We start from the raw sequence: 72,089 nt of genomic DNA on the forward strand, positions 1-72,089 counted from the left end.
AATGAATATTACCTAACTGACAGATGCCAAAAGTGTTTTGTATTTAAGTATTATTTTTATTTGAGTATTATTTTTAACACACGTCCGTCATCTTGACGGACCCTAAGTATCAAAGGCTTGAGACCATGTGTTCACTAGAGACTACCATCAAGATAAATTTACATAGAAGAGGGAAGCAGAAGTTAAAAAAAGTTTCCTAGTTTTTTGGTCTGTTATGGATTTCAACAAATTTTCAATTAAAATTTTTGAATGAAACTGAACTTTTGAAATTTCTGGGATATTTTATTATTGATTTTCATGCAGGGATAAATAAAAAATCGTTGGTGATGACAAATTGTTCTTGAATGAAAAAGTTTGGGTTTTTATATTTCCCTTAGGTTTCTATCATCTAAAAGTCTCTTAAAATTTGTATAGATGAGTCAGTCAGTCAGCTTCAAATAGAGATATATATTGCCATATACAGTTATCTACATCATACGAATAAATTTGTGATTTTTTCCAATAAAATTCGTTCCTGGAAAAAAATGAGGGAAAAAATACATATTTTTAACGAAAAATGAATATTATTTTAAATCCATAGTGAATTGAATTCCCCATGTTGAGCAACTTTAACATCAGCATTACGACCAACATACGTCAGTAGTCATTATTACAAACTCACTATATCATAATACATCACAATGATAATTTTCCATAGGTGTTATATAAATTCCCTGGTTGATTCATATTATTATTAGCTTCACTATTTTGGTAAACAAAACAAAAAATTGTTATCAAAACTTACTACTTCAACAGTTTATTGCTTACTAGGAATCTATAAGATCGAAGGAAGCAATGGGATTTTTTTTTCAATGGGAATTGTTAGAAAAATTACATATGAATAACTGAACTCTCAGCTGTAATTAATGATTTTTCATTACAAGTATTTTTTTGTGTTTAATACGCAAGATTTTTCTTTCTAGTTTATTCAGATTTAACTGTACATCGTCTTATCTAGGGCTATAACATAAGATGTACCTTCTAAATAATAAAATTGCTTCAGTATCAATGACTTTGTGTGAAGTCATAAGGTCAATCACCGAAATTTTCTGTAATTTTATACTGGTATAGTTTTAGTATTGTATAACATTTGAACAGAAAATTGTTTGGCAAAAGTTGAAAGAATTTCTCTTTCAACAAATAGTTGAGAGAATTTCTCTATCAACAAATAGTTTTAGGTGAGATAGCTTATGCCTAAAAAGCTGTGTGATTATTCCTTTACAGTGATTTTTTGTCAATTCGCATACAGAATGCTACTGACATTATGAATCCACAATAAATTTCTTACCGTGTATAGTATTAATAACTCTTGAAACAAATGAGTCAAAATTTTTTTAGAGTTAGAAAACAAATTTTCCAAATAAAACATTTCCTTTTGGCTTCACAATTTTTCTTTTGTCTTTCTTGTACAATTGCTTAGGTACTACAAGAATCAATAATTCCAATTCTTAATAATAAGTTATGAACCGATTATTGTATCGATATTTTTTTAATCGATTTTGATAATTAATTTATAACCAAATAAACAGTGTCCTACTTGGGTATTCCTCCAGACGCTGTCTGTAGGACCTTTTTAGGACTTCTCTAGCTATGTAGAGTATATAGATATTTCCGAAATTTATCATTTTTTACTGCGAGTATAATTATTAAAGGTATTCATTAAATAAAATAGCATTACTAGCGCTTTTAATAGCTTTGGTAAATTCTATGAACTCGTAAGAAGCTTCCGTGATACAAAACAAATGAAAACTGTCTACATTTTCAATACTGTCGATTTTCTAGAGCAGGATATTTCCCACTATTGACAATACCTAGGCTACATCTAGGAAATTGACCCCAGTAAAAAATTTAATTCACATTCAGTTTTTGATCGAAAGCGTCGGTATACCACTTTGTTTAAAACAAAAATAACATTTGACGATTACAATTTTTAAATGTTATTTTAAGCTTACTGTTGTGGTCAATGATATTTTTATTTTAACAACTCCATGTTTATAAAACAACTATTTTTATCCTATTTGACAAGCTAATGTTTTATAACATTTTATATGTAATAATAAACAAAACTTTATGCGATTATGTTATTTTAACTAATATTCTTCTAAACTGATAATTCCAATAAAATTACTTTTACATCCGCGTGAAAATACAGTTTGCAGCGACAAAACATATTATGTTTGTTTTACAAATAAATATATTTTATGTATTATTACGATTCTTGCTTGTCAACAAAATTTGAATGAAAAATTATATCCATTTTTGCATGGAAATAACTTTCTACAATGAAAGAAAAGCCTATATATTATTATATTTTCTACGGTTAAAAGAAAAGTCTTATTAAAAATTACCTTAGTAATTCACGATTTTCGAAATATTCTGTATTTTCTGACAATGTAGTAGAAATTTCAACGTATAAGTAGTTCTTAAAGCTTATATCCGTTTTTCAAACCAAATTCAACTTAGAGTCTTCTTACCGATTGGGTTTTTGCCGCAATTGTGAATAATTGAATCATCAATCGATTGAAAATGTGCGTTTCCCATGAAAACGTAAACAGTTAGGTAAGGTAAAATGGTATTTGATAAAGAATTAAATTTTATAGCTGCTACAGACATAAAGTACAAAGTTTTCTATTTAAGTTGAACAAGTTATTACCGATTAAAACTTGTAATTCGTTACTCTTAATTTTGGAACAACATGTATACATTATTCAATTATTCAAAATTGTAAATTGTGCTTCTTCGATCGCATCTTAGAAATTCCTACTGTTGAGTTTGTTTATAAATTTTTTCTATGATAATTTTCGGAAATTATCTTTCTTTAGAATAATGCAATATTTATTGCCGAGAGGACAAAGGATACATATGAAAATTTTAAATGAAACAAATAATTGTACAAAAAGTTTTTAGTAGTTTTAAGACAATTACACAAATAATTTAGGTTTCAAAAATATTTTACTTAATTCAATTACCTACAATTGGCTTCCTATCATAATAGGATAAACATGCAATTCAAAATTAATTGAAAAACGATTGAAAATAATCAGTCATTAGTAAAATTTAAATAAGGCAAATAGTGAAAGCGGCTTCCAAATTAGATAAATTATTTTCTGTGGAAAAAGACACTTTAATTCTTAATTGCGATTGAGTTTGATTTTGGTCAAAATATCAAAAATAAAAGTTGTTTAGAACGTTTCCCTTCTTAAAACGTTCAACCTGGTACCTATACTTGATTTTATATTAAAAATTTACGAAAAAAAGGTCATAAAAAATTTCACAATGCTTCAAATACTTATCTTAAAATGTCCTTAAGCTACAATGCAGTATAGAATAATATGCTTATTAATAGAAAAAGTATAATTAATTTTATAAATTAAATATATTTTACTTCACAATTTCAGTATTAATAAACGGTAAAAGTTGTGCAACATTTGTATAAACGCCAGGTACATTTGTCATTCCACATCCAATACCCCACGATACTAATCCAACCACAGTAAATGCACCATTTGATCCTTGGCATACTAATGGAGATCCGCCGTCACCCTAACAATAAATTTTAAAAATATATTTTAATATAGATATTATGACAAGTATGTCAAAGCCCAGAAAGGAGGCATTTTAATTCAAAATATGTATGCGAAATATTTTCTTTCAGTTCCGAAACTGCTTCGTTGATTAAATAATATGTTTCTATGAGCAGTAATCTATTTGGGATCAAATTTCCAACACAACACACATGACATACATGAAAAGTCAAAATGGTATCAGTGATATGCCACAGAATAATGGAGTAAAAAATATTACTAAACGTATCAAGGTATTTAAAAGCTACAAAAAGAATTTCAGCATCAAGCTAAAAGTTTAGTGCACCACAGCTTAAAACAAACAAGAACCAGTGTTTTCAAGCGGTCACTCATCCTAGAACTAAGTGTGCTCAATGTTGCTTAACTTTAGTGATCGGGTGATAAGCGATGTTTTCAATCTGGTATGCATGGAGCATACTGCGTGACGCACATCGCGCAACAATGGCGCGAGTTCCATGGTTTTTGTTCTCCCAAAAAAAAATGCTCAACGCGCCTAAAAAAGTTTTCATTTCAAAATATGGTAGAACTTTAGGGCCAAGAAGACCTAGCCAATTTGAAAACTTAGAGAAAATCTCAATCAAAGAACGAATTGAAAATTAATTTGAAAATCAATAGTTCGCAGTTTTGTTTGCATATCTTAAATATTCAGTTTTGTTTGCATATCTTATATATTTGCGCGAATATTTTAAATATTCTAATTTAATTAGAATAAAGAGCCATTAGAAGCCTCTCTGGTGTCCAACAAACGACAAATTTAAGCTTTATTGACTCTTTTCATCCGAACACAAATATTAGGTACAATTTGCTTTTGAATTTTTTTTAGCTTTTCTTGAAATTAGTTCTTAATTGTGTCTTATTTAGACAATACACCATAGCTCTGTGCCTATTATATGCTAATTAAATGAAAAAAAGACGTAACGGAATTTTTCTAAACTAACGCATGTAGTTCCCATTATTTCTTCGCGAGTTGGCTAATTTTAAGATTATAAGATTTTCAAATCACATACCACACATGCGTCCTTATTGGTCATTCCACCTGCACAAAGAAAACTGGAATCCAAGTTATAGTACTGTCCTAGTTTTGTTGCTCGTAGTTGTGTTTGGCATTGGTTATTGTCCACTATTGGTACTTGTACTTCTTTTAGAATTCCTTGATATTGGCCATTAAATGCATTTTTACCCCAACCGGAAACCCAACAACTAATTATTAAAATAAATTATTTGAATTTTATCTTAAGAATTTTCATTATTTTTTTTTTTACCTCTGACCATTGTAACTTGCGCTTTGGGATCCTGGCAAGCACGCAGTGTTTATTGATGCCGTGAATGAAATCGTCCGACTTAACTGTATTACAGCTAAATCATTATACGCTGTTTGGCCATTAAAATTTGGATGTACTGCTATCCTCGAAATTGTGTAATCTTGGGCAGGTATTGGTTCGTTTGTACGCAAACCATCCCATTCACCCAACCGTACAATAAGACCACCCGTATTTCTGAAAACAATGTACATAATTAATAGCAACTTGGCCACGGCATATGGTTAAAGCTTTAGAGGAGAACAATTAAAGTAAACCAAATTTATATGTACGAATAATCATCAACCAACAGCTATTATTTCCAAATTTTTATATCGTGAGTTCGGATTCAGAAAATTTTGTAGTTTAATTTTCCTCTCGAGCGGCGAAATACGATCAGCATTTTATTTGATTACAACCTCAATAACATTGAAAAATACTACTGATGCTTCTCAAAAACGTAAAAAAAAAAAAATAAAATCCATATTGATATTGGATTCGTGAATATGTACCTAATCTGTAAATTCAAGTTATATGTAATCTCACTTTCAAGATTCGTCAACTGCGTTGTACCTTCTCCCAACTTTGGGAGCAAGTTCTCAATAAAGATCCCCTCTAGACAGAATTGGGATGAAAACTTGGTTAAGCCAAAGGATGTGGCATTTAAACTGACGGATCTGACTTGGAAAGGAAGGTTAATGAGAGATTTTTTCTGAAAATATAGATTTACATTCCAGCTGCCGGATCACTGTAGCGTGTATCAAGCCGAAGTGATGGCTTTTTACGATATATGTGAATGTATTAGACTGATATTATTATCTTTACCGCCAGCCAAACAGCGCTAAAATCCTTCAGTTCAGTCTACCTTACCTTAAAGGTAGCACTAGACTGTCGGATATCCTTGAACCAGCTGGTGGAACAAATGAATGTAAACATAGTATGGGTACCTGGAGCCAGGTACATTGTTGGAAATTGTAAAGTCGGCAAGCTTGTTAGAAATGGCACAATGCTCCTGGACACAAGCGTCAATATACATCTGGGAGTTTCATATACATTTGCGAACGTATACCATAAAAATGGCCAATCTTAGATGGAGGAATGGACGTACTTATGATACTACAAGACAGATATGGTCTGAGTATAATCGCAGGCAATCCGAAGATCTTATATCACTTCCAAGGCCCTCTATTAGCAATATTGTTGCGGCTGTTACAGGACTCTGGCGAGGTGGCAGGCATGCTAAACACCTGGGCCTTACAGTGTATCATGAATACTGCAGGAGCTGTCACAGTGAAGAGGACGAAGAAACGATGTATCATCTTCTCTGTCACTGCCCAGCTCTTGCCACGAGAAGGTGGGCTCACTTGAGCCAGCATTTCTTAGACTATCTCTCCGCCCTGAAGTCCGTTGACGTCAGAGCACTTCTGCTGTTCCTAGACAGCTCAAAATGGTTCATGCAGTGGCCAGGAGAGATGGTTACCATGGATCTTATTGATTTTGTATGCGATCAATAAGAAATAAAAATCACCAGGTCGTTACAAATACAAATAAAATTTTCTTACGATGTGTAACCAGAAATTTTATGTGCGGCGGTTAATACATATCGATTGTTAACAATAACTGCCCCAGCAACATATTGGAATGTAGTTGTAAGTATAACTGCTTCCCACGGATAACTCGCGTAACGCGCTTGACCATCTCCTTGTGGTAATGTTGAGGCAACATTTTGCCGTACTCCACATGCAGCCATTGGTGCAGTAGTAGTTGGTGCAGCTGTTGTAGGTGCGGCTGTAGTAGGTGCAGCAGTTGTGGGAGCGGCGGTAGTAGGTGCTGCTGTTGTGGGCGCGGCAGTGGTTGGGGCTGCTGTTGTAGGTCGGGCTGTTGTTGGTGCGGCAGTAGTTGGAGCTGCAGTTGTTGGAGCAGCTGTAGTTGCTGGTGGAGGTGTTGCACCGGCGGGACAACAATATATTTGACCAGTTGGGCAGGTCTAGAAAATAATTAAATTTCTGTAGGCAGTCGACCATATGGACAAAAGGATGAGAAATCAATCTAAAGTATTTACACTTTCAGGATTCGACGTCGAATAAAATATACTTATAAAATTCAAGTCTGCTACATTCGCCACAGAATCCCAAAAGAGCAAGTTTTATTATTGTACAGCGCCTCACAATTTTATAAGTGTCATAGAAGAATTAAAATTTCGCACCTTTAGCCTGTATAATATGTTGCACCTGCTGGACAACAATATATCTGACCACTTGGGCAAGTCTAGAAAATAATTAAATTACAGTAGCCTGAACGTATTGGCAAAAACCAGAGAAATAAATTAAAACGATACATCTGTTTGAAAATTCGCAAAAATTAGAATTGTTTAAAGGGGCAATTTTTTTGATGTAAGTATATTTACTTGATTCGAAAATCAACTTGGCATAGTTCATGTATAAATAAGTATTATGGCCTGCATTAAAGTCTCTAATTATACCCTGCTCCAAAACGACGTTATCGTCGTTAGTAATGTGGCCCCACGCTCCGTTAGCATTTCGTAGTTGAAATAATTTAAAAGTATTAGTATTTTAAGTTGTTTGAATTAGATTTTCAATCGTATAGTTGATAAGGCCTAAGGAGAAATTGTACAGAAGCTAAGGGATGCCATACTCTAATAAGGGTACGCCATATACTATTGAATTCCATTTATGTTTTCCGTTGAATCTCAAAATAAAAAGTTTTTTGTATTTATTTCCTGTAACGGTACGCTTTTATCTACTATGAGGTACCACTAGTACAATATTATAAAATCCTATTATATTACAGGTATATTATTTTGTATATTTACAGGTGTAACGATTCTCAAATCAATTTGTCCAGCACCGTTATATAATGATTGGCAATCAGATACTGCAAAACATGCGCAGCCTGTTGGCGGGGCTGTAGTTGGAGCAGCTGTTGGAGCTGGTGTTGGAGCTGGTGTTGGAGCCGGTGTTGGAGCTGGTGTTGGAGCTGCAGTTGATCCTTAAATATGCATCAGAAAGTTTTCAATTAAAAATGAATTTGCTAAAGTGATAAAATTATTTCCAATCGGAATTTAGTTCATGTATTTTAATTGAAAAATAAGTTTGTTTTAAAATTCATTAATTAACCATCCAAACATTGCCAAAAAATTAGAAATTCAATCAATGTCACCACCAATCAATTGAGTCATCGAAAAATTTTATTTTTCGCTTACTAACTAAAATATTGTAAAAATAATATTTCATACACAATTTGTTTAAACATGTTGAAAATATGGCATTTAATTTTGGTCAAAATGGCAAATAGAATCAGAAATTAAAAAAAATAAGAATAATAAACTTTTTCGGATTCAAAACTGAATACCGAATAAAATACTATAAAATTCTTGGATCGCGTTTTTTATTATTTCGGAGAATTTGATGTATTTTGCTGAAAGAGAAGTTTCTGAAGAAGTTTTTACTGAAATAAGGCACTCTACGTTTATAAAATCTCTGATGTTTTGAATACGAAAATTTCCCCGGAAATAAAAACCTTTCGTATTTGGCAATTTTTATAACACATTTAAAATGAATTTTTTTCTGACAATATTTTATTTTGTATTCATCATATCAATTCCGAAACGTTACCACTATGTTACTTCCAACTTATTTGTATTTTTATGAGAGTTTAGTTGAATAAGTTTCAAGTACCTAAAAAATACGTAAATTAAAATAGCCGAAAAACTAAACAAAATTCCATAAAATATCTGGTAATCTAAATGATGTATCATTTTTCTGACATCCAAAAATAAATGTAGAGCTTTTTTTGCATCTCAATCATTTCTGATGTTTTAGAAATATATAATGAAACAAAATTATCGCATCAAACACTACCGTATTTTGAAATAAAATAAGTTTTAATTATTATTTACATTCCAAAAATGTTATAAATACAGCCAATAAAATAATTTTATTATTTTTATTATTATATTTACGTTGAAATTATATATTAAATGTGAGAGATATTTATTAAAATTACCCGTAAATGTTATTCCGTTGTCGTATTGCGATTGCACACAATCAAATGTTACTATTAGTGATAAAATTTTTATTATAATAAAACAATGCTTTAAATCAATAATATTATTACTATGAACCATATTATAGTTATATTGAATGTATATGATGTTCAATATAAACATGGAATAAGTATATTTTAATTTAAATGAATGTTTATATATTATAGTTTTGAAAATATTATTTACCAAAAAAAAAGACCATTTGTCTAAATAAAATGTAAAAATAGCTTTATTTTGATCAAATAATTGTCACCATTGGTGGTCATCAATGCAAAACTTTATTGTTACTTATTGTTTTGTGCAGTTGGTCTATTTGTTAGAAATTTCTGAATATTAATTACAATATAAAATAATTTTAATCAGCAGTATAAAATATGTTTTATAAAAGTAATATTAAAAAAAAAAATTAAAATGTATCAATTTATATTAAATATTGATCTGAATAAACATAATGGACTCAGGTTTTTTTTATGACTCAAAAATTTAATTGATTTATTTCATGTTTTTAATTCATTTTATATCCGGGTGATTCATTGATGTTTATGTCGTCATAGTTTATCCAAGTCAATCTATCTATCTTTTTTGTGTTTGTTTGTGTAAATACAGATTAACGTTTGTCTAAATAATAATTCTATTTATTATTCTCACAAGCAGAATGTTATGATGTCATATCTCTGTATTAATCGAAAATCTAAAATTCTATTTTATCGTTTTTGAAAAATTTGAAATAATGGTTAAAAAGCTTTATGTGTAGTGTTCGAACTAGCAGAAATTGGCAAACCATTGAAGATGGAAAGTTTTTAACAGATTTCTAAAGCAAGTAATAGTATAAAGATAAATAATAAAGTGTAGCGGGCTTAACGTAATCGAATTTGTGTAATAAAAACTTGAACTGTCTATACTCAAATAATTATACGAATTTTTATTGTTAAGCGTTTTTTTACCACATACAAATATAATACAATTCACAACACTTTTATTTTAATGTTATTATGATAGATGAGTTCTTCACTTCACTCGTTCTGTAGTAAACTTGAAGAGTATGTATTGTAATCTCACTTACTGTAATCTCTTCTATTGTAATCTGTCTGACGGTATCGCTCAATGCTACTTATATAGTTACAATCCATTGTTATCGTATCGTCTAGCAAATTCTAGAACTGTCACGTATGTTCTATTGCATATATCTCACATGTAATTGTTACCATGCAGTCTAGCCAATTCTAGAACTGTCACGTATGTTCTATTGCATATATTTTATAAAACGATATTATTTGTTTCTTCTTAGAATTGCCTAGAGATTCTAGTTGTACTGTAGGTGTATGTTAATTGTTAACACCACCAAACATTTAATTGAATAACCTCTTATATAGCAAAGTTTAGTTTTGGGATTTGGTGTGAATTAACATAAATTGTAGAGAATATGTAGCCTATTTGCACACGAAACTGATTTAAAGTCTTTTAAAGCATATGGATTGAAGTGGAAAAACATTTCTTCGTATTATGTCCTCTCCATGCGCAAAAGTTTTATCTTCTTTACCTTGGCACGCTTAATTGAAATTTTTTAATACTAGATTTTTTATTTATAAATAACATGTTACTATTATTAGGATACACAAAATTTTGTGTTTAAAATATAATTTATGAAATACCTTTAACTATTACTTAATTCATCGGGAAAAAAATATGCATCATTGAATTACATAATAACAATATTATTTAAATATTCAATACAATTAATTATATGTGCGTTTTATTAAATATTACTCTATTATCGATTTTTGATTTTGTATCAAGTTAACAAACACAAATATGAACGTAGGTAGTACGTACTACATTCTTGAATTATTATTACACGACATTTTTTCAATTATTCCAAATAATTTTTTTTGTTTTAAAAACAATTTTTTTTAATTTTTAGAGAAGTAAACAATAAAATAATAAACGGGTGTTTGACGATGCCCCCCACTATCCTTGACGGATAGAGTCATCTTTTCAGTATTTCGTTTAAGCATATTATTCAAAAGAAAGCATTATCTTTAAAATGAGACCAGACCACATTCAATAATATTGAAGAAGTATTAAAGGCACCCGACCCGGATAAAAAACTCTTAGAGAAATAACACAGGTAGATTCAGGTAGTTTTAATAGTTTGATAAGTAATAAGTTCTTATTTTTTTCAAATTTTTTCATTAGATATATAGTTAACCATACTTCAAACAGGTACTTGAACAAGATCATGAGGAGTTCCGTATGATGACGTTAGAGGTCACTAGATGTCTTTTTGTCCATTGAGTAATGTTATCTAACCAAGATGTTCTTTGCCTAATATTTTCTGCTCGATGGTCTGAACAAGAAACAAGGGTAAAATGACCATTTTAGATCATTTCAACTATTTGAGAACAGCGCCTATAAAATATTATTACACGCACGCATGAAGTGATTTGTATCACGGAAAAAAGTGCGGAAAGAGAGTTCATACCCTGCTATAGTGTTGCAACAAGCTTTTTTTTTGAATAGTTATTTCAATTGACGAAAATAACTAAGCATCAGCAAAAATACCGTTTTGTGATGATACCGAAAGTGCTTTGAAGATATTTCAATCATTCTACGATAACACCTCAATAATTACCACTTTGACCAATGTTTTTTTCAATAATTACGTCGACCAATTAATGGTCGCCAATGACTTGCAATTTGTGTCATCTTTGAAATTCTCAGTCTTGGAGTTTAGTGGGAAGGTAAAATTTAAAAAAAAAAAATAGTTTGTCGATATTTTTTTGTTGTTGTTAATTTTTGAAAACTAAGTAGTTTGATAAACAATTATCCCACACATAACGTTATTTTCTCATCGAAAGGGAATTGTAGGATTCATAAATTTTTTATATTCAGAAACTTTTCATTTACACGAAAAACATAATGTTTCGAAACAATTTTTCCCATCGTATATCTACATGAAAAACGAAAGAAAGGTATAAATTTTTTCTATTTTTTGTTTTATAATCGTATATCTCAAAATCGAAAAATGTTTGTAAATTATTTTCTACGAACTTGTTTTTCATTCGTATTGGAGATATTATATTAGATTTTCAGTAGTTCATGTTATTGAAAAACATGCATATTTGTTTTAAAACCACTGCAAATTGTTAAAATATTTATAAAAATAATTCTAGCAACTTGTATCAGAATAATACAAAAAGCTAATAGCGCGAATATCACAATAAGTTATTAAATAATTTAATATTAAATTATATTTTATTATTAAACTGGATTTTCCCTCACTATTATTGTGACAATCCCTGGTGTAAAATAATTTGCATGACCGTGATTTCATCCTAATATAATAATAATGATTAGTAGTAGTAATTGAAAAATTATATTCATTGCATAAACATAATAATTAAAATAATAATTATATTTGAAGGATTAAATTACGAACAAATTAAATCTTTTATGTCTATATCACTAGTAAATAGAGGTGAGACCTTCCGTTCCTACTGAAAATTGTTTTTCTTAGAATTTTTTTAACGATATGGGCCAATCAAACTAAACATTGAACGCTGCATCAAATCAGGCAGATATTTTTGTTTTTTTGTATAAAGGCAATGTTAAATCTATGTTTTCGACCTCGGCAGACGATTGGATTTTGATTTATTTATTTATTTTTTATTAATTATAGTATAAATAATTAAAATTTCATAATTTGTAAATTGAAATTATTTACGTGTGTATAAAAAAACTATTATAAATAATAAAAAAGCAACAAAACAAAGTGTATTCAAGCGGCCAGTCATCCTAGAACTAAGTGTGCTAGATATTGCTTAACTTCAGTGATCGGGTGAAAACTTTTTTTTCAATATGGTATGCATGGAGCGTGACGCGTTACGATGACGAGAGTTTCATGATTTTTGTTAACACAAAAAAATGCTCAACGCGTCTAAAGAAGTTTTCACTTCAAAAAATATTTTCTATAATGTTACTTTACTCTCCATGTTATTTCTTGTAGATAATTTTTCGTTAATTTGTCGTTAATTTTACAATGTTTTATCTCTGATATTTTTTAATGCATATGTATATACAAAAAATTTTAAACCTGACTGTAACATAATATTTAATTTTACTCAAATTATCCGTGGAAATTTAATTTTTTCTGAAGGTCAATACAGTAATTATTAGTCTTCAAGCTTTACAGTATCCGTACGTATTTTAAATTTAGACCGGTAGTTACTAACAGAAATTTTGTTAGTAACTACCTTACAATACCACAATCTCTTCTTATTACTACACCACAATTTGCATTTTTATATCGCTATATTCTTCTTTTTTTTTACAAATACTTTACATAAATGCCCAGTAGTAGTGAGTTTTATTTAAGTGAACACAAAAGTGATAAATACCCCAAGCAGCGATTGTCTGTTGATTTTTGGACTCATTTTATACATGTTTGTTTGACTAACAGCTAAGATATAAAATTTTGTATTTTGTTAGTATTTGAAGTGTGTACGGGTTGTGTATAACATACACGTAATACAAGTTGCCTATTAATTTATTTTGAACTAAGCTCTATTTATATTTTATACTAGATAACCCGATGAACTTCGTCACACAAATTTATTTGATTATAACTTTGATCAGCGATTATTAATCTTAATTAACCTGCGTCTCCAATTCATTATAACATGCACTATGCTTAGCACACCTGCTAAGCCCAGTTATCTCATCGGTTAGATCGCCCGCACCCTTAGGTCGTCCTCTCAATACACTATTAATTACCTACTACCATCTCTTGAACCATTAGACCTATCTCTTGAAGCTCGTTGCGCTCGTTTGCACATCTAATTCATTGTTCTGTTGAACAACAATTTTTAACAAAAGAACTATTCTAAACTTGATTATCAAACTTTATTAATAAACGTCAAGATCATCACTTTTTGGGCTTAAAATTTCTCCAAAGTAAATAAAAAAGTTACGGCCCGTTTTAAAAATCTTGGAAATTCTATCTGTTTTCCTCGCTTGGTAACTATGAAACTCATTCTGATTTAACGGCATTTCATTTATCGAGTAATACCTATATAAATTCAATCAGGTCAGTGTTTTAAATAGGAAAATAAAGACAACAAAATGTTTCTTAAAATTTTATTTGTAAATACGTGGTCTAACTTTAATATTAACACCATTGAGGGATTTTAAAATAACTGCCATAGCTAATTTTAAATCAAATTGAGGACCAGCTGAACACAATTCATAATGCCTTAAAACTTTACTTAATGTTGACTTCATTTCATACATAGCAAACTTCTGACCTGAAAATTAATTTTAATTATTATCGATTCTGAATTGAATAATTATAATAATTGAATAATAATTTATTAATAAAATGAGTATACGATCGATAAATTATACAAACCAATACAATTTCTTGACCCCGCACTAAATGGTACGTATGAAAAATAGTTTTTATTCTGAGTTTCTTCTAAAAATCTCTCCGGCTTAAAACTTTCTGGATCTGAAAAATATTCAGGATTGCGATGGATACAGTATATTACGATTGTTGCACGAGTATGTTTTGGTAATACACAATTATCTAAAACAAAATTTTACTGTTAAATTGCAACAAAACTTCCCATTACAAAAAAATCGCTTCAAAAATTTTCACAGCTTCACAGAAAATTTCAACAACATTGGCTCAAACCAAATTTATTAAATTACCTAGTTGTAAATCTTCACTTAAGTTTCTAAGAATTACTGGTACAGGTGGATATAATCTCATTGATTCTTTAATGATGGCTTCTAAATACGGCATTTTATTTAAATCACTTAAAGATGGCTGATCATTTAAATTATCTCCACAAATGTCTCGTACTTCTTCAAAGGCTCGAGTCTAAAATGTTGCGTTTGTTAGTCAAAATTAAACAACTTAAAAATAATAATCAACTGTTTGATGGTGGTATATTTCATTCGACAGAAATAGTTAAATTGACGGAAACTTCAGAAGCCGCTGCGTAATGACCGTTTCGAAAATTTAATTTCTTATTTTTGCAGAACCTCCTCGTTTTTTATTTGAAGTCGGTTAAAAAGAAACAGTGTTTTATGCTGTTATGCGGGCTTATGAGTTGCATATCGCAGGTAGCTAACATATGACTTATGCCAGTAACTCAGGAGAGAGAGAGAGAGCGAGAGAGGAAATAATATTTCGAACAGAAATTATTTGCTCACACATCAAGAAGGACAATTCTAATATAAATTTGACTCTGTCACTAACCAGTAACAGTATAGTTAAGAACATGAGCTATTTTTCAAATCCCCTAGAGTATGTAACACATTCTTCATTAAGGAATTTTTTATTTTCAATATTCAAAAGGGTAGACCGTATTTTGCCATTTCATTACTTCCGTTAAAATGGTATGATCATTAAATTTCTCGCCAATTATACATATCTATCTCGTTTTTACATATCTTTTAGTATTCTTGGAGGCACAAACGTTGATCGACGACATCATCTCTCAATTTATTTATACTTACTTGAATTTCTGGATGATTTGCCAATAAATATAAAGTAAAACTGATACCTGAAGACACAGTATCATGTCCCTAAAAATGCATAATAAGAAAATTACTCTGAACGAAATTCAATTTTCTTTTTGGTTAATTAACGTGTTAACTTACTTCAAACATAAATGTATCAACTTCTTCCTGGATATCGGAATTTGTCAACGGTTTTCCATCTATTGTTGATTTTAATAATACGTCCATAAAAACCATCTTTTCCTTCTTTTCTCCTGTAATACAAATCGAATCGATAATCGAATGATAGCCAGTGAATGAACAAATGTATCAATTTTTGGCCATACCCGTATAGCCCAAATTAAGCCTTAGATCCAAATTTGGAAAAAAGTTTTGTTGTTGCTCTTGATGAGTTTATTTTCTCTAGCGTTTTAATCGCAATTTAAGTCCCATTTTAACCAAATTTGGTATCAAGGAATTTAAAAGGTCGTTCGTTAATTAGAAAAATCGACACATAAAATAGGGGTAAAGTAGGAGTAAAAATTTTGAATTTTATCGAAATAAAAAATATTTTTGAATATTTTGATCAGTTATAAGCAAAAGAGTAATCTTGTGATTTTTTTCCAGGCGCGTAGTTTTCGAAGTAAAAAATTCTTCTCCAGGCGCTTAATTTTCGAAAAACTTTTTCAATATCTGAGGGAATTCGCTAAGCTAACGCATCTCCTGTGTTACGAATTTTATTTTTTATATGTGTTTTCAATTTCATTCTTTTGAGTTCAATCGTTTCATAAAACTAATAATAAAAAGATTTGGGATATTTATTTTTAAGGTCTTACCAAAAGAAATGTCATCTTTGGTTTTCTCAGGACCATTATCTTTAACTTCATTATTTTTTATATCATTAATTAATAACTGACGTCTTTCTTCAATTACTTTATTTGTCATGCTATGTAAAATACCCAAACCATTTTTGAATGTTTTTCCATTCGCAGTAAAATTATAAAATATAAAATCAGACTGTTGAACAGCGGAGAATACTCTTTCAAAAATTATGCGGCACATATCTCGTACGGCGGTTACATATTCTGAATCAGGTTGTGTTTGAACGTTTAGGTCAATTCCCATTGCAGTTTCTGAAAATTTTGATTTACGCAATTATTTTTTCATCAATTTAATGGCAATATAAACAAAATATGACAGTAGTTCTTAGTAACTTCGAAATTTGTTATTACTTTGCGTAATTATAGAACTAAAAAAAGGAATTTTTAATCTCATTATCAAAAACTATTTACGCTTGGTTCACGGGGTACCAAATTTTATTTTTAGAACAAAAATCCTAGATTAAATTAGAATGATCCATTTTATGACCAACACTAAATTTATTTAGAATTATTCATAATCGATTTTGTATTCTTCTTATGAAAAAAATAAATATATCTTACTGCAAATAATGTCTAATCCCAAAAGGGTTACATATGGGTATACATCAAACGTGTCACCATTAACATGTTTCTTCAAATTTTCAATAAATCTGTCTGAAGCCTCTGTAAATGTATTAATTGATTGTTCTAAAATGGTAAAATGAAATGCCGGTGTTAACATTTTCCGTCGTTTAAACCATTTGGTACCTACAAAAATAAATTTAATAATTAAAAAAAAAAAATTTGTATTCACCGCGTTTATGTGAACTGAAAAAGGCAATCTCTAAGAATGACTAACAGGAGAATTTGAAAAAAAAACTAGTGAGGTTTAAGTATAGTAAAAGCTCTTTCCGTCACGGAAATTTTTTTTGTCGTTGTTATCACTCGAACCAAAAATGATATCGATTTCGTTGAAGTGTCGATCGAAGCGTATTAACAAAAATACGATTCCAGAAGAATTTCATAACATTCGTTTTCATAATTTCGGTTTTAAAACTATTTATTATGTTGGGAAGTTATTCGTGTAGACCTCAGAGGTCGCACCAGATCCTACCCACGGCTTATCAGTTGGTGTGTTGTACGTTATGTCATTACTAAAACGGTAGTCCTATACTATAAAGTATAAATATAATACATGTGTAGGATATTATTACCCCCAGCTTGAAAACTGCGGATTAAAAAATTTTGGGCCGTGAGAGCTTTTGATCAGGACGATACGAAAAACATTTTGGGGGCGGTTTGAAAAAGTTTCACAGAAAATCATTTTCAAAATTTTGAAATGATAACAAAAATTTACCTCATCAGTATTTTTGTTTAAAGAACTTATCCTAAATTATTTATTTATACTTATTTTTCTTTATTTTTTACGATACCTTTGCTGATTAATAAGCCATCACCCAACCACGGCTTAATGAGATCATAGTCACCACTTTTTTCTATCAATTTTGTAGACGATAAAATTTTATTTGTAACATCACTATCGGATATGATACAATACTGATTAAATGGACCAACCCATACTGTAAATAATTTCCCGTAAGTACTTACAAGCCGTAAAATGTTGTTATGAATATCTGTGAAGGAAAATTAATATTATTAGACAAATGGAGACAAATTATTTGTTTTTACCATACAATAAAAGCGAAAGATAAACTATAGTACTTCCACTTAGGGATACAATCTTTTTTAATGGTCAATTTGTCCTCATCAAATGCCGAGAGGATGCCACTTCAACAAAAATTTTGTTTAAAAAATAAATTATTTTTGTTAATATTGTTAAAAAGTAGTATTCGAAAAAAATGAATTCAAAAAAAGTTTTCCTAAATAAGAAGTGAGAGTCCCCAATTAATATTTCTAAACTACTCCCACTTCTCTCCTGATCCAACAAGGTTACACTAATTAATTAAATTTTCTAGAAAACATGATAATATAATGTTTTATATGTTAAAATGAAAAAACCAGGAAAATTAATCTATTAAATGCCATGAATAATTGATGACGAATCATTCCAAGTGAAGGTACCTAGATTAAATTCTGTATAGTTAGTTGGTGTAATTTTATGATGCGACATGTTATAATTTCGTAACTAAGTATAACAATATATATATTTTTAAAAAGGGCTAATAACGCCCTTTCAATTGATATCAAACACGATATCATTAAATAGACATTTGTTTTTCGATCATAACTTTATGTCCCCTAGCAGGAGCCATATTCAATTTAATGTGTTTAACCAACGGGCGATCAAACTTTTAACAACACCTCATTTGTCAAACAATGATAAGTAGTTTAGAAGCCAGGTGGGAACAGATGAACATACATACATACATACATACCGGCCATTGTATAAAATGGGATAAAAATAGTTAAAAGTACTGATCATTTTTTCTAACAGCTGTAACTTTGTAGTCTGTTTTGCTTTGATGAGCCAACAAAGTTTTTGTTTGGTAAAATTATAGAAAATGAGACGGCGTCTAGAAAATCTCGCGGAGCGTCAAAATTTTTCCACGTTCTTGTAATATCAAAAGATAAGTAAATAATAAATAAAGAGTTATTCGGTCGGACATTTTACAAAACAAGATCCATCCGGCAACAGGCATTCAGAAAATGGCAATTTTTGGTTTGTCGAACATCGGACATCATGTTTATTTTTTAAATATCAAATCAGATTTCTGTTTCTTATCTTATCATCTTATTACATTCCTATTATACATCTAGAATTGTGCCGCAATTAAAAATTTTTTGAGTCAGAAAATTAGAATTTTCCTAACTATAAACAATATTTTAGATCAGTTAAAACGAAGTTGCGAACAGTGAATCTCTGCCTTGTAAGCGCTTCTTAAGAAGGACTCTTTGCCGTGCCTATGACATTTTTTTTTACCAAATGTGTGACTTGTTTCGTAATAATCGTAATAAACCGCAACTGCTTATTATCTCATAATACAATTTTTTTTTATTAGCACGTACCTCCTACAGTGGGCAAGTTACTAATGTGTTCGTTACATAAATTTAAGGACTGTTCAAAAGAAAAAGTGATAAATTTGAGAACTTACCTTGTGCAGTGCTACCAAATTCCAAAGCATGCCCTAAAAGTGGAATCAACGGTGGTGATGGTAGTAGTATTTTCTTTGATTTTTGTAATTGTTGTAAATATAGCACAACCAATAAACCAATAAATAATGTAACAGAAATTTGTATTATTAACCACAACATTTTTAAAACTCTTTTTGTTTATACAAAATAGTAAAACATGATAAGTATTAAGTTGTTCTATGAACTTCAACTCACATCAAAACATTTATGATCCCACTTAAAAATAATATTTATAAATGATGTAATCTACATACATGTTCACTATGAAAAAAGATACTTCGTATGTTCCGTTTTCACTTTCAATTTTTAAAACCGGGTGTTTGTTTAAAGTTGACACTTCGTTTTTAGATTTTTTTTAGCTAATTTGTACTGATGATGGAATTTTGAAAAAATTTCTTCAAATGTTCATCGATCCTAAGTAATAGATGTCAAAAATGACCATGGTTAAAATTTATATACATATAAATATATGTAATGGGGATCTCTAGTCGTAGTTTAAGTCTGAGTTGAATAAAATTTCGTATCAAGAAGGGTTTTGGTACTTGAAAGGTCAAGTTCGTTAATGAGAAAAATTGACAGATAATGAAGGGGCTTTGTTTGGTAATCTTTAAGCAAAAAAGTGCTCCTGTGATTTTTTCTCTAGATGCTTAATTTTTGAAACAAAAATTCTTGCAAAACTAAAAATGCAATATTCGATTTTAAGAAAAACCTCCTTTTTTTTTTAATCTCTGAGGGAATTCGTTTAGATAACGCAGCTCCTGAGCTACGAATTTAAAAAAAATACCTTTTTTTGAAACTAAAATTTAAGACAGAACATCAACAAAAATGTAAAAAAAAATCTTATTGATATATCTTTTTAATATCATTTATTGCTTCAATTTCGATTGTAAAAAAAAAAAAAACATTATTAATCAACATTAATCAGACTTTATTATTAATCATTAAACTTTCAGATGAGGAAGGCGCCAATTTTTAGCCCTTCTATCATCAAGTTCCTAAATTCGTTGCTAAAGGTTAAGTATAAATTCCGTAAAGTTTATATATATATCTTCAGGAATCTAATGATCTTAAAAAATTTAATTTTGAAAAAAAATTCCAATTAAAATTTTTTTTTTATGAAAAGAAACTTATTATGTGTTATTTTACCTTGACGTTCAAAAATTTTGTTCTATTCAGAGTTATAAATATTTAGTTATTTTTACACTAATTATAAAACGAACAAATGAAGAACAATTCGTGAATAGTAATAAAATGACCTAAGTGCGTTGCATTTTTTAAAACATTCCGACTTAGTTATTCAAAAAAATTCCAAGGTTTATGGGAAATAAAAGACATAAAACAAAAGCAATAATAATAAAAACGTTGCAAAAATGGAATTAATTTGTTCAAAAAAACAGTACTATTTTAAACTGGTAGCTATCCGAATATGATTGAAACTATAAACACGAAGAAGATTGGTCCAAAAACAAATTTTCTGATTATTTAAAATGTTTAATTAACATCTTTTCATCCAATAGTTAAAGAAGGAAATTGTTTTTATTTAAACAAAAACCAATGAAAAACAATATAAAATTTTGTTTATGCAAATTCCTAGGAAAATGTTTAGCACTTGTTCTGTTTCTGTTTAGATAAATTTAACACAAGAGAAATTAATTTTCGGTATCTTATACCCCAACACAGATGACATTATACAGCTACCTTCTAGCACAGATGTAAACTTTATCAATAAATTAAATTTTGCTTCTAGAAAACTTTCCCAATGAATTGCTCGGTATCTCTATTTTCCAAGCACTAACGTTATTAACGTTATTAAAGAATCCCTATTAAGCACTTTCTTAAAATTTTTATAGGTAGGAAAACAAAATTATGACTGCCTAAAGAAACGTATAACAACAATGTAAATATTTTATTAAATGGATTTATTCATACGCGGATGTAAAATATTGCTTATGTATTCCTATAAATATTCATTATTAATTATAATTTAAAAAATTATTTATCATGCTGATAATAAACAATAGTGTAAAGGGCACTCACTTTCTGTTCAGTTTTTTATTTATATTTTAAATAGCTGCAACTGACATTTATGTTTAATGATCATAATATATTTTTCAACAATATAGACAAAGTAGTTCTACTGTTTTAAAATTATATTTAACGCAAGCGCAGATTAATGTGGTTAATCTAAGAATTGAGACCGGATAAAGGCCAAAATGTCTATATGAGTGTGTAGAAGTCATATTGATAAGAAAGTTAACTATTTGCTGCAAATGAGGTATTAATAAATTAAACTAAAATTTCCGCGAAAAATATCGTATGTGAAATTCCGGGTTGACACAGATTTAACATGTTCATGATTTCGAATTAAAATTTATACAATTTGTTTATAATCCACCAATAAGTATTACAAAAATTGCTTGAGTCTTGTATGAACGCGTTGAAAATCGTGTTAGAAACGTGTGGGGAAATCGTAAAATAGAATCTGAAATTCAAGAAAGCGGAGTCTATATCAGATGAGACCTTAAAAATTTCATGGTGTTGAACATTCTGAGATTTTAAGCTATTATGGGCTAACACTTAATTCCAATAAAATTTCCCAAATAAATCTTATGAAATTTGCCCTTAAGATATTGTGATACTTATCGACTCTATAAATTCTTTGTTTTTGTTACTCTTGATAATACTTACTTACTACTGGCACAAGCATAGGCAACGTGCTTTTTTGAAATAAATTTGAATTTGTTTCTTATCGCATGAATGACTGCATTATTTAAAATAAAACTTATGAAGCCAAAACATACCTAATTAATTTCCAAGTGTATCATTTGATTGCTGTTGTTAAAGATACCGGGTTTATTAGTATAATTATTTATACTTGATGTATAGACTATAGAGTGTTCATTGTATAATTAATTTAAATTGTCATTAATTATCTTTCTTCAAATATTTGAAACAATAATTATGTTTTAATATGTCTTGTCCATGGTGAAATTCGAGAAATCTGCATATTACCGTCGAAATAACAACAAAATTAGTGTCTAATCGAGCAAATTTAAAAAAAATTGGTTTAACGTGAATTACTGTAATAAACGGGTAATAGGACTCCACACAAATCATCAACAATACCCTTTTCGGCCAAATTTGTCAAATGTCAAAATGGTGAATAAACGTACCTTGATTCACAGTTTTCAATTGAATAGTTTTTGAGATATTTCTTATTCACGGTGAATTCATTGGACAGGACGTTTAAAAAGATTTGTCAAGGCGATTGGAGAGATAAAATAGTAGCTTTTAAAACTTTAAAAATAAATATACTACATCACTTACTCTTTACTTACATCTTACACCCTATACTTACGCTCGATATCGTCGGCTTAGAATAAAAAACTCATGTCAATGTCATTTTTAGATAGAGTACTTCGTTTTTATTATTAGATACAATTATACTTCGTATAATTGTATCTAATAATGAATTTAAAACTATTTGATTAAATGAAGAATGAAAACCCAGTATCTCGGAAATATTTTTCGTTGTTTAATTGGTCAGAAAATTTTGTATTTCTATCCAAAAATGCTATTACCTTTATTAGAAAAATTATTCATTTATTTGAGATACGAGATTTTCAATATATGCCGTTCATGTAATGAAGCACTAAAGTATATCATTGGGGAAATGACTGATTATACGTTAAGCAGTCAATGTGGCGGTTCAAGCAGGCTTAAATCTCATAAAAGACAGTAATGAATGACGTTCATTCACACATTCGAACAGTATTGCTGTAAATTTTCTTGCGCTAAGGGCTCGGTTTCGACTTATAGGCTAATAGTGGATCGGATAAATTTTAAAACTTAATACTTACAATCGTACTGGCTTCGTTGTAATTGCATAAATCGTATTCTTAAGTGCATAACATTAAAGTGCATAAGCACCAAAAAGTTAATTATTGACCAATCTACGGACGTTACAAGTCCGAGCACTGCGCGCTGACCTTATGCAATATCGTTTTTGTTTACTATTAAGACTACTTTTACTACTACTACTACTTTTCGATATTTTAAGCATATCTCCGGTTCTATTGGTGGTATCATAACTAATCAAAAAAATTTTTGTTTTTTCATGTTTAATAAAATGTTACTAAATTGCTAAAAAGCTTTGGCCGTATAAACAATTAATTTGGTCATAACAAATTTCCCCCAATCTTGTAGAGAATTCGGATTCAGCAGACCTGTAAACGAAACCCACTCAGCGCCTACCAAATAAGCCTGATAGAATTCAATTTAAGCATGTAATGTAGTTCTTTCTTTCTATTTAAAAGTTCCTACAGGTGGTCATGTGTAAAAATGATTTTCACAATACATTGTACTCCTGTATTCCTAAGTGTGTGAACTTTTTGCCTAATTTACGAGGTTCTTACTGCCTAGTAGGGTAAAAGTAAGTTCTGAAAAAGTTTCATATTACATTCTGAATTAACTTCCTAATGAAGAAAATCGTAAGACTAAGAATGAAACTAAGTGCAAATATATAGTGCAAGTAAATTTGTTTTACATAGTTGCATGTAAGAATATTTATGTTTTTAATTGCTAATGCGTGCAAGAAAATAACTTTTTAAAAATTATTTAGTCATGTTAAAAATAAGATGTATTTCAAGGTTATTGTTATTTTAAAAAAAATCCAATATTTTGAATCCTCCAATTAATATTACCTAATTAAAAGTGGCATGGTGCAGGATAACATAATAGACGCCTTTTGGTAGTGTATGCTAATATATCAGTTTTTTTTTTAATGTAATGTTTGAAGGTTATTTGTTATTTTATAATTAATAATAATGAATACTAAGTACATTGGCTATTAAATTAAATTATAATAACAATATTTAAATTAATTGTCATTAATTGATCGTCATTAATTAAATCGACTTTTGTCATAGGATGTACTTATATGTATAGGAGGTTTCAAATCCGAGATTCATTCTTAAAAATAAAAATGTTAAAACCATCATGGGAAATGCACCCATTCTATTTTCTTTAGAAGAATGCTTATTGTCAAATTCCACAGTTGTTTCACCAAGAAAATAATTTCCACGAAGCATATAGATGTTGGTTTAATTGGATAAGGTACAAAAATACATTATTAATGTCCTCCAGTTTAATCCTTTTCTAAATAACATACCAGATAACGACTGGTAGAGAAATATCTTAAATTAAGTTTAAGAACTGTAGAAAGTAATTGACACTTGAAAATTTTATAAAATGATAAAAAATTTTAATTATACTTCACGTGTAACAGCAAATGCAAAATAGATTATATGAATAAACAACGTGAATGACTTTTTATAAATTGAAAAATTGATAAGCAAAATATCGATGTATTTAGATTATCTTTTCAATTCATAAGTTACTGAACTTTTTAGCTCTATGTAGATTGATTAAAAAAATACTTACTTAATTAGGTAAACATAATGACATCTTAATTCGTAAACTAGCTATATCTTCACTTCCCAAAAAAAAAAAGTTTTCTGCATTTTAACAAATTGCTGTTCATTTGTAACTTAATATCTAACTCAAATTAATACGGCCCTTTTTATGGAAGATTAGCTGCGTGCCTAATTGTATGCCTTTATCAAAATTATTGAAATAACTTAAACAGAAAAAAAGATCAGTGAACCAAGAAAGTATTTCTTTATTTGTTATAAAAGTTCCTTTTGATTATGCAATAAATTGATTTCATTTTTTTTAAATAATTTATTTATTTTTTTATTGTATAATTTTCTACAACTTCTATGCCATTTAGCTTGCGAGGATAAAAAATGTACTAGCTCCACAAAAAAAAAAAAAAAAAAAAAACTGAAAATAAAGAACACAGAAAAACTCGAGATTAGTTTGCAAGAAAATTCAATTTTTGGTTGTTACGATGTTAAAATTACCCAAAATATATCCTCAACTATTCAGTCGCTTTTCAGAAAATTATTAACTTCCCGATATAGGAAGTTATTGTAGTGGGTCCACCAATTTTGAGAAAAAGTATGTGCGAACAAAAAATGATACCGATTTCGATGAATTTTCGATCGAAGATTGTAAATTACAATATGATCCGAAAATAATTGCATAAAATTCGGTCGAGTCGTTACGAGTCGGGTGAGTTTTTTTTTTCCTGATCGATGTCGCGCGAACAATAATGATATCAGCTTCGTTGAGGTGTTGGACGAAGCTTATTAACGGCAAAATGATCCGAAAAGAAGATTTCATAAGAATCAGTAGAGGATCACACCCGGCCCTTTCCACGGCTTGGTTTTTATTAATGGTTTACAATATCCTCAGGATATGCCTCATAGTTTTCGAGACATTAGAATGAAATAATAGTCATCCATCCCAATACTAACCCTTCAAAATAATTTCAATTTCATTTATCTTGCTTGATTTGTGATCATTTGAATTTAGGTATTGTAGTTTTCTCTGATTTAAGTTTATTTGTGGTTTGAAACAGGAAATATTCGAACTTTTTGCTTTTGTCATAAATTATTTTTTCACAATGCTTACAATAATCAATGATAATTAAAAACAATAAAAATTAACTGGAATTATAATTTTTGTAATAACACAAATTATCAATTTTTATATTGATAAGTAGCAATTAATTTTTATAATCAGCGTATAATAATAACAATGATAAGTTATAATGAATATTAAACAATACTACTATATTATTAAATACCAATTGTTATATTTAAACACCAGGTATATTTTTTTATAATAAAAACGACATGATATGTTAAAAAGTATATTATCTATTCATGTGTTTACTTAAACCATACATTTTAAAAATATTGGAGAAAATGTTGAAATATTTCAAGGTTATTTAATAATATTCCCCTAAATTCAGACTCAGTACTTAGATTTATTTACCTTGTCTTTGGCGCTTAAAAATACATCGAATAAATGATAGTGAAAAGTGATTAGTGGTTTTGAGTATGTTGTATAAAATAATTCTATCAATTTTTCCAAATTTTCTTCTTACCATCAAAAAAACTATAATACAAATGAAAACAAACAATTGACTGAGTTAATTGTTGAAATATCATGTATAGACAGTGTTGATTACTCTATCACATCACACATATACCTGTACATGTAACACATACATGACTGATAATCCCATATTATTACATACTATAAAAGTTTCATCAAATGTGTGCCCTCGTGAGTAAACAGTGATGTTTGCAAAAAAATGTTTCAAACAAAAGTTGTTTATTTTTTACGTCCTCACTTTTTACGTCCTGAGTGTGCTGTAAAAATTTCAGCTTGATATCTTTTTTCGTTTTTTAGTTATCGTGCTCACAGACGGGCGGACCGACGCACGGAGATCCGAAAATGGGCTAATTAGATGATTCTATGAACACCTATACCAAAACTTTTTTCCTAGCATCAATATTTTTAAGCGTTACAAACTTGGGACTAAACTTAATATACTATGTATATTTCATATAATACATTGTATAAAAACTATTTAGTCAAAACAATTACGCAGGGAAATGTATAATGAAAAAGCGAACTTGGAATTTGATTTCCACCGCGCCGTATCAGGTTTAAAGAAAATAATTTCGAACAAAAGTACTTATTTACAAAATTTTTTTCTGTTCGAAACCATTTACAAATATGTGCTTTTTTTTAACCAATAGCAAAAATTTTTGTAAAATATTATAAAACTTTCAATGCTTGAAAAACACTGAAAAAAGTCATAAATTAAAGGTTTAATAATTAAATTATAACTTTAAAGAAACCTCCAAAACGGATCTTAATCTTACCTCCTAAGCGGATGAATCAATTTTGTTTTTTGTTTTGTTTTGTTTTGTTTTGTTTTGTTTTGTTTTTGTTTCAGTGTAATTTAGTCGAGAGTTGATTTATATAATATTTATAGAAAGTCCTTTATCACTCGACGCGAATATATAAGTAGATAAATTATTAAAAATATGTGTTATTTTTACAAGAATAACATTGTGCCTTTACTTATTTGTTGCGTGTATCTACTTTTATAAAATACAAGGTCGTTTCACTTTCTTCTGCAAAACATTTTCAAGTTATTCAATAATTATAAATATGAATGAAATATTTTATTTAGTGGACAAAAATATTAAATCTTATAACCATGAACATTGATACATCATACAAAATGTTTGGAAATTCAGTTAAAAATTTACATAATACTTAACCTTTGAACATATGTAGATCTACATGCATACTAAAATGTAGCTACTTATTTTTATTACCTATTTAAAAATTCAAATTTAAGTAAAACAAGTGAAATCAAACATTTGACTGAGCTAATTTTTGAAATACCATATATTAATAGTGTTGATGTAAGAAAGATAGCCACTCTTACATACAAAGTAATAATAATGTCTTTCTTCTCATTTCTTCAGTGTATGCTATTGCAAACAAACATAATAAATGTAACGTATAAATTAAATATATTATTTACACCCTAATGTGTAAACAGTGATGTTAACAAAAAAATGTTTCAAACAAAAGTTTTTTCTTTTTTTATAAGGAACATTTCTTACATTTTAACTATTGTTCTATATCTAACTGTTTACAAGATGGGTCTTACGCACTCAAGACCCGATTGACCTACTTTGCTTATTTTCGAATTCGACTTTACTTTTTAAGTCCTTAGCACGCTATAAAATTTCAGCTTGATATCTCTTTTCGTTCTTGAGTTATTGTGATTACAGACGGACAAACAGAATGTGACAATTTTTTTTGCATATAGGTAAGCTATGAAAAAAGCCCTACCATTTCGATAATTTATCAAAATTTTAGAATCAGTAGTTTCGGTGAATAAAAGAGCAGAATGCCAATTTTCCTAAAGGTGTACCCTTCTCCCCAAAAAGTAACCTCCAAAATTAGACTTGGATTTATTTAGATTTTTCTGTAAATTTTGAGGCGAGCTTTATATCTTGTATTTTTTCCAAAATTTCAGTCGCAGGATTTTTGGAGGTAAGGGAGTGGCGAGAATCGTCAAATTTTATTAATATTCAAACAAGAAGTTTTGTGAATGGGTTAAGATGAAATCGCCTCGTAGTTATATCACCTTCGTTACAAAGTTCATCAATATTGTTGGAAAATTTTGTTGAAAATCCAGAAGATGCTATTTTTTTCATCAAAGTTTTCAGTCAAAATTTGTAATTTAATACAGTTATTGGATATAACCGATCAAGTCAACTCTACATCTGTGCTTGGTCGCTTGTAATTACGCCTCAGGCCAATGTAAATTAAACCATAAATAATATTTTAGATCTGTGCGAAGGTACATGCAAGAACTTAACATAAATCGCGTGAAATAAAATTTTTTGTATTTCCAGGAAAAAACAAACAAAAATTCAATTAAAATTTTAGAATTGTGCCCTTGAAGTGGAATACATTTGTTATATAAAACAAGATCAGTTGACATACTGGCGTCCCGTGTGGCGTATAAATTTTAAACTGACAATACCCCTGGTATAATTTTTAATACACCTGGTATATTTATATTGCTACGATTGTCTCTCAGTCTTATGCCGGTTTTCCACTTTACAGACAAACAAAAACAAAACATAAATTCAAATAATTTACCTGCATAATTTTATCTATTCCTGTATTAATTACCTGCATAATTTTACCTATTTTCAGTATTTACTTAAATGTTTTTGATGTTAAGTCATGCAGACGAGTGATGAATTAATTCAATAAAGACTAATTATCATAGATTTTCATTTCCTAAGACGTTTATCAAATTACTCATAAGGGTATTTTAATTATGCTAAAGGAAATGGCGATTCACGTGTTTCACGTATTCATTCAGGGTCAAGATAAGAGCTAAACAAATAAGAAATTGCTTTCATTTTTTAATTGAACCAAATATCTGTATAACCATCAGCCGACTTTTGATATAAAATATCACTTGCACCGATTAGAATATATTTTTTATTTTCTCTCCAATAAGAATTTCTAGAATGGAACACGGAAAAAGAAGATATATTTTTTTCTTTGAATTTTCGATTTTGTGGATAAACTTTATGTAAAAAAATTTTCGTTTTTTCTCGTAATTCGGTATTACTGAACGGTTATAACAAATTATATCCTGTATATATGAAATAACGTTAAACAAAATCAACTTATTAGTAGAATTCCGTGTGTCCGTCTATCTGCCCGCCTGCCCCTCCGTTAACACGATAGCTCACTATGTTGCATCGTAGACGTAGAAAATTTAACATTTTACCGCGAAAATTTCTTAAGTAAGATGGATCGTGATGCGGTTTTTTTGCATTAGGTTCTAAAAGGTATTTATGAACTTTGTGAACATTGCAAATTATGGGGAGATAATTTTCTTCGTGTGTGCATTAAAAATGCATTTATTGTATATTTCGTGCATATAACATATTAAATAATGATCGTAAAATAAATTTTTTCAAATTTTTAAAAAAATATCTCCACGTTTCTAGTGTATTACAAGCTTTTTATGAAAAAAGTTTTGAATTTTTTTCAAAAAGTTTCTAGGTACTCCAAGGAATTAAAATTATTTTACCAATCCCTGAAGTTTATTAAATATAAGCAACTTCATATGCAGAAATATATAAACAGTTGCAAATATACACAAAATAAAGCACAATTTCCACATTTTTTAAAAATGTTTTTACGCCAGTAAAATCTGAAGAAAAAAAAAATGAATATATTTTATCACCTATTACGCAGGTAGCCCAATTTGTTTTTTTGCTTGCAAAACATAGTTTCAAACTCCCCTCAGGGGTCAAAATAACATAATGTAAAAGCAGCTTTACAACACTTTCCAGTCGCCATTTGTATTAGCTTTCGAACATTTTGCAATTTTTTCGAAGTATTTTTTAGAATACTTTTGTTTTTGTTTTTTTTTTTTTAATTCCGGGGGTTGAGAAATAAGAATTTGTACTGAAAAATCATCTGTTATTAAATACATAATTTTATTTATTTGCCTTTTTTTCTCTGAAAAAAAATATTTGATGAACAACGAATGAAGTCGTAAATTGATAACTTGTACCACAGATTTACAAATGGGAAAAATATAAGACGGTTAATTTTTATCAAAATATTTATTTATAAGATCTTAATTTCAGTTTTATATTCACACCATTCGTTGCTTTCAAAATGATAGCCAATGCTAATTTTAACTCATATTCGGGACCAGCTGAACACAGTTCATAATGTCTAATGACATTGGTTATTGTTGATTTCATTTCATACATAGCAAATTTTTGACCTAAAATGAATTTGAAATTAAAGTATCTTCTTTCGAATAATTGATTATTAAATGTAATAAGAGCTAATATAGTACTTTCTAAAAGCAAATAAACGGCTTGTTCGAATGTGCTGGACTTACATTTATATTTATTGTGTCGCTATTGTTGTGTCGAAAAAATTTGGTTACTTAAAGAATGAAAGGTGCAAATAAGTATATGATTTTGAATGACTAAGGTGGCAAAGAATTGTTCCAGTTTTGAAACGCTATGTATCTATACGAAATGATAATTATCTATTTGTATCTACTGTTTGGTGAAAATAGAAATTTCACCAAGCATAATTCTTGGTTTTAGTCTTCTGTTCCTTTTTTTTTTGTTGCAAGATCTCATGTTCAAGGAGCAGATCTCATGCTCTTTTACTCATCTTATCGCTTTTTTTCATAAGCTAACACTTCTTAAAGGTTTTCAAAATTTTTTTAAATTAATCTGTGAAAAATTATAAAAGGTAAAATTCAAGATTAGGTGGCACTATTATAAATAGTTAAATTGATTTGGATTTTTTGCGACTAATGAATATATACTATATACTGTTTTTTAGGGGCCATTTCCCATTTTATGAACGAAATGATTTGGTAATTCTGTAGGGTAGAGTTGTATAAACCTAATCTATACCAGCATATCTATCTTTGATATTTTCGAATTTGAAAATAACTCCAATGTCGCTATCATATCTGGCGTAATAATAATAATATATGTATAATTTCATTAACAAACCAATGCAATTTCTGGAACCGGCACTAAATGGTATATAGGAAAAATAATTTTTATTTTGTGCCTGCGTCAAAAATCTTTCTGGTTTAAATGCTTCAGGATCTGGAAAATATTCTGGATTATGATGTATAGAATATATCATTATTGATGGTCGAGCATTTTTCCGTAACACTCCATTTTCTAAAATTTTAATTATGTGAGTCATGTAAAAATTTTTATTACTTGAGTCATGTTAACTCAGGTTATTAAAAAAGTACCTAATGGTAAATCTTCACTTAATTTTCTTCCAACAATCGGAACTGGTGGATATATTCTCATTGATTCCTTTATAACTGCTTCTAAATAAGACATTTTATTTAAATCAGAGAGCGTTGCATGCTTTTTTAAATCATCTCCACAAATTTCTCTTATTTCTTCAAAAACTTGATTCTAAATACATAAAACACAAACAAATGATTTGATCTAAGTAAAATACAAGTTCTTAAGTTGCAACTTCACTGGATGGCGAATATTCGTTAAACATCAAGTAATTTGATATATCGTATGTGTGGCCAGGTTGTTTGATGAAAATGAAAAAGTTTAAAAGTTGGGAGCAGATGGGAAGGAATTTTACAGATATCACCATCATCAACAAAATGAAAAAGTTTGCCAAAAGATTTTTAATTGATTACGATTTAGGGTTTCAATAAAATCAAAACTTAATAACTCTAAGCTCGTTAGCCGTAAAATATTAAAACTGTGTGCTTAGCAATATTGTTACATCAAATACGGTAGTTGTCTGATGTCGAATTTGCCATTTCACGAATAAAAATGTAAAACTAGACTTGATATCATAACAAAATTTGAAAGTGAAATTAAAATTAATTAAAAAGCGAAGAAGTTATAAGCATTCAAAGATTGTTGCCAATCTCCTTTTAGCAAAACAAAGTTTTATATGTATTTTATATGTATCTCTATGCTGATATCGGACAACGATGTCACTAACCTATCACTTCCGCTTTGTTTAATTAGGAATTTTAAACGTTCATATTTTGCGTACTTTCAAATACAACTTCACTTTTCTGCCCGTGCAGTGAGAATTCTTCACCAGAACTGAAACTGAAACCATTAGTCATAAATGGTTGAAATTTTGGATTTAAGATGGAAAAATTTCACTCGCTTGCATTGAATTTGAATCTATTCGTTTTTTATTCTTATTTATAACCAAATCCAAAAAATTCGATTCAGTTACTTAAAAATGACGTTTGCAATGCAACAAATATTCGTCTTGTGATGTTTGCAATACAACAAATATTCGTTATATGGTGTTCGCTATCCATTGAAGCCGCACCATTAGCTTACTTGAACTTCAGGATGATTTGCTAGAAGATATAAAGTGAAGCTAAGACCTGAGGAAACAGTGTCATGTCCCTAAAAGTAAAAATTAATATTTAAGCATATATCTAAAGGATCATCTGCATAATCGATTAACAGTACAATAAAGCCAACAAGATGATTAACGCTATGTATAAAATTTTATATCGAATACAGTTCTCTAGCCAAAAAACAACATGTAATTAATTATATTTGCTGGCTTAAATTGTTCAACTTAAGTTATAAACATCATATGGTATGCACACAGGTATTGTATATATTTAAACTTATACGTTACATACATTTGTTTGTTTGTTATAGCATATACTTTAACAACCGAGGTAATGATACTCTTTTTACTTTGCAAAAATTAATATTACTTTGGAAAAAGAATGATAATATTTTTACTTTGTATGTAAGAGTGGTTATCTTTCTTTACTTACATGAAGTAAAATAACAAATGACTGCGTAATCAACACTCTCTATACATGGTATTTCAAAAATTAGCTCAGTCAGTTGTATGTTCAATCTTAATAATAAATGAGTAAGAACAAAATTGAAGAAATTGTTTTTATAAAATTCATTTTTGTTCGAAACACGTTTTCTAAAATCGAATAAAGGCAACATAAAGTAAATCTATTTATGTAACATGTATTGTACAGTTTGATTTCAAATAAACATTTCCATCAAGAATTGTTGGAAATGAATAGTTTTTGTTGAATAGTTTTTTTTATAAAGGTTAATTAACTTTAGATTTTAAAGTTTTGTTTCACCTTACAGCAGAAATCAAACCATATCAATCATTATATTGAATTAATTATTAATATAAAGCGGAATCCTAATTTTTTTTCGATTATTCTTATTAAAGATTCTGAGAGTTTAACGATTTTGCTAAAATTTGGAACTTACTTCAAACATAAATGTATCAACTTCTTCTCGAATATCAGAATTTGTTAAAGGTTTTCCATCAATTGTAGATTTTAATAATACATCCATAAACACCATTTTTTCCTTTTTTTCTAAAACAAAGGAATTAACAACAAAGCATTTTATAATATAAAAAATTAGATATGGATATGGAGATATTTTAGACAATATTTTGCATTCTCTGTTTTACCTTACGATTTCGATTTCGATTTGATTCATTATTGCTATTGTGCGCACTTTGATGATTCTCTATTCAGTAAAGAATATCATTCTAAAATTAGTCGTATGGATGAATGTTTTTACTCGGAAGTCCTCAATAGCAGCTTCGATTTTCCGAAATAAAAAAAGTTTCTTTTTTATATTATTTATTTAAAATCAGACACCTTTCAGAGGGAGGAAATAATCTGAGTGGGAAAAGGGCAATGATACGACTGATATATACTTGTATGATCAAGACAATGAACAGAAAGTGAATCCGCTGCGAATGGCGTTTGTAATAATCATTCTCATGACTCGTGTACCTTTGTTAATAAATAATTAATACCACGAAATTTTTGAGTTTAACTTTTTGTAATTTTTTGAATATGATTTGGTAATTCCCAATCTTATGTATGTATTCGACTTTCTTTATCTTACGAAATGGTGATCAACATCGGAACCAAAATAGTGCGATTTGATCCTGTATGAAATCTTTTACAACATCAAAGTCTATCCGAGTATATGTTTAAGATCTCAGTGCTGCTAATACAATAAAAGAAAAATGCCGCCGATAATAAAAAAATGAACTTTTCATAAGGTCACCCAACTGATCATTTTCATTGAATAAAAATATTTTAGAACGATTGCGTTGGTTGATATATTTATTTATTTTGTAGAAATTATGTATTATTGTGCTTAAAGCGCGCTCTTCAGTTTTGACAGCTGATTATTTTCGTTGTTTAAAAATATTGTTCTCCTGTGTGTTTCTAAAATAAATTTTGTACTTGACTTTTGCGTGTTTTGTGTATTTTGACGAAAGTATAAACTTTTTCAAATAATAAATGTTTTTTCTACTAAAAAGTTGCATTCTTGTTGACATACCCCATCCGTTTTTATTCCATGCATATATGTAATATGCAAGGTATACCAAGTTTAGTCCCAAGTTTGTAACGCTTAAAAATATTGATGCTATCAACAAAATTTTGGTATAGGTGATAAAATCACCTTATTAGTCCATTTCCGGTTGTCCGTCCGTCCGTCTGTTGGCACGATAACTCCAAAACGAAAAAAGATATGAAGCTGAAATTTAAATGAGCAACATAGATCAATTGGGTCTTGAACTATGGCTCCAAAGGACCCATCTTGTAAACCGTTAGAGATAGAACAAAAATTCAAATGTAAAAAATATTCCTTATCAAAAAATAAACAACTTTTGTTCGAAACATTTTTTCGTAAATACCATTGTTTACCCGTGAGGGCGCAAATTAGGCGTAAATTGTATAGTATGTATTACATAAATTTTATATGTATGTGCACTGTGATAGAGTAATCAACAATATTTATGCATGGTATTTGAAAAATTGTTTTCACTTGTTAATCATATCAATAGCAAAAATCAATTGTATTGTCTCATTGATTTAAAATTTTGAAATATAGTTTTCATGATATTGACAGCAGTAGTAACAGACATACTTCTTTATAAATATTTTATTTGTAAAAAAATGTTGATTAATGATTTAACATACATACCTTGAACTTCTAAGTCATTAATAACTTCTTTATTGATTATTTTGTTAGGTTTAGTTGTATTGTTCTTCATTGAATCAATTAATAACTGACGCCTTTCTTCAATCACTTTATTTGTTAAATTATGTAAAATTTTCAGGCTTTTTTTGAATACTTTTCCATTTTTAGTAAAATTGTAAAAAATAAAATCAGATTGTTGTATAGCTGAGAATATTCTTTCGAATACTATTTGGCATACATCTCGTACTGCAGTCACATACTCTGAGTCTGATTGCATTTGAGCATTTATATCAATTCCCATTGCTGTTTCTACAAAATGGTAACTTGAATTATAATTTTAGTGTTAATATATCAGTAACTGAAGGCGAGACGAATAACATTTTAATTATATGCCGTGGATAAAGATATGAATTCGTAATCTTTAAATCTAATAAAATGTCATGTTCAAAACCGTTTGATATTATTTCCAATTTTGTTAGGCTGCCAAAACACATTTACAAAACAGTTTGGGAGTTACAGCTGCCCACCCATACAAGTACGCCAATGCACAACGACTACGACTTTGCTATATAGGTATTTCGTGTTTATTAATTATTTCAAATAAATCATGTCTAGAATTAAACATCTACGATTTGGAGAATTCATTAAGAGGAGAATTCCAAATTCATTTAAAGTAACTACGAAGTTTCCAAAAAAGGGCTCCCAGTTATTAATTTTTTTCGCATACACTTACAGTTATATCCGAAGGCTAATAAAATTTTTCCTCAGATATTTTCCTGTAAATGGCTTTGAATTTGGATGTGGCATTTGTAATAGCCATGTTTTCTTTTCACCTTATTTTTAAAGTAATTTCACAGTTTTTTTAAATGCCCTTTTGAAGATAAATCTATAGAACAGATGTTTGAAACTGAGAAAACGGATTTTTTCTTTTGTAAATTGGTTTTAAGTGAAACAAAAGCATGCATTTTTAAAGCTTTCAATTAGTTTTTAATAATTAAAAAAAAATAAAAATAAAGCATACGGCATATAATATCCAATCCCAAAAGTGTTATGTATGGATAAACGTCAAAATTTCCACCATCAACATGCTTTTTTAAATTTTTCACAAATATATCAGATGCAGTTGTAAATGTATTAATAGATTGTTCTAAAATTGTAAAATGAAAAGCTGGTGTCAACATTTTTCTCCGCTTATGCCATTTTTCACCTACAAAATTTTAAATTTTGGTTTATTTTCAATTTATATACCAAACTAGTGTGTGACATCTTTCTCGTAAGAAATCATTAAAGAAATTTAATTCGGAAGTTATACTACGGAATTTCCAAGTTATATTATTATACGTAGTTTAATGTTGGAAGCGATTAAAATTGCAAAACAAAATTGCGATTATATTATATCCCACTATATCCTTATAATTTTATTATAAACATTATCGTATACATGAAGAGATGCTCTATTCTTTGAAACTTCTTTGTAAAAGAAGTTCGAAATTTATAAAAGAATGAATATGTTAACTTAACACAACACGTCATTCTTACGAGATGAATGTCCAATAATCTTGAGTATCATACCTCCACTAAGTAACAAGCCATAGCCCAACCATGGCGCCAGTAAATCGTAGGCATGACTTTTCTCAATTAATTTTGTCGATGATAAAATTTTATTTGTTATGTCAATGTCTGATATAAAATAGTAATGATCAAATGGACCAATCCATAACTGAATTACTTTACCATAAGTATCTATTAATCTTAGAATATTAGTATGGATTGCTAAAAAATAAATAAATATTACTCATCATTACTGGTATTAAACAGTACCATTTTTATTATAATACGAAGTGACCTTTTAGTGTTTTCCTAGAGCATGTTTAACTAGGAAAACGCTCTTTATTTTTATATAAAATTTGATGTTCAATAAAAAAGTATGATGTAGGAATCACATAACTTCCTTACATATTGATAAATCAGTCAAAATGGATTCATATTGAAAATCGAAAATTTTCAAAATCGATACAAACAACGACGTTTTGATCAAGGGAAGCGCGAGTGTGCAACTAGATATTATGCAATACCTCAATCCATAATTGTAAGACTTTCCATCTAATGGTTTGGGGCTACGCGAGTTATTTTCGACATCGCCATGTACAAGAAAATACACAAAATGAGGAGCACAATATATTAAAACAATTCCAAACAAATTAAGATTTATGGGTTCGTTCTGAGCTATGCGAGACTCACCACATGATTTTAATTTTTTTTTATTTAAACAAATAGAAAAAAAATGCAAAAAATACACTATAGCTGGGAATTGAATCTTGACCCTCTTGGTATCTGGTGGCTTGACATTTATACATCTATGGAACTATACTGTTGTTAGGATGTAGCTCTTATTTTAGTGAAATCAGTTTGCTGAACAAATTATTACTCAATTCTTCATGTTTTTATTAGAACTATTGGAACTATGTTCATTATCGCACGTTATGATTGGTAGGAGGATTGCTGGTTGGGAGGTAAAACCAAAAAAGTGCAACAATTAAAAATGATCCCAAAATCCGAGATGTAGGTTACCTTGAATTACCATGAATTTTGAGAATATGCAAAAATATTATACAATCCGTCAATTTGTATTTTTTGTAAATTTCAATAGTTTAAGGAACCTAGGAGGAACTCACTTGATCCATGTGCCCCGCCCCCTCCCCTCTTATAAATACGCCACTGGCACAGATGATTGCACATAAAAATTTAGTTATCCTATTATAGATCTATATTCACACTAATTTTATTTTTAGTAAGTATATCAGCGCATGTTTTGTTTTAATCACTTATACAAGTAGATGATAATTATTTCAAGCACATTACATATATTTAGTTTACCTTCTGCAGTACTACCAAGTTCAATAATATGTCCTAATATTGGTATTAGCGGTGGTGATGGTACTGGATATCTTCTGCATACTCTCAATTGGTTTAAATATAAAATAATTAATAAACCAATAAATAATGTAAAAAAAATTTTTAATAATAACAAAAACATGTTTAAATGAAAATATTTTTAAACAAAAACAAACAAAAAAAAAAAAAAAGATTTCAATAAACGTAAACACTTTTGCAATTTTATAAAGACTGAAAATAATTATATCTCGCAATGCAATTTAAAACTTTTTTAAGACAGTACCATTCATCGTCGTGGATTTATTTGTACAAATATTTTTTTTATCTTATAATATACAGGTGTTTTGTTACAAGCAAATTAACTTTTTGTCATAAATACACCCTACCGAAAGTAAATAGTATTTTTACAGTTAATGAAAATATAATTAACATTCCTTACAGGAAATTATACTCCAGTTTGCTTATTGAAGTAAGGCTTTTCATTAATGTGTTACTTAAAATCTAAATAAATACCTTAGATTTTCTTTTATTTACTCGTTTTGAACCTAATCCCTTGACTAAATCCGAAGTGATCGGTACAACCGAATTAATTGTAAAATATAAATGGTAAAAAAGAGTAAGGTTCAATGGTTAGGGTCGAGGCTATTTCTTATTATTTGCATTAGGTCAAATAGTTTCTATTGTAATAATTACTGCATGATCTACCTTGTACTAAATTGTATAGTTTATTTTTAACTAATATATTTACATACTTCTCAAAATTACTATTTTCTGACGGACCCTTTTTACCTGGGGGTGAATTATCCACCAATAGTCATTTTGACGACTCAACTAATACAGATATGATAAACAAATTACAAAATGAACAAAATCAAATTTTCATATTATTTTTCTTGTCTGTGAGTTGAATTTTCGACATTAGCGAGCACAATTAGCTTTAAAATTAGAGTAAATTATGAAATTTACCACTAGCAGGTTTACATTAACGCTTTTCGATAATTCATTCAAATTCGATCGTTAGTTTTGTGCTACTCAGAAAAATGGTAGACTAGACTAAGCGATTACGAATAACGCAAAAACCAGAGAAGAAAGTAATGCTACAATGCTATTACTTGGGTTTTGTGTTCGCAATGACGAACCTAGGAACTGTAAGACATCTGTTGTATTTTATGGCGTTCGGCGCTTAGAATATGCATGCGAATATTTCGTAAATGTACATTAGATAGCTTGATTAAAAGAAAATTATAACAGTTTGAAAAATAAAATCAAGTTTTCTCACAATCAGTGTTCCTTTTATTTATGATGAGTAAAAACTTTAGCATTTATATTTTAATGGAGCCCCGAAGGCTGAAGGTCTCCTTTGAAGTTCCAGACATGACAGGATATATGTAAACAGAATACAAATTACAAGGATATTGTGAAGCAGTATTTGTTTACAAAATATAAATCACAGAATAAAGATTAAATTTATCTGTGGTGGTAACTAAACAAAAATCGAGTTTAAGCACATAGAAATGTTTGTAATTAGTCCAGACATTTAGTTAAATATATTATTTCGAATGAAAAAGATTTTAATGCCGAAGTCTGCTAAAAAACAATTATAAACACACGCAGAAGTAAATGAATGAATACCTACCTCTATATAGCCCACCATACTGACTGACTATCTTGTAAACCGCTGACATATATTATTTGCAAAACGTTAATGATAACTACTTTTTGGTTGACTGCGTGTTGTAATCGTCTAGACATGATGATGATATAGATGTTTTTATAAAAGAGCTGGGTTTAATGTTGTAATATTTTGATTACGTTATTAAATATTACCTTTTGTTCGAATCTTGTTTATCAAAATTTAATTTATTATAAAACTTTAAATATTGTTTTATCCTACAAGATCGCATATTTCTTTTGGCGCTTTAATATTATGGTGAATGATTCTTGTGGGCGGCAAGCTTTTAATATACACTCTATACAAAAATTGAAAAAATCAATGAATAATCAAGCAATTTTACCTAAAATGATTATTTTTTATTCGCATACTACATGTACACACTACAACATAAGATAAAAGAAATACAGGGCCGGCAGAATATGTTAAAAATACTTGAATAACAATCTGAAAATTCATGAAAAATTTTAAATAAGGTATAGTCATAAAAATGTTATCAAATAATAGAAACAGCCTAAAAACGTGAGAATCAAAGGGCAGACCGTTTGATTAGGTAAAAAGTTCTGGTTAATTCATCTAAAATTTGAAGGAATAAAGCACTAAGTGTAGTGGCAGACTCTATAGTAATAGATAACTTCGTCTATCTAATAGTGTACCAGTCGGTTCAGCAAAATATAAGTAAGTAATAAAAATGAGGCATCAGTATCAAACTAGTTAAAAATTTTTTAACCAATCAGCCAGGACTTTTTATCTAACTCAACTCTCAACTATTTTTGGATGTTTTCTTACTTTTGGAACAACATTTTTATCGCTACACCTAATTCTTATGTTTTGTTAATTTTCATAAACTTCTAAACAGCTTACAAAATGTTTATTCCCACAGAAATTACTGCTATTGTTCTGCCATTTACCTTTGCACCAAATTATTATGTTTTTCGAAAAATTTTTCGACTTTGATACTTCATCTTATTTTTAAAATTTCTACTTAAAGGAATAGATCGGTGCCCTGTGATAAGACATATCCAAAGCTCTCGTTTGCTTTATAGTCTGCCACTACAACAAATTTTTGAAGTATTATTTCTTCCAATTTTGGAACAATTAACCGGAATTATTCTACTATTTATCAACTGCTAGGTATCAATTTTATGACTAAACCATAGAAACCGTCCGCTATTGATACACCGAAATTTTTGATGCTTTTTCTTCATAATTTCACTACTTTTATATCGAAACCATTTGTTTACTATTAGTATATAAGTTGAAACATAATTTATATACATTTTGACATCATTTAGTATTTTCAGTCAAATAATATTAGAGGAAATCGCCGATTATCTAGCATTATCTTCCAAATTTATTAGCTATATATTTTTGGGCTTATACATATTTGACCGACCCTGTTTAAATAAATTTATTATATAGATAAATAATTTGATGATAAATTATTCAAAATATTTCTATTAATAGGTTCCAATTACTACCATTCAAAATATGCGTACTTGTGACTTAAACTCGTGGCAATATTGCTACGGTATGTGGAAAAAATAATTTAATGATTGGCTATAATTCCAAAACACTTCCCTTTTATTTAAAAATTAAACATATAGGATATCTTTATAAAACCTTTTATTTAAGAATTAAAGATACAAGATATTTTATAAATAGTTTCAAAATAATTAAAAATAAATAAATTATTTTAAAATAATTATTTTCATAGTTTATAACGAAAAAAAATAGTAATCCGATGAACAGATCTTGATTTAGTTAGGCTTATTTTGTTGCAATAAATTTTTGGATAAAATTTCTGTTATTTATAAAGGGGATAAAAACTCGAAGAAATCTATATAATTGGAAAGTAGGGGCTTATTGGCTCAGTTCCCGATTGAACCGACTCTTGTTTTAATTTGATCTGTTTCAGCGTTTTCCTTCTTAAACATATACGGTATTTGGGAGCGTACCTTCACGTTATTGTTATACAAAGTTTGTGTGACTTTCACAATAGATTATATTTGTGATGTTTTAGGCGTAGATATAAATATCAAAATATTTATTTGAAATGTATGTAGTGAATTGAGGTCAGTTGCTTATTTGTAAGTCATATAGTGTGTAATAACATGTGGGGGCAAAAACCGTACACAGATTGATACAAGATTTTTGTAGGTAGTATAAATTTCATGGTAAATATGAAAAATGAGGTTGATGAGAAAAAAAAACTTTTTTATTGTCAGAGAGACTAAAATATTTTTAATTTACTGTCACACTTCAAGATGTAACAATCAGTCACACATATTTCTGTATGGTGTGATCAAATTGGGGCTATATGTTTTTAATTTCAAATAAAACGAGTTAATTGTTGAAATACCATGTATAGGCAGTGTTGATTACTCTTTCACATTACACATACATACATGTCACACCACTAGTTCGATTTACATCTAGGCATATAAATATCGCGAGTATGAAAAAGTACATGCGTTAAGCAATGCATCTAAGTAAGAGATATTATAGATGTTATATGAAATTGCAAAAAAAGACTTGTATCGTGGCTTCGATGTCTTTTCAGCTATACAACAGTTCTTCTGTTGTGTGCCTGCATAGAGTGGGAGAGAACACATGTATATAATACTGCTCACTTAGATGCATTATATAAAAATTACAGCTTGATATGTTTTTTCGTTTTTTAGTTATCGTGATGACAGATGGACAGACGACAGACAGACAGACCGAAAATGGACTAATTTAATGATTTTATGAACACCTATACCTAAATTTTGTTCATAGCATCAATATTTTTAAGCGTTACAAACTTGGGACAAAACTTCGGTATACTTTGGTACACCGAACAGTATACCTTGGTATATTTCATATACATAAACTAAAGTACATAAACAAAAAATCGAAAAAAATTTATGGTTTCTGATTTGAATAAAACTTAGTATATAAGGTAATTTTGACCCAAAAAAATCAAAAATCGTATTCATTTGTTGATTGAAAGCATAGTTTTAGAAATATCACCCATTTTCTCATATTTTGGCTCGATATCTCCGAAACTAGTTTCCTAATCGTTATATAAATACGATTTTTGTAAATTGTGGGTCAAAATTACCCTATAAACAGAGTTTTATCGAAATCGGAGCCAACATTTTTTTTTCGATTTTTTCGATTTTTGTAAAGGGGTACCCCTTAAAAAAATTCCAAAAAATCGAAAAAAATTTATTGGTTCTGATTTGAATGAAACGTAGTATATAAGGTAATTTTGACCCAAAAAATTCAAAAATCGTATTCATTTGATGATTGGAAGCATAGTTTTTGAAATATCACCCATTATCCCAAATTTGGGCTCGATATCTCCGAAACTAGTTTCCTAATCGTTATATAAATACGATTTTTGTAAATTATGGGTCAAAATTACCTTATAAACAGAGTTTTATCGAAATCGGAGCCAACATTTTTTTTTCGATTTTTTCGATTTTTGTAAAGGGGTACCCCTTAAAAAAATTCCAAAAAATCGAAAAAAATTTATGGTTTCTGATTTGGATAAAACTTAGTATATAAGGTAATTTTGACCCAAAAAATTCAAAAATCGTAATCATTTGATGATTGGAAGCATAGTTTTTGAAATATCACCCATTATCCCATATTTTGGCTCGATATCTCCGAAACTAGTTTCCTAATCGTTATATAAATACGATTTTTGTAGATTATGGGTCAAAATTATCTTATAAACAGAGTTTTATCAAAATCAAAACAATTGAAAAAAATCGAAAAAACCAATGCTTGTAATTGTGGAATAATTAATAATTTTGAATGGAATACGCAAAGTAGAGCTGCCTATTCGTTTAAATAAATTTTAGTAATTTTTTTATTATTGAATAGTTTAAATATTTATGAATAAACAAATGAAAACAAACAATTGACTGAGTTAATTGTTGAAATACCATGCATAGTCAGTGTTGATTTCTTTATCACATTACACATACAAACATGTGACACATACATAACTGATAATCAAGTATAGTACATATTATAAATTTCCGCATAATTGGCGCCCTCACGGGTAAACAGTGATGTTTACGAAAAAATGTTACAAACAAAAGTTGTTAAATTTTTGATAAGGAACATTTTTTACATTAAAATTTTGTTCTATCTCTATCGGTTTACAAGATGGGTCCTACGGACCCAAGACCCAATTGGCCTATGATGCTCATTTACGAACTTGACCTCACTTTTTACGTCCTGAGTACGCTGTAAATATTTCAGCTTGATATCTTTTTTCGTTTTTGAATTATCGTGTCCACAGACGGACGGACGGACGGACGGACAGACGGACAACCGGAAATGGACTAATTAGGTGATTCTATGAACACCTATACCAAAATTTTTTTCGTAGCATGAATATTTTTAGGCGTTACAAACTTTGGACTAAACTTAATATACTATGTATATTTCATATATACATGGTATAAATATAACGAATTGGATTGTGCCATTTTTATTAAAAAATGATGTTATGTAATTGAACGTCTCTTTGCTATAAAAACCATTTTATTTGGTTGAAAGGCCTTAAAAATTGTTCAAAGTTTATTCAAAATAATTATTGAAATAATAATTTTTTAGGAAAAGACTTAATAAGTATGATTTAGGAAACCAGTTGCTTAAATCCGATTATAGATGTGTTTCAATAAATAGCGGAAATATTATTTAATATTTGTTAATAAATACATTTTTTGTTGGGGAATGTAAAGACAAATCAAGACCAATTTTATACAATAGATATCACAGACGCTTTTAAGTTATGCAATACGCATTAAGAAATTCTACCATATATGGAAAAATGATTTATGCTATCTAAATAAAATACGCCATACAAATTGAAACATTCTGTAATGTACGTACCATACCAAAGATATTAAAATAAAATTAAAATGCAGTCATGTGGTGAATGAAAAATGAGTTATGAAGGACACTTGTAACTTTCATCGTGTAAACAAGTTTTGATGTAATTTCTTATTAAAGGAGTTTAAAGTCCTTTGACTAAAATAATTATTTTCAAATTTTTTTTATGATATGTTGATTTTGAAAAGATAACATAGAATAGCGATTTATAAAATAAGAAAGTGTTTTTTAAAACGTGATCTGTTTGATAAATAACACATTTATTAATTTAGTGCTTGCATTACAAAAATACTTGAAAAATTTCAACCTTGACTCTGTATCTTTATTAAGTTATTGGTAATTAATGATTGAGTCTCGCCGTAGTTATAGCACTCGCTTATTTCTCAATTAGTATTGGCACTCCATACATTGATAATCCAACAATTTTTTTGTGATATACATAGCATGTCAATACTAACCTATCCAATACTGATAGAATACGTTTAATCAGTTTCAATTTTTTTTCGGCGCTATATTTCACTGAATTGCTGCAATTTGGCTTTAATCGCCTCTATACGGTCTAAATGAAAAGTAATATTGTGTTTGTCTCTATTTTATCAGTTGAAACTCTTATCAATATTATGATTGTATCTGTGCATTGGCGATGCCGTCTATACAATACCACACTCAAATATATAACTCACTTACACTCATACGAAATACCTTCACTCGCACTTCATGTATTATTTTTTTATTTATTTGGCTTTAAGAAAAACAAATTAAATACATTTCATTACAGTGCGAGAAGATAATTATATCAAATCAAAAATGACAATGAATTACAAATATAAACAGAAACAATAATACAAATACTTAAGAAAGAAAAAAAGAAATAAAATTAATAATTATAAAAAAAAAGACATTGGATGAGCTGACCCTTTAAAGTTAAGTTTTCCCGAAAAATTTGTATTACTCCGCCATAAAATTGATTAACGTCTGCTTTTGTTTTTATCCTCATAAGAATATAATCGATTCGTAGTCCCACATTTTGAAAATAGTCGGTCTAAAGTCTTCAGAGCCGGAGATTCGAATGTTTTCCTAATAAAATTAATAAAAGCAAATATTCATCATCATCAAGGAGGTGATGGCAATTAAAAATTTGTCGAGTCAATAACTTAAAAATACGGCTTTCGCAATATCTCCTTTCCTCAGAGTTATTGTATTACCAAAAAACTACGTCCACACAATTTTTGACTTTTTGTAAATAAGTTCAAAAAATGCACGCTAGCTGTAATGTAACAAATATTAATTGGCTAAGATAAATATTTAATTATCGTTTAGTAAATAATATAGTCAAAGGTCAAGTGTTTGATATTCATTACCATTGTGTTGTCTAGGTCAATTTCCAACAACAAATAGCCAGAGGATTAATAATTTGACTTTTTTTCATTTCAAATTAAAAATAACCTTATAAATCATTGTAAGACAGCAAACAAAATATGACGTTAAATTCTCCACAATAATTGTTTCTAATTATAGCTCGATTTATTTCATTGTTTAAAAATTTGGTTAAAATAGTGCAACAAGCTTATCGATGAGGTCTGTGTTCTTGATATAATGTGTTTAATATATTCTTGGTTTCAATTTTAGATGAACTCCGTTCATAGATTTAAATATAACTGTCATTATTAACTTTAAATCGTACCCAGGTCCAGCAGATTCTAATTCATAATAACGTAATATTTTGGAAATTGTTGATTTCATTTCATACATTGCAAACTTCTGACCTAAAATGAAAATATTTTAACTTTGTTATAATATTCAAAGTATTTTATTGATTGAATCATATACCAATGCAATTTCTTGGTCCAGCGCTAAATGGCACGTATGCAAATGCATTTTTATTGCTTGTGTTATTTAAAAAACGTTCAGGATGGAATACCTCTGGTTCTGGGAAGTAGTCCTCATGCCGATGAGCTCCATGAATCACAACCACAATTTGACTTCCTTTTGATAAGCTAACGTCACCTACAAATGCATTAATGAATAGAAGAAAAAAAATGTTCTTTTAATTAAAGTTGAATTGCTCTAAAGTAGTAAAATGGGTTTTGTTTTTGGAGAGGGGAAATTCAGATTGTATTTAGTTACCATTAAATTATCTTATAAGAATCATTGTGTAATAACCCATGACACTACCTAAAATTTCTTCGACTCAATTAAAAATTAGAACTTGTTTAAAACCGCAGTTCTTTCAATAATACAGGCAAAATGTGGAAACATTTGCATTGATCATCGGGGACTATTTGCGAGTTTTTTTACCAAGTTCTGCTCATTTGGAAATTATTATTATTTTGTAAACAATTGAAGCCACAATTTTTTCAAACATTTCTGAGCTTCTGTCGGTAATATAAATTGTCTAGTGTTAATTTAAAAACTTGTAAAAACTTGTACCCACCCCATTGTAAATCTTCTGTAAGTGTTCTCCCCACAAGCGGGACTGGTGGATATAAACGCAGGGATTCTTTTATCACTAGTTCAATGTAATTTAAATTGTTCAGGTCATTAAGAGTTGCTGGCTTCGACGGATCAGTACCGAAAACTTCTTTTATCTCAGCAAATAATCTATCCTATTAAATAATTAAACTTTAGACATTGCAAATAATTATTCAATATTTTTAAAAATTACTTGAACTAGTGGATGGTTTGCCAACAGATATAAGGTAAATGTGATAGCTGAAGAAACTGTATCGTGACCCTGAAATAAAATAAAAAATAAATTACAAACGGTTAAAACTATCAGAAAATTTTAAATATTTTGTAATCATTTGATACCTCAAACATAAAAGTATCTACTTCTTCACGAATTTCTGCATTAGTTAATAATCTACCATCAATTGTCGATTCAAGTAAAGTATCCAAAAATATCATCTTCGGTTTGTCTAAAAAATGGTTGGTAAGTTTTCCAATAAATGCAAACAATATACTTCATTATATTTAGGTTTTTTTTTATAAAGTTAATTTTTAATACAGCAACTTTATTATGTATTCCTTCTTTACTTAAAATTATTTAAATTTAACTTATTCTTTTGAAAAATAAATATTGCACTCATTTGTTACTGCTTTGTTTTAGTTAATAACTATTGAAGTATGGATAAAAGGAATTAAAAATGTTTTCTCAACACGTAATTATCAAGAAATATACCTATTATGAATTTAAGATTGCAGGTTACGCTAAATATTGTAATATTTAGAAAAAAATAGCATTATTACTTTGACTTTAAAAATAAAAACCAAAAAACTTTCTAGCAGTGTAAGCATCCACAATAACTTTAAAGCCAACCGAATATATGAGACTTAAGTAAAAAATCCCTATATATTATAAATGTGAAAGTAAGGATCTTTGTGAAATTGTACAACAACATAGCTCATACATCAGAATAACACATGAGCTATAATTTAAAAGATATATTTAAAAAAAAATTAATAAAAAAAAAAAAAAAAATTATGCTGATATTTTACTGCTTCATGTAAGATCGTCAATTTGAACCATAAATTAAATATTTCTGTAAAAATTTAAAATAGTAAATGTCAAACAATTCATGAAATAAATCCATCTTTTCTGAAATACTCAATGAATTATGACTATTTTACACTTTAAAAAATTGAAAACAATGCATATATTTCAGCTATGTAAAACAATCCCTTCGAGTGTTATGGAAGGAATATGTGAGATCAAGAGAGGTTTAGGCTATAAAGCGGTGGTTTTAACTTTTAAGCCCAGTGAAGCGTGCGGATATCAAGCTAGTATAATTAATTATACATTAAAAAAAAAAAAAAAAACCGTATTTAGTTAAAATGTTTAAATTAACACTTATTTGTTAGTGAAAAAGTATTCTAAGTTTCTTAATCGTTCCCTTTTAAATAATACTGACTCAATATGTACTCACAAAAATCCTCATTATTGATTAAATAATTTGATTGTCTTCTGATGAGTGCTTCACGTCGTTCTACAATTACTTTATTTGATAATTCATGTAATATTTTTAATGAATCGTTGTACATTTTACCAGTTCGTGAAAAATTATTAAAAAAAAAATCGGATTGATCGACGACAGAGAAAAATCTTTTTTGCAATGCACAACAAGCATTCCGAACAGCACAAACATATTTTGAATTTGAATCAGTTTGTGCATTAATTTTAATGTCCATGGCAGTTTCTAGAAAAAAAATTATATACACTTATTTTATATTGTACTTTTAGAGTGTTACTTTGAAAACTTTTTTAAACACAATAATATGCAGTGGCTTTAAAACATAATCAACGTTGTTGCATAAAGTCTTGAACATTTATCGATGTGTTTTCTGACTTAGTAAATCTAGGTGAAAGAAAATATTTTTTCCGATAGCTTATAAAGATATAGATTTACGTCAAGCGTATGACTCGAGCAAACTTAATAGGATTTTTAATACTTTTGAGGTGGATTTGAATTAGATACAAAATGGCGCCTGATTAATTCGTTTTCAGTTCTGGATGATAGAGGATGACCCGAGGAAAGTTAAAACAGGGAGGTGACGATACACAGCAATAGATCGTATTTGGCTATGGTGGACTACTTATCAGGCCAGATTTTAAACACTTTTAGTTATGCAAATATTAATTTTAATTTACCGACCATGCAAACACAAAATTAACGTGAAGAGAAAAATTAATGACTTGACTAAACTTGAATCTTTACTAAAAGTTAAGATTTTTTAACTAGGCTACTACAAATTAAATTCAAGTCTACGAGCCTGGGTGCGTTAACATCAGTCTCGACATTGCAAGATGTCAAAAGATGAAAATTTTTAAATTAAAATAAAAAAGTTTGAATTCATTTAACAATCCTGAAAAACTTACCACAAATTATATCCAATACGCATAAAGTCACAAGTGGATAAATATCAAAAACTTCGTTAGTCGTTGCATATTTTTCTAAATTTTTCACTAATATATTAACATTTTCGTCAAATTTATCGACTGCCTGCTGAAGAATTGTAAAGTGAAAAGCTGGAGTTAACATTTTCCTACGTTTACGCCATAAACTTCCTGTAAAGACGCATATATTTACTTCTAATTATAATTCCGCTATCGTAATAAGTAAAGAACTTCTACGTAAATATCCCAGTAAAATTTTCTATAGCTTGTAAGTACTTATAATACGTATCTTAAGAATTTCCAGATACACAAACTAAAATTAAAAATGTTAGTTTAAATGTGAAACTTAAATATCTTTGATAATTAAATAAAGTTAACCGGATCGATTGGACATATTTTAAGAATAAGGGTCCGATAGTTTTTCGGTAACGCGCATTAGATCACTTTTATTTATTTCCTTCAAATTTAAGTATCTATTTTTAAAGATTAGTAAACTTCATGTATGATTAAAACAAAATAAAGACATACGACACCTTTGTTGAATTTTTGCAATATAATAAGTTTTTCATATGATGCATTATAAAATTTATAAAAATACTTACCTGAACTTATTAGTAATCCATTACCTAGCCACGGTTTAAAAAAAGTGTATTCCATTGATTTATCACTATGCTTTGATGTACTCATCACTTTTTCCATTAAATCTGCATCGAAAACGACAAACACATGCTTAAAGGGGCCTAAAATTATTTGAAATAATTTCCCGTATTTTCTTTGCAGTCTTAAAATATCAAAATATAAACCTGCAAGAAAAACATTTATTTAAAATAGGTTATTTTATTTAAAAAAATATTATTTAATTTTTTATTTCTCAAAACAATTGAAGAGTCAAAGCTCTATGTATGATATCTAAAGTGTGATTTGGTACTATTTTATATTGGAAAATTGGTTTTTTTTTGGTAATAAAAAAAAGAGAATATCAGGGAAGAAGATTTTTCAATTTTGGATCAGAAACAAAAAAAATCCTAGAGAAATAAGTATGTCAACCAAATTATGAAAAAAAAACTGGCACTTTAATTTTTAGGCTAATTACCTTCTAATGATGAACTAAACTCGAAGCAATTCCCCAAAACTGGAACTAGTGGTGGGCATGGTATAGATTTATGTTTATTGCGTATGGATAATTGATAACAATATATACATAAACATACGACAATAAATAATCCAAACGTGATCAGGGGTAACATTTTTCAAAACTGAACTTGACACTAGTTAATTGTTGCAATAAATGGATGGTCTATTTTTGTTAAACTAGACATCAATAAATTATTTTTTGAACTTATTGGCCTTTTGCACTTCGGATATTATAACAATTTCAAATAAAAATGTTATTATTTCGGATAATTCCTGATAAATAAACATTGTTTTTACTCAAGGGTTCCGTATTTTTGGAATAGATTATAAAATTAATATAGAACATAATATTAAATTCAATTGATCAAAAATTAATAGTGAAGCCAAAATTTGTCTTTACCTCGATTTTTTCTGGTCAACATTTAATTAAAATTCGTGTTTAATAATGAGGTTTGAAAATTTTAGAAAAATATCTATGTTTGGAAAAAATAATTATAGATTGATTTTTTGTACTGCATGACTGCATGATATAAAAACTGAAAATAAATCCAGTAGTTTACATAACGACATTAAAATCTAGACCGGCTACACTCATGACCCATTAATGGATCCCGACTATTAATGGAAGTCGCTATGTAAACTGCTGGACTTGTTTTTTCTTTTCAATTATTAACAGAAAGGATGTTTGGTTTTTTAAAATTTTATTTTTTTATTTTATACGTTTTGTCTAGAATTATCTATACCTTATCAACGATTCCCCACTAAATAGAGTTCACCGACTTTCATTTAGAACCTATGTATGTATGTATCTTTGGTTATATATGGCACCCTAGAAGCCAAACGCGTAAGCCGATTTTAATGATTCTTAAGTCAATCGATCTGTCTACTTAATAGCTATTATAAAAGATACCTCACTCAACTTAGTTCGTCGACTTTCATGTCATTCTTTCTCACAATATTGCGACTGGGGGTCACCATATTAACATTTCATTACTATCTTTCCTTCGGTGACTCTCGCAAGATTAAGACAAATCGTTTGATGTAAGAATAATCAAATCGGCCCATGTGTTGGCACTCCATATAGGCACACACATACATACATACATACATATATACATACATAGACTGATAAAGACAAAGAGGGGCAAATAGGTCAAACCTGATCAAAAATAACTGCAAGTAACTTGAATACGACAGTAAAAGGACTCTAATTTTTATCTAATAGTGTAGTGTAAAAAACACGGTTGCTCAAATTTTGCCTCAAATCAGAGGCAAAAATACTTAATATTTGAGTAAATATTGATAAATATCAATTTTTAATGCAATAAATTAAAATAATTAATTGCATTAACTAATAATATAATGCAATAAAAAAATGGGCAAGTGCGTGCTGAATTGGCATGCAGAAGTTACTACCATGAATCATTTTATCGCTTTTTTAAATTTGAAACAAATTTGTTTGGTATGCATAATTTAAATGGACTGGCCTGAGTGATAAAAAGTTGTTGTATTGAAAAATTTAACTATTTGTCAGTATTCTCTAGACGAAGTGTTGCTATGAGCCATAGGCGAGATTTTGTTTTTTGTTTTTTTTATTTGTTATCTATTGATACAAACACTTTGTTATTAGGTGACTTACAAATTGCTTTGCAAATTGTATTATGGATAGATTTATTTATTTATTGTAAGGATTTATATTCCTTAAATATTTGACTTCTCAGTTGAATTGATAATAATGAGAACATTGAAATTTAAATTATACTGGTTTCATTTTAAAAGAAATGAATTTTTAATTTTTTAATTTTATATATATTATTTTTATTATTTTAATTTACAGTTAAATTTTTTTATGTACTTCATCTAAGTACCACTTGTATTAAAAATCCTTAACCAAATCACACTATGAGTGATACTCGGGAGGCATTTGATCTTTTAATATCAGATGCCGGCTATCCTACCTATGGTAATGTCGGGATAGTTCCTAACAAAGTCAGCCATAGAAGCATACTTTTCTCTTCCTTCCTTTTCCACATCCCTTTTAATGACATGTTCTGGACAATATTGTATTGTTTAAATAAAGAATGAATAAATTTAATTTGAATTTGATAAGATTTAAAAAAGTTCACGAATCTCCGAACACCTCGGCTTATAATTTCCGAGTTTTTTGTAAGTTTGTTCCTGTTTTTATCAAAACCTTTTCTTTCTATAGTCGGATAAAACCAAAATAAACTATTTCGGCATAAAACAAACTCTTCCAGAGTGACTATTTAAAAATCGAAAGTTAATGAATAAAAATTAAGTTATTGCAGAAAGTAATTCCAATTTAAAATTTGTCATCACCTTGTATAAGGTGTGCTAGGTCAAAGATTTTAGTAAACTATATTTAAGTAGTTTGGAAACACAAATGTCCCTTTAAAATAATTATTTCCTAAAAAAATTTTCCGAATATAGTTATTCCTAGTTTACAGAACCATTAATTCCGAATTCAATAACTTGCGAGTATACTCATCAGTTCAGTAAGATAAGAAAGGGGATTTAAGAATAAAATAAACAACTAATTACCTTTAGTCGAGATAGTTTAATTTATATTTTTTATTTTATCAATGTAGTTTTTTATGTGTATTTATAAACCAGATTATTCTCATTCCTGTTGCTAATACACAAAATACAAAATCGATATTGAACAAATTATAATGAGAGTTCAAAGATTTTTTATTCATACACAAAAAAATTACGTATATATACTCAACAAATAGGTCCTGACCTACAATTTATTAATAAACTGTCAAGGCACCGACGAAAACTCTGGGTAGCCTGTAAAAGTTTCTGTTTCAGTTAAAATAGACAGTCTTCTCATTAATACTGCTTCAACTAGAGTTCGTTATCATTTTGAAAACTGCTCTCACCCTGACATTTAAATACCAAGAAAATTCCTGGAATAATAGGCCACCCACGAAGCGAAAATACGTCAATCTGTCTCTTATAAAATAATGTCAATTTTAATTTTAATAAAAATTATTTGGGCAAAATCTATAGCTAAAATACATAAGGAAAATTTAATGCGATCTTGGCGAACAATTTCCCAATTTCAAAATAGAGTCTTGCCAATTTCAAAATAGCCATTTGCACAAAGAAAAGTACACAAAATAGTGTCAACATTTTTTGAACCTGATACACAATAATAAATCTAAAAATTTGTGGCGAAAACTAAAAGCAGAATTAAATGTTTTTTTGTCAAAAAAGCCAACTCTATCCAGGTTTTTTAAAACCAACTCTTTACAAACAATAAACCTTTTTGTCTAGATAAAGTACGCAAACTTTATATGTAAATCAACAATATTTCGTTAAGGACAATACCGTTTCTTGTTATTTTAGGTAAAATGGCTCTAAGAAATTGTTATTTGAAATTTGAATAGGTATACCTGTATCATTTATATCAAATTATTTATTTAATATTTGAATATACTCCGTTGACCCTTAAATAAAATAAACTTTCCACTAGATTATTATGAAAAACCCGTTTAAATAAAAATTTTACTAATGTACAACAAAGTGTTGATTAACCCTAAAACATTTTTAAAAAACCTTAAAATGTGCATTGTAGTATTAGGTATTGTAGTACTAGGTTGTTGAATAAAAACTAATAATCAATTTCCGGATGTTATTTCAACTCTTTATCATAAAAAATATTGAATTTCGCCAAGCATTTTTAAAAGCTACATATAATTAAATATAAATCAATTCAAATGAAAAAAATATACAAAAGAAATCATTACAAACGGTATTTAGGCATAGTGTGCTTTGTTCTTATCGTAGAAATGTTAAAATACTATGGCCTATGTATAAATAAATACATACATAATTAAAATTATTACGTCATACAATGTTTTACGAAAACTTTTTCTTTGGGCTTTTTTGTTTCTCTAATGAAAAGTTTTTTTACCCGACTGAGCAACGCAAAGGAGTGGCAATATGTTCAGTCTATATATGTATGTTCCTATATGGCACACCTAGAGACCAATCTGAAAAGAGCCGATTTTAATGATTCTATAACATCAATCGATTTGTCTTAACCTTGAAAGTGCTGAAAGATATAGTAGTAATAAAAACTCAATATGGTGACCACCAGACGCCATATTGTGAAAAAGCAAACAATATAAGTCGGCGTCAAGTAGGGTCTCAAAGGGACAAACACACTTACATGCATAGGCTGAAATTGATAGTCGACAAACTATGGTAAGTACCCCGCAGACGAAGTAACTAAAACGAAAAAATCAAAAATCCGATTGAATTAATCTAAAGTGAAAAGAAAAAACCAGTCGAGCAGTTTTTATAGCGACTTTAGCTGCAGTAGGGACTTATTAAAATCTACACAAGCTCAAAACTTCCCAATAATGGGTCCCGACTGTTAAAGTCGCTATGAAAACTGCTTAAACTGCTGGACTTTTTATTCAATTTAGATTTAACTCAGTCGGGTTTTCTGATTTTTTAAATAATTTTTTTATTAAAACTGTATGCAGCCTCAAATTACTATGAAAAAAATAAGTTTTTTGATAAAACTTATATGCGATCTTTCGACTTTTTCAGAAAAAATTTTGTCCAACAAATTATCCTCTCTCTTTTATACAGACCCACTTTGAATTTGGAAACTTTCTTCTCTATCTATCTTTACCTAAAATAAAATATAATTAATTAATTAGATAATTTATTTTATAGTATGTTTTTATTTTGGACAAATTTTGTACTTTATTTTGTTAAATTTTAATTATATATTATTCATTCTTTTACATTAAATAAAAATAAATATATATTATATTTGCTTTAAAAATATTTCAAGTGTAAATGTACAATTTTATCAAGTCGTTATTTGAACTGTACTCCTTGACTATTATCTTTTTTATCGTTTAAATAATTTTTTGACATTTAAATACAAATAATTGTATTTTGTTTACATTATGATTTAAAAGTTCATGAGTTCAATTTTGTAATGAACTGAAATCTGACCCAAAAATTATAATTCGTACAACTATAAATTCAACATGGACGATTTTTCAACAAAACGTGGATATCGTTTTTACGAAAAATATTAATTAATTTTCGAAAAACGAAAATAACCCGACATCCGTCATGAGAGTCTTTTCGTCAAATAAAACTATCCATTCGATTCGACGTGTAGTTTGGTCTGGAGACCCCATTGTAACAAAAACCGAACTCTGTGGTTCGCAGTCAAAATTATGGTTTGGGTCTTAACAAGTGGTTTTATTCGACTTTTACTGGTGGAAATATGCGGAGTTTATTAATCATGTATATTCCGAAAAATGGGAACCGCAAGCCAAACTAAGTGTCGCAAGTGCTGCCTCGATTTTATCCGATTCTTCATGATCGCAAAACCCAATTTATTTTCCTATTCCTTGTATGGAGGCAGTATTGTTTTGGGGAAAAAATTGTATACACCGTAAAAAATAATCACATTGCGTGAAATTTCATTTTATATTTCCAAGAAACTATGTGCAAAGTTTCAAAACTGTACCCAAAAGTGCAGCGTACAAGTGCGTCGTATATAGACTGCACTACATGGGAGCCAAGTGGTTTTCATAATGTTTTTTTTTAATTGTCTTGAAGAAAATGCGTTGATCATATTCATCTAGCATTACTTATCTGATATATACTCAGAAGAGTATATATTTTTTGAGAAATTGAAATAACTATTAAAATGTCAAGTTGGTAAGCCAAATGTTCGCAAATAATTTACTTGCCAATTAAAGAGATGCTTTTAATTTCTTTTAAAAATATTTGTTAAGATAAATACATCTTTTGAAACCATTTATATTTTACCTATATGCACATACGCGAAAGAGTATATAGCAAGATAAAGATAGAGCTTTTCTTATTATCTGCTCGAATAAACTTCTATAACACATAGTAGTACCTTCTGTTTTGTTGAAATTTGTAACGATTTTCCCGTCTAGTAAAGACGAAACGATAAGATCTTTGCTAGAAGTATGTGCTACTACTAAAAGGTACATGATACAAGGCATACTTATTTAACCACATCAACTTAGTGTTTCAAAACTATATAACCCTCGACCGATATTTTTTTGGTTATAAATATTTGTGATACTTTTATTATTGAAAGGGATCTAATTATCAAAAGATTGAAAGGACAACTAAATGAAAAGAGAAATATTTTTCAAAGCTCACCCCCTACCCTTTCCAAAATACATTGCTCAAGCTTTTCAAAAATCATTCAAATAGTGCCAAGTTCGACATTCTGTTGTCAGACCTTACTCCTCCGCTTTACAATGTCAAAATAGCCTTGAAAATGAATTGTCTTGAAAGTTTCAAACTAAGTTGTGAATGTGAAAAAATGAGTTGGCTACATGTAAAGTTGTTCTTGTAAAATATAGTTTTTAATTCTTTTGTTTGTTTGTTTTGGTTAGTTAATTTGGCTTATTTGATTGGTTGAAAATGCGTGCGGTTATAAAAAACTATTTAGTCCACGCAAAATGAGTGGCATCAGTTTTTCAGGGAAGTAGATAAATAGTAAATTACACATCTAGGGAGCAAAAATAAAGAATGCCATTGTCGCTGGAGCTGTAGCCGAGGGTGTCAAACAAGAGGTCTGAACCATTCTAATTCTTGCTCCCGTGGTATGTATACTTTTTTTGGGACGAAAGAGGACACTTTCTGCACGGAGGTGAGAAAATATAACTTTCAATGGTCATGGCTTACATTTACTTATTTAGGAGCTTATGATTGTCAAAAACTATGGGCCATACCGTATTCTTTTATAGAACTAGTGACATATTTTATTGGAACGCGTTTCTTATGGACTGACTATTGGATATGATGGCAGTACGCTATTTTTAGAATCGTTTGTACTCTTCATAAAGATTTATTTATAAATCTTTAGTAAGAAGATGCATTTCTCCTGTAGAGTATATAGTAAGTCCGTTGGAATTCGTCTTTTTTAAGTAAACAGTGTAGTTCTTATAAGTGTATTATAATGGAAACTGCTGGAATTTTCAATTAAATTTCTATGAATAACTTTTATCCAACGTTATTTTAATTCTTGCTGGGTACCATTTTTTAAAGGCATGTTCTACAAATATATATCTATTTTTTTGTATACGTGACATGCCATTCTTGATATCGGTTGTTTTGATATTTAATAATTTTGCCGCGGTTATTTGGGTTGAATCTAATGAGTTTGTTTTGACTACAGTGTTTTTTATACCATGCATATATGAAATATACCAAGGCATACAAAGTTTAGTCCCAAGTTCGTAACGCTTAAAAATATTGATGCTATAAATTAAATTTTGGTATAGGTGTTAATAAAATCACCTAATTAGTCCATTTCCGGTTGTCTGTCTATCTGTCGTCTGTCTGTCCGTCTGTCATCACGAAAACTCAAAAACGAAAAAAAATTTCACGCTGAAATTTTAAAAGCGTGCTTAGGGCGTAAAAAGTGAGGTCCAGTTCGTAAATGAGCAACATAGGTCTATTTTTCTTTTTTCCTTGACAAATATGGATGTCTGAACAACATTAAAAGTAGGTTCAGTAACTGATTTACACTGTATATTAACGTAGCACCATAGTAACGTGAAATCCGAGATATGATGATTCTTAGACTAGAAGTGGAATATTTGTCAAGTCTGTACGATGCTGACACATAACTATGCTAGTTTAGATCCGGACTGGTCAAAAATGATGTAATTAGTAAATGATTTTGGGATCACCATGGTAAATGATTTTGAGGACTTCATCCATCATAAATACGCGACTCATGCTTCTCAAAAAGATAGGTGGCTTATTCTATACTGTGCATACTTTGACAGGTATTTTGAAGAGTTTATGTTTGTTAAATTTAACATTCTACTCAACAGTACGTATTCAGTTGGGCTGTTTAGTTTACAAAACTGAAAAATTTACCCACCGGGGGACATAATATTTCTTTTGTTAATTGTATGAATAAATATTGTAATAATAATAATTATTATTATGAAAATTGCGACTCAAGGTTATACAGTATTATTATAAAAGTCATCATTAAAATATCACAATTTGGTTTCGAAATCTCACACATTTTTTATATGTAGTCAAAAAAAAAGTTCGTTAGAAGATACTTATCCAAAGAATAATTTAAAACTATGCTAGAGTAATATTTTCTTATTCATTTTCTTATAATAGTGGTAACTGTTATATTTTTGTAACCATTTAAAAAAAATTATTATAATTTCCTTCGGCTTGATTCATAACACAGTAGAGAATCAGCAATCCAAACAATCAGTAGTTCGGCAAGTCCAGCAATTTGACAATTTTTGTCCGCCATTTCGACACCACTTCTTAACCCTGAGAGAGAACAATCGTTTAAAAATGACATATGCACATACAAACATAAATTTTTCTTTACAGTCCCAGTATTTCACCAACCCAAATAATCTGACACCTCTTTATTTTATAAGATACGGTTTGTGGGATTATATGGAACTCAACAATGTCGCAATTTCTATGGCTGCAAATCTAAACACTTTTATTCGATTTTATTTTATGAAAGTATTCAATAATTGTTCTGCACAGATAAATAAAAAACAGTATATTCCCGTATGAGAAATTTTAAATTTGACGATGGAATTTACGTTCAGCTTGAATTGGTTTCCCAGCTCTTTCTAATTAAGAGAGCATAGATTTGCCACCATTACCTCAAGCCCTGGCCAAAGTGAATAAATCAAGGCTTGGCCTGTCAGTACTAGGATCTGGCCGGATTGACGTGGGTTTTATAGCTCTTGCCAAGTCTTCATTAAGGTTAATGATCCAAGTTTGTTTTTTACTTTTCTGCTTTTTATGGCATATTTCAGAAGTGTTTTCCTAATCCAAAGTATACAAGCAGATTCGCATATGGTGTGTCTAGAGGGACACACTGAAAGGACTGAAAAATGGAATATATTTCGTTATATTAGTCACGCGAATTTGCACACATTTTAGTTAACAGTTTAATATATTTGTAAGCCTCCTTCAAGTCACAAACGAGAAAATATGGCAGAGCAATTTTTTAATATTTTATACTTTTTTAGAATGTTTTATATTGATACTACCTCGTGAATTTCATTCCGATAATTTGATCAGGAAAACTACATCTTTCGCTCATTCATTCACTCTCCAATCATTTTGTACTTTGGTTATCCATAGAATACCAATTGACAACTCGAAAGCCTGAATATTTCATCGATCATAGGAAGCAATCGTATTCCAATCATAGCGTTAGTTTAAAGACAATAATATCCGCAGAAATGTGCTAACCGTAGCCATTAGAGGAATAGCCAATAGGTAGAACGATTGAGTATTTAAAGAACAGCGTTTATCCACGAGTCAAAAAACAAGCACGCTCAAGCTAACTTGATTTTATTAGTCTGGTATTGTAATTACAATATTTAAATACTTGTAATTATAATATTTGCGTATTTGATAGTAAGGAGGGAACGAAAGGGGTGAAATGACCAGAAACAATATGGAAAAGCATGAATTTCTTAGGAACAAATTTGACGATATACAGGGATGAATCGTCCTGCAAGAATTATTGTTTATTTCGTTACTTATAAAATTTTAATTTATAAATATTTTCACTGAATATAGAGGTGAAAAGGGTAATTAATTGGATAGTAATAAATTGAAGTACCTTTTTATACGAGGTAAATGTTGTGAACTTTAATTCTTGTCATTCATTCAAGGACTTTTAAATACTTCTGTTCTAATAATATTTACAATTTGTATTAATGTTCGTTATTATTATTAACGTGAAAATCATTGCAGCATGTAAGGTTGCCTTTTGATAACACAAATGTAAGACTGCATTGTGAATTGTATTAAATTGGAATTTTTTGCATCTTTCGAAATAGACTAGATTGTGAATTGAACGTAGGTACTGTAAATAGTCGATAATTATTCAGTCAAGAAGTGGAAACATGCTTGAAAAATTGTAGAAATTAGGCATGCTTTATGTTAAAAGAAAGGGTTATACAGAATTTAACTACAAATTTGTTTAAAGGTAGTAAACCTTAAAATAGGAATACATTTGAGTGACTGATTGGTCTACCTTCTCGTTGGTATGCCGATATGCAAGCTTGGCATATTTTTATAGAAGAACCTCACTAAGAATTCACAAGACCTACCATGAGGATTCCACGTTCTTATTTAATTTAAGTCCATATAATGAAACCTTTGTATTGCTAATAGACTTTCCAAAGTAGGGAAAAAATTCATTACCTTTAGGACAAATAAATAAACAAAACAAATTTTACATGCTGATTTAATTGGCGTGGATTTATCTAACCAGTGGGCCGATCTTTCAAGGCAGATATTGGAAAAATGCTTAGTACGAAAATACTAAGAAATTATGTTTCTAACTAAAAAAATATACTTTTGGTTTAAATCGTCTTTCTTAATACTAGCAGCATTATCATTCTATTTGCCCATTCAAGAGTATCAACATTCATTTCATCCGTTTTTGTTGTTGGGATGCTGGTGTGAAGTACGCTATATTTCATTTCAATTCCAATTCAAAAGAATAGTTTTTAACATTCGAAGACGAGTTTCTATGTATAAAGCACTATTGTTATATATACGTTGTATATAGAAGTATTTTTATTCATTTAATAGGGTAGTCATTCGCTTAATTTCTTTAGGGACTCATTTATTGTTTAATTAAAAAAGTTTCGAGTCAATTTCATATCATCTTTCATTCATTTATTTCTCATTTTCTTTACAAATATAATACATAACAGAATGTCACAAAAGTATTCGTACAATCAACGAAGTATGTGTTCGTATATTCAACATGTTTTATTTTTTCAGTAACTAAAAATTAATTTCTTCTGTTTTACAGTGACTTGAGTGAAAAGTTGTATGTTCTTCTACATGGAAAAACTTTTTTATTCAAACTATCTCTCCGTCTCTTATCGGTTATACACAGGTCAACTTTAATTATTGTATGAGAATCACCCATCAAATAGAATAACTTCAATTTCGGTAATTTTTTTGAAAAATCTTCGTTAAAAGATTTTCAGCTAGGTTGCTCAAAATGGGACAGTTGGTGTTTACTTTCGTATTTCATAATATGGCTGTTATTCTAGAGCGGTAGTTTTTATTATCTTGTAAATAACAATAACTCTGTACCTACTTATATGTATGTATATTATATCAACAACAAAAAATTCCCTCGGGTTTGCAATTTTCAGGCAATATCACTTCTCTAAATTTTTTGGGCAGTATTCCATATTTTATTCCATATAAAGCAACGTATGAATTTGAGCTCGACAGGCAGGCAAATAATAAAACAATAAATGTTAAATAAAGCTTTTAATGAAAATCCTTCAAATTGTAATGGAAAATTATAGAAACAATAATTAATTTATTTAAGTTGTTTGTTTGATTTATATTTACAAATTTATTTTTTATTTATTTAATGATTAATTGCATAATTAGTTTCAAAAACCATAAACAGTTTTGAAAATGCGCATTTGTAAAATTATTTACTTTAAGTAACTACTTAATAAAAATTAAATAGCTTAGTAAATTAAGATCATTTTTTTTATATACATGGTGAAAAACAAACCTGAAAAGTAGTATTAAATGTAATAGGTAAAATCCTTTCTTTCCAGTGGGGCAGAAAAGTGATCGCACGTTCTTTAATACCAACAGATGGGTATATATAAATCATAATTTTTTATAGTAGATTTGAGATTTTTGTCAAATATCCCATGTTCAGCAAAATCACGTATTTTATTGCTTTTTTTCAATGGCTAAGATCTTAGAGTACCCAAACGAATCATATATGAAATAAATCAATTCATTTATTTATATTTTTTTTTTCAGTAGTCCACGATAATTCATGATTTTTTTGTAATAAAAAACTACTGAGTCTATGTTTTGTCTCAAGTTGTTTACCTACTCAAGTCATTAGAATATCACATCACAGGCAAAATAATTAGGGATCAATGAAGCCAAAATGTAAAACGGCATAATATAATGATACTTAATACAATATGATTAGGTAACAAAATAATCAAAATAACAACAAAAACCAATGAATTTATCATATATCTTGAACCACAGTGTGTAAAAGGGAAAGATTATATAAGGTCCATTTGGTCATTTTGAGCAAACCGACCTGACAAAAGTGCCGGAGCAAAGAAAAATAAATATATAACAGTATACAGCAGTAATTGTGGGAGCTATTTGTAGAAATATGTTAAAATTTTGACTAATCATATACTTTACAACGCAAAAAATATAACAAAAATTACTTTCATAATTTTTTATAGGCAATATTATATACGTGAAAGTAGTATCTTAAACATAAAAAATATTATTATTAAGAGAACTACATTATATTAATAGAACTACACTGTGATGAGAGCAAAATAAACCGAACAATCGATTCCCAATTTTTAAAAATTGAATAAATTTTGCTTATGTCACTTTTAATAATATCTTATGGGTAAAAATTTTTTTCAAATCTTATTTTTATAGTTATTGTAACGATAAAAGTATTTAGTATTTAATGATGTATCTAATAATAAAAAATAGATTATTTTGAAATTTTATATTGCTTTGTGGATTATTGTACAGTAAAATTATTTAAAAAATCGTGATAAAAACGAAAATAGTATTCAAATCTTTGGAATTTGCTACAGTTGTTTATCAGGTTGTATTAATTATTAGGGGGAGGGGTTAATCACCTTTTTTGTATACTATTTTTAATATAAAGTCGACTGCAGAAAATTTAAATAAGAGAAAAATCCACGATCTTAAATGATTAAAAATGGCATATATCTCGGTCAATTTTGAAGCTAGAGAAAGTCGAATGAACGAAAATTTGCACAGTTACTACAGCTACAACTTTTATTTGAATTTTTTTTTATTTGTTGTATAGTTTCATTAAAATTCTTTTTATTGTCTAATTACAACCTGACAATTGCATAATGTTTTATAAAACATTCTCAACATAACTGTTGAGCAGTTCTGGGTGAGTTTGAGGAGGTAAAGTTACAAATACGTGATGTACCTTGTATTTATCAACATAAAGTACCTTGAATCTAACAATTTATAGATGGTTATTATATAAGTGCTTTAAATTTTAAAATTGTATTCAAAGGTTTCCAAGTATAAGTAAGAGCAATATAAGTGGGAAAACGAAATCTCCAGTTGAAGTTACTGCTGTATGCCCAGAGTAGTATATGCCACTAAGAGAAATATTTATGGTTTTAATGGTTCACTAATATACCCACTATGATGGTGTTTTTTAGAGTGAACTGAAACGATTAAATGTTGAAGGGAGTGCCTTCAGTTACAATCGGATATTATGATTCTCGGTTTATTAAAAAGTGAGTCATGGTACATTATGTTGGTATACCATGGTTATTGAGTTTTGTTTAATATTCAAACTCTCAAAAATAGAGACAATGTCAATTGTGATATTTAAAAAATAGCTTTAAAAAATAAAATTGTAAATTTTGATTCTAAGAACTACAGCATTCTTTATGTTTATATATTGCCTATACATCATAACTTATTTAGTCATCACTTGAAACATAAATGTCAAAAAATCACAGTACAGCACAGTATACAAAAATAAACGTCAACAAAATCTACAACTATGTACATTCTGGTCAGGGAGCTGGAGCTATTTCAGAGAAAAATGATTTTAACATATCTGAGAACTGTATTTTTCTTAAACATTTCTACTTTAAAAAAAAAAAAAGAATTTAAAATTAAAAAAAAGAGCGAGGCTGTTATTGTATTATTTTCGTCGTTATAATAATAGTAATACTAATAATTCGTACATAACGAAACCACTCAGTGTGATCGTTCTTAAATGATATTGGGTATATCAAAAGGCTCAATGAGGGTCTATTTGCTTACAATGGGTTATGTTCTTTGCAAAAACATTCAATTTTTAAATTTTCTAAATGTCTTTGTCAAGGACTGACAAGCTAACTCAAACCCAACTTTGGTCAATTTCAAGCCAGCTCTTGGCCAACCTTATAACCTGAGCAATGCTTGGGCAAGGGTTGAAAAAGTTGATTGATTTATTAGTCTTGTGCCAAGGGTGATTAACCAAGGCTTGATAAACGAATCAACATCTAAACTTCAATTCTATCATCAAGCTTGATAATTCTTACATTGTTCATTAAAAAGATTGCATTGTTTTTATGAATGAAATAGCTGTATGGCTTTTTATTACGATCCCTTTCTAGGAGTGTAATTCAATAACTTATTAAAATTAGTTGATGATTTCGACCACCAGCTCCTTTCTCATTCTGTTCTAAAGTATTACTAAAGCAGTACAACACACATACAATTCAAACATTTTAGAGAGACGTGACCGAGACATATCGTACATTTTCCATCTTAAATTTAATATATTTAAAATTATTTGATTGTCATCTGTTTAATATTACATTTTAATATTATATATATATATATATATATATATATATATATATATATATATATACAACATATATATTATTATTATTATTATACACCTATTCAAAAAAGTGTGACGATGACATGTCACAGTCACAGTCATAGTTGTGACTGTGTACCTACTGTGTAGATAGATACAAACATGCATATATTAGATAGATAATATCAAATATCAACCAACATAACACGAAGAACGAACAAAATGTGTATTTAGTAAAAATGTTCTAGTTACTAGACAACAGTAGTAGACAACCATAGACAACCACAAAGTCTACCTAGATAATAAAATATAAAGTAAGAAAACCTGTTTCAAAATGAATCAGAGTTATATATTTAAAAAAAAAACGAAAGGCTGAAATATTGACAGTTTGGGTGTTTTCTTTTCTCTTTGCATTCTCGCAGAGGGCTGAAAAGTGTTTTACTGTTGACAAAAATTACAGGAAAATTGTAAGTGAACTACTCTAATAGAATACCCAAAAGAAAGTTCTATCATATCTATCAGTAGATACACATAAGCAAAGTCAACGAAATTGTGGCTACTTGAAAATGGAAATAATTTTGCAATATTTTGGTCATTTAAAAAAAATTAACTCATTCCAGTCATAACTGATGTACTTTAAGCTCACTCCGAGACGAAAGCGAGAAAGAGAGTCACCTTGATCTATTGCGATGTAATCCGAAAATTATTGTGTGCTAAGCAAATACGAGTACTCACCTACATAGAATCGGCTAATGTTCAAGGCTGGCCAACATTTTGAACCAACAAGATTTGGTTGACCAGACTCAGCCCATGTCTTGGCCAAGTCTAATAAACAAGTCTTGGTTTGTCGGTGTTTTGCTGTGTTTTGTCGCAATGCCAATGCTTTTCCAGGCTTTTTCAATGTAAACAAATCAATTGTTGGATGCCATTGTTTGCCTAAGAAATGGCCAAGGCAAACAAATTGAAGGTAGGTTTAAGAGTCTCTGTCCAAGCCTTGACTCAAGCATGGTAAATATAGGATATATTTACTAGCCTTGATTGAAGCTTGGCTAAAAGTTGGTTAACCAAGACTGGATAGAAAAAACTTGAACAAGAAGTGAGCAAGGGAGAGAGTTTAAAATCGGAATTAAGAGAAAGAAAAAATAATATCAAAATTGTTTTTAAAATGATTTTAGTCTTAGGGCTTACGGTGATATTTTCATCGAAAGCTGCATTTTATGCAGAAAGCAAGCCACTTTGCCCAGTGATACTAGGGACCAATATGAATGATTTCATCCGAGGAAACACAAATTTCATCCACTGGAATTCAAGATGGCGGACCTTTTCCAAAATGGCGTCTGCATACTTTAAAAAATTTATAGAATCAAAACGGTTGCACCGATTTAAGTGATTGAGGTGTCATTCGATTCCTATTAACATCTCTAATCAAAAGAAAAACCTACCCTTTAAAAAAATAAAGATGGCGGGCGAATATTAAGAAAAATGTGTAATTTTTCCATAAATTTTTCATTCTAATGAAAATAACAACTAAATATCCTATGATATGGTCACATATTTTTTTATTTAAATAAAACCTGATTGTATTAGCTACAAAATAAAAAAAATTGCTTGACAATCCGTCAAGTAGTTTTTGAACTATAAGCATTACAAAAGAAGCGTCTGGTTTTGAAAGCCTTCATTGCACGTAATGTGATGCAATGTACTATACTAAAGTAGACATGTACTTTCTACCTGGAAAGTACTCCGAAGTTAATGAAATTTTTACAGGCTATTTGGGGGTACTCTAGGATGTCTATAATAAGTTTTCGACCTTGAGAATCCTGTGCTAACTTGAAGGGGAGGGGCAAAAACACCAAAATTTTCGGACTTTTTACAGTTTTTCGCTTATATCTCGTTACTTAAGCCAATTTTGTGATCTATAGTCGCTTACAAAGTTGTAGAACATTAAATTTTCTAAAATTTGGTATCTAAAAAGATTTTCTAGACTTATTAGTGTCCGAGATACAGCCGATCAAAGGTAGACAAAGTTACTCGAAATATAAAAAAGTAGCCGAAACATGAAGGTTTTGTCCCTATAACTATTTATTACCATCATATCACGTTAATTATATTAATCGCACATGAATATCAACAGTTAAATTCAACTAAGGCCACAGTCCTACCCCCTACCCCTTCCCTAAGTATCCCCCTTCCCCAAACGTGAAGGTCTCTCATTTTAATGTAAAAAGTGCATTTTTAGAAACCTTCACCCACATCAAATACTCTTACGTTGCACACACAATGTCATGTCAAGGGGTGGGAGGAGGTTCCGCCGACCAAGATTATTGTTTTGATTTGCAGTTTCCTCACTTTCATTACTAATTTTTTTGCTTGCGTTTATTCTTTTATAAGGGTTTGAACAAATAAATAAAATATTATTGGTTTGTGATTTTGGAATGTCTTTAATTATTTTAAAATAATTAAAACTATACATTAAAAAAATTTGGAAAGGTCTGGAAAATTTAGTGGAAAAAATTTACAAAAAATCAAATTCAGGAGATAATTATGAATAATTAGGATTAAATAATCAAAAGTCTCATAGAGGTAACACATCATGTTACGAAAATCTTTAAGCGTTGGGTGGCTGCTGGACTCCTCGTCATCAAAGTCCATGGGCTTGTCTTCCTCATGTAATTTTGGTAATGGAGAAAAGGGAGATTTGTGGTGTCCTCACTCTCATTATTCGTATCAGCTTCGTTGGTGTCAGGCCGATTGAAGTATAAGCTTGCTGTGCAGGGCTTGTACACTGCAGAGCACAACAGACCAGGCTTTTAACAGCTGCAGCTTGCAGTAGGACAACCACTCGCACACTTGCAGCTTATTATATGAAGCAGATGTTCTGGGGCAGTGTCCATCGTTGTGGTGATGGGTACCAGACCTGTAGACCCGCATGTTGTTACGAAAATAATTAACAAAATACCTACCTTGTTGGGTAAACTTCCTTCCCCATTGAAAAGGGTAATGTTGATGGCTTTCTTGACTTCCCACCTACGCCTGAACTTAAAAAGGAGGTCTTGTATGAGTGGTACTTGGCAGCATCTCTAGTTGACGGTAGTCTGACAAGCTGACATTTAATGATTTTTCCAAATAACATCAATGAAAATGTTTGTGAAATTCGATAAAATAGAAAATGCTACCCCAATAATGGATTTTTTTTTTTCATTTTCAATCAATCAATTATTCAATTGCATGACGGTAAACTTGATCAACAAAGGTAGAGATTGTATTAACAAATTTACTTATTTACTTTAAATAAGAGCTTTATTACTAAATATCATACACAATCACTTGAATAATGAAGTTTACATTTTCCCACAAATTTTAAAACTTTTCCGAGTTTTTAAATGTATAAATGTTTTAAATAAATAAAAACATTCCGAAATCATAAAACAAAATTATTTTGAATGAAAATAATAATTAATGATGAAAAAATTATTATCTTGAAAAAATAATAACGAAAATATGGAAACTGCAAATCAAAACAATAATCTTGGTCGGCGGAACCTCCTCCCACCCCTTGACATGACATTGTGTGTACAACGTAAGAGTATTTGATGTGGGTGAATTTTTCTAAAAATGCACTTTTTACATTAAAATGAGAGACCTTCACGTTTGGGGAAGGGGGATACTTAGGGAAGGGGTAGGGGGTAGGACTGTGGCCTTAGTTGAATTTAACTGTTGATATTGATGTGCGATTAATATAATTAACGTGATATGATGGTAATAAATAGTTATAGGGACAAAACCTTCATGTTTCGGCTACTTTTTTATATTTCGAGTAACTTTGTCTACCTTTGATCGGCTGTATCTCGGACACTAATAAGTCTAGAAAATCTTTTTAGATACCAAATTTTAGAAAATTTAATGTTCTACAACTGTAAGCGACTATAGATCACAAAATTGGCTTAAGTAACGAGATATAAGCGAAAAACTGTAAAAAGTCCGAAAATTTTGGTGTTTTTGCCTCTCCCCTTCAAGTTAGCACAGGATTCTCAAGGTCGAAAACTTATTATAGACATCCTAGAGTACCCCCAAATAGCCTGTAAAAATTTCATTAACTTCGGAGTACTTTCCAGGTAGAAAGTACATGTCTACTTTAGTATAGTACATTGCATCACATTACGTGCAATGAAGGCTTTCAAAACCAGACGCTTCTTTTGTAATGCTTATAGTTCAAAAACTACTTGACGGATTGTCAAGCAATTTTTTTTATTTTGTAGCTAATACAATCAGGTTTTATTTAAATAAAAAAATATGTGACCATATCATAGGATATTTAGTTGTTATTTTCACTAGAATGAAAAAATTTATGGAAAAATTACACATTTTTCTTAATATTCGCCCGCCATCTTTATTTTTTTAAATGGTATGTTTTTCTTTTGATTAGAGATGTTAATAGGAATCGAATGACACCTCAATCACTTAAATCGGTGCAACCGTTTTGATTCTATAAATTTTTTAAAGTATGCAGACGCCATTTTGGAAAAGGTCCGCCATCTTGAATTTCAGTGGATGAAATTTGTGTTTCCTCGGATGAAATCATTCATATTGGTCCCTAGTATCACTGGGCAAAGTGGCTTGCTTTCTGCATAAAATGCAGTTTTTTTTCGCTAAGCCCTATGACTATTTGAATCAATGAAATGGTGGTCTTTATTATAACTTTTTGGCTCACTATATAAAACTAATTAGGGTTATTCAAAAGATGAAAGGCTGCGAAATCAGATTTTTTTTCTGAACTCTGAGAAAGCGCTATGTTGAAAATATACTAGAAAAGGAACTATGGTGTAAGAAATGACTTTAATATTTGGGTTTTTAAAAAATATATTTTTGGACAGAGCATGTTCAACATAATTATTGTTTGTGCTTCTGTATAGAAAATGTTACTTGTATTATATTAGAAGTATTGTGTATTGGTTGCATTTTTTTAAAAAATATTTTAGGATATAGGAGAAAAACCAGTTACTCGAAAAATTTATTTTTGATGATTAAAAATCGATTCGAAATAGATTTCATAATTTAATAATACTTATCTTTCATATTTAAAATCTCGTAAAATGCAAAATACGAAAACAATTATTGGAACTTGAAATTGATTTGAAGAACGTGAAATTTGGTACCAGAGTGATTTTTACAAAATTTTCCTATTTTTTAAAGAAATTTAGTAAAATTTATTTTGTACATAAGTTTTGACTAAAATTTTATGATTGCCAATTTTTAACAAAAGTAATATGCTCATATTTCGGGAACGATAAATTATACGGCAATAAAATACTTCATAATGAAGGAGAATAATAGAGCTTTTTAATAACACTTTTCATAGCAGGGATTGACATGCGTGATATTTAAATTTTTTACCCGAGGTTTCGATTGCTTTAACAACCCTTATGGTTTAAGAGTATTCGCAACGAGCATTTTTCAGTTAAAATTAGTCCAGGCTAAGCGCATGAGTATTAAAGGCATCGTAGATACAGGCATTCAGATGTGTATATTCAAATCAATTTTTTAATTTAATTTATTTACGAAAGCTTGATACCCGCTCGATTTGCTGGGTTAAAAAGAAAAAAACTGGTAAAGGCAACAGTGTTACAGCCTTCACCTTCGTTGCTCTCAATTATCTCTCTTCCACGACACTCGAAATAGGAATAGAGATTATTTTACACAAGTTAAATATATGTACACCGAAACATGAGTTTTAATATTCAAATTAAATATTCTTTAATTTTGCATATGACACTTTATCCATAAACCTCATAAGATTTCCATAACCCCATTTTATGATTTTATGATGAAAAACTTTATGGGAGAGGGCTAAAATTTTTCCTGTCTATACTCATAACATTTCAACAAATGTACGGAGGACAGTTTCGATCCCAGCTTCAGGTGTCGAAGTTCAGGTGTCGATCGAAGTGTATTAGGTAGGTTTTTTTTATTTTTTATTGCTTTTATCTCATAAGTCTTTATTATACTGTAAAAATATTTGTGTTTACCTCAGGAATCGCACCAGACCCATTCCACGGCTTGCCAATTATTGTAACTTCTATATTATTGGCAAATCTAACCATTTATGTATCCGTTAAAAATTTTTATGCAAGCTTAACGTAAAGTTTTATTCATTTTTTATTTATTTGTATATGATATGTATGTATGTATGTATGTATATTTTCACAATTTCAATGAAATTCATGGTATTATTAAAATGTTTTGTAACATACATAAATTCGTACACGCTTACAATATTTAGATATATGTATATATATTATAAATGTTGGTTTATACCCGTTGATCAATATTAATATGATGAAAATTATTTGGTAAAATTTGAGTGCACTTCAAAAGATATATGCTATTACGCTAAAGAGTGTCTATCAGTTGATGATTATGAGAGACTGCAAGCGGACCAAAATTTAAATTTATATGCTTTATAATATCCTTTTTAAAACATAAATTAGGAAATAGTTACTTCTTAAAGATCCTTTAGTCTTACACACAAAAAGTTTCTTTTAGAAATTTCAACAATAGATAGCAATCCATATAAATTATAAATGGTAATTTTCCCGAAA

At 29.2% G+C, this 72,089-nt stretch overlaps 4 protein-coding genes across 4 annotated transcripts; all 4 read right to left on the reverse strand.

Annotated features, from left to right (window-relative positions):
• Positions 1–3,399: 3,399 nt before the first annotated feature.
• LOC123293216 (phenoloxidase-activating factor 2-like) lies at positions 3,400–9,102 on the reverse strand. Its single transcript, XM_044873959.1, has 6 exons — positions 8,948–9,102; positions 7,755–7,930; positions 6,484–6,908; positions 4,886–5,119; positions 4,631–4,823; positions 3,400–3,582 (listed from the first exon to the last, which is right to left on the reverse strand). Exons 1-6 carry the CDS (start codon positions 9,066–9,068, stop codon positions 3,421–3,423), a joined length of 1,311 nt encoding a protein of 436 aa, XP_044729894.1. The 5' UTR covers positions 9,069–9,102; the 3' UTR covers positions 3,400–3,420.
• Positions 9,103–14,109: 5,007 nt separating this feature from the next.
• On the reverse strand, positions 14,110–19,724 carry LOC123293951 (cytochrome P450 4d2-like). Its single transcript, XM_044874962.1, has 9 exons — positions 19,465–19,724; positions 17,785–17,985; positions 16,934–17,119; positions 16,328–16,624; positions 15,654–15,766; positions 15,510–15,578; positions 14,697–14,868; positions 14,395–14,571; positions 14,110–14,290 (listed from the first exon to the last, which is right to left on the reverse strand). The coding sequence occupies exons 1-9, from the start codon at positions 19,622–19,624 to the stop codon at positions 14,124–14,126; spliced, it is 1,542 nt and encodes a 513-aa protein (XP_044730897.1). The 5' UTR covers positions 19,625–19,724; the 3' UTR covers positions 14,110–14,123.
• A 10,891-nt stretch (positions 19,725–30,615) lies between these two features.
• LOC123292676 (probable cytochrome P450 4d14) lies at positions 30,616–40,899 on the reverse strand (the record flags this gene model as incomplete). Its single annotated transcript, XM_044873389.1, has 10 exons — positions 40,886–40,899; positions 38,407–38,558; positions 37,102–37,302; positions 36,551–36,736; positions 35,533–35,838; positions 33,787–33,896; positions 32,866–32,934; positions 31,782–31,953; positions 31,528–31,704; positions 30,616–30,773 (listed from the first exon to the last, which is right to left on the reverse strand). Coding segments are annotated over exons 1-10 (1,545 nt in total), but the record flags the coding sequence as incomplete, so codon positions are not given.
• A 4,839-nt stretch (positions 40,900–45,738) lies between these two features.
• LOC123293952 (probable cytochrome P450 4d14) lies at positions 45,739–51,179 on the reverse strand. Its single transcript, XM_044874963.1, has 9 exons — positions 50,980–51,179; positions 50,489–50,689; positions 49,869–50,057; positions 48,919–49,188; positions 47,804–47,910; positions 47,658–47,726; positions 47,427–47,598; positions 46,823–46,999; positions 45,739–46,758 (listed from the first exon to the last, which is right to left on the reverse strand). Exons 1-9 carry the CDS (start codon positions 51,131–51,133, stop codon positions 46,595–46,597), a joined length of 1,503 nt encoding a protein of 500 aa, XP_044730898.1. The 5' UTR covers positions 51,134–51,179; the 3' UTR covers positions 45,739–46,594.
• Positions 51,180–72,089: the final 20,910 nt, after the last annotated feature.

The sequence above is a fragment of the Chrysoperla carnea genome, chromosome 2, assembly GCF_905475395.1.
Source record: "Chrysoperla carnea chromosome 2, inChrCarn1.1, whole genome shotgun sequence".
NCBI lineage: Eukaryota > Metazoa > Arthropoda > Insecta > Neuroptera > Chrysopidae > Chrysoperla > Chrysoperla carnea.

Bases quoted from the DNA above. Each gene is read 5' to 3' on its own strand.
- LOC123293951 (XM_044874962.1), bottom strand. From the start codon at position 19,624: ATGTTGTGGTTAATAATACAAATTTCTGTTACATTATTTATTGGTTTA. The intron at 15,579-15,653 runs GTAAGTTAACAC...ATGCATTTTTAG, and splicing joins TTGATACATTTATGTTTGAA to GGACATGATACTGTGTCTTC. The intron at 14,572-14,696 runs GTAATTTAATAA...ATTTTGTTTTAG, and splicing joins AAGTGAAGATTTACAACTAG to ATAATTGTGTATTACCAAAA.
- LOC123293952 (XM_044874963.1), bottom strand. From the start codon at position 51,133: ATGTTACCCCTGATCACGTTTGGATTATTTATTGTCGTATGTTTATGT. The intron at 49,189-49,868 runs GTAAGTTTTTCA...TTTTTTTTCTAG, and splicing joins CGTATTGGATATAATTTGTG to AAACTGCCATGGACATTAAA. The intron at 47,911-48,918 runs GTGAGTACATAT...ACCATTTTTTAG, and splicing joins AATCAATAATGAGGATTTTT to ACAAACCGAAGATGATATTT.
- LOC123293216 (XM_044873959.1), bottom strand. From the start codon at position 9,068: ATGGTTCATAGTAATAATATTATTGATTTAAAGCATTGTTTTATTATA. The intron at 7,931-8,947 runs GTAATTTTAATA...TGCATATTTAAG, and splicing joins CAACGGAATAACATTTACGG to GATCAACTGCAGCTCCAACA. The intron at 3,583-4,630 runs GTATGTGATTTG...ATTTATTGTTAG, and splicing joins CCAATAAGGACGCATGTGTG to GGTGACGGCGGATCTCCATT.